At 36.3% G+C, this 72,089-nt stretch overlaps 2 long non-coding RNA genes across 3 annotated transcripts; both read right to left on the bottom strand.

Annotated features, from left to right (window-relative positions):
• Nucleotides 1-14,049: 14,049 nt before the first annotated feature.
• Nucleotides 14,050-30,653, bottom strand: LOC128087712 (uncharacterized). 2 transcript variants are annotated; one of them, XR_008209960.1, is made up of 6 exons: nucleotides 30,203-30,653; nucleotides 24,746-24,804; nucleotides 22,240-23,291; nucleotides 21,579-21,741; nucleotides 17,381-17,477; nucleotides 16,261-16,996 (listed from the first exon to the last, which is right to left on the bottom strand). It is a non-coding gene; the product is annotated as an uncharacterized LOC128087712 (long non-coding RNA). The 2 variants fall into 2 exon arrangements; XR_008209961.1 differs by lacking the exons at nucleotides 16,261-16,996; nucleotides 17,381-17,477 and adding an exon at nucleotides 14,050-14,657.
• A 15,668-nt stretch (nucleotides 30,654-46,321) lies between these two features.
• On the bottom strand, nucleotides 46,322-51,120 carry LOC128087713 (uncharacterized). Its single transcript, XR_008209962.1, has 3 exons — nucleotides 49,731-51,120; nucleotides 48,733-48,880; nucleotides 46,322-47,535 (listed from the first exon to the last, which is right to left on the bottom strand). It is a non-coding gene; the product is annotated as an uncharacterized LOC128087713 (long non-coding RNA).
• Nucleotides 51,121-72,089: the final 20,969 nt, after the last annotated feature.

A 72,089-nucleotide genomic window follows, 5' to 3' on the forward strand; every position in this document is an offset into this window, starting at 1 on the left:
AAATTAAAAAATTTAAATGTGGCTTTTTTCTTATATATGAGAGTACTGTAAATCAGCTCAAAACCAATGAAGAATAATTCTGCAAGATACTCTTCTGTCTCTTGCAAGCAACATACTCTGTACCATATGTGTTTCTGCAGCTGCTATAGTAATTATTCTCATTTTTATTGAATAGCACAATTAATAGTGCATGTTCAGATGGAACCTTCACAGATGATCAGAGCATATTTAAAAGCTACCCTCAGCAGTTTTATCTGCCCTTTCACTGGAAAGTCAAATAATATTGGTATGCCAATAATTACATATGCATATATGGGTTTTAATTTCAGAAAACTTTTAAATTATTTCTAGTTTCATTTCTGCTGTGAAATATTGCATTAGTGCTACTTCCAAGATCTAACTGATAAAAAAAAGAACCTTAAAATCACCTTCTGAAATAAAAGTAAATTGGATATTCCTTTCCTGTTGCTATGCTTTCTTGGCAGTGTGGAAGTGTGATGTTACAGTGCATGAATGTATGTATATATATACAATGTGTTCATGGACAAACAATTTCAGAGCAGAAATTAGTACTTCCAGATTTATCAGAAAATGAATTTGGTATCTCTCAAACAGTTGTTAACTCCTAGGTAGTCAGAATTACAACAAGAAATTTTGAGGGAAAAATAATTTAGTCCTAAAATTTGCTAAGTACTGTAGAAATGTGAAATTTACCTAGAAATGTTTATGACTGAATTACCAAGCACTGGGGTGAAAAAAAAAAAAAAAAAAAAAAGTTTATATTAGCTGACATGTTTAGAAAGAGTTGTTTTATGCACAGAGATAAAATGTTACTTACTCTTCGCCTTTTTTTTTTTTTTTCTAGAAAGACAGTAGACTATTATTATTTGAATTAATCACAATTATGTCTAAATGCATAAGCTGCTCTTTGGTTGCTCCACAGAGAGGTAGGATAATTTACCATTCAAGCTAGAAGAGTAATTGCTAGTACTACTTTGGACTTTGTTCCTGGAAATAAAGAGTACAGATGATTGCTGTTCCCAGATATACCCATGTGGAAAAGTTGTTTTTAAAAGATTTAATCAGTTTTATTATAATTATTGATGGTTATGACCAACAGTTCTTGAAATTTCTTGACTACTCATAAGTTGATATGAAAAGTCTGGGAGAAAATAACATCTTTTTTTCCATTAAATGCAGGTAGACATAGGCGGATGTCTTTGGAAATGCATTTCTTACATTAAAGATGATGCTGGGAATTCCCTCATTTCACACCAGAAGTTGAAGTAAGTCACTCATATTCTATGGAGCAATTCAGATATCATTGAAATATGACAAATAGATGACTGTGATATGTGTAGAAAAGAATCATTAAAAATGTCCTACATTAAACATCCTACCAAGGAAGTTACTCAGTTAAGGAAACTGCATCTTTCACCTTCCCAGGTTTTTTTTTGAGATAGAGGACAAATGGAGCAGTGGTCTGTAAAAGCATAACAAATAGCAACTGCAGTTTACATGAGATTATCATCAACATTATTTCTTGAGGATGGCACTTGAGGCAATGCAAGTACAGTGCACTGTACTCTTATAAAAATTATGTGCAATTACATCATAAATAACATATGAACCACAAGAGAGCTAACAAAGAATGCATGGTTCGTTGTCTGGTTCTTTGCAGGACCACGAACTAGAAATGAATATCTAGAAAATGCTACAGTTTAAAAAAAAAAAAAAAAAAAAAAAGTAAAAAAAAATGTTCAATACTCCAGACACAATGATAGTTTTGCAATGAAGCTTACAACAGTGACAATGAGTTTTTTGTGAAACTGATAATATAAAGCAAAAATCTTTAGTAAGATAAATTAATTTCCATACTGTTATATCTGCAGGTAATGGGGGCAACAAGGTCAGATGGATTTCATGAAAATTGTCTCTCATGCTGTCTCCCTACTATTTTTCACTTTTAAAATTTGTTTTACATTGCCTATAAAATTGTGTTTGTGTAATTGTTCTTTTCATGCAAATGCTATGCTACATAAATGCTCCTTTATTCCAAGGAATCACGTTTATATTAAAGTGAATAACAGAATATCAGTATATAAGCATTTCAGTGTTTCTCAAAGGAATTACAAGATACAGGGTTACTCCTTAACATTACCATACATTTTGAATGCATAATGCTTCCAGTCTCCCCTGCCCTGCCCTGCCCTGCCCTCCCTTCCCCTTTCTCTTTCTTTCCTTCCTATGGCCTTTCTTATCTGATTCTTAGGTTTTCTATCAACCACTCCAGCAAGAAGCAGCAGGTCAGAAATTCAGATGCTGCCTGACATCTTGGTAGTTCTGAGGTTTGTGTAATTGAAAGAAAGTGAGACTTTACGCTGCCCTACATTACACAGGAGGGCATTTACACATCTCAGGTATCACAAGGCTGAAGAAGCAAGACTGAAGAATCTGATTTAAAGATTTTATTCTCTTTCCCATTTTTTATTTTTTTCTTTTTTGTCTTAGCTGAATAGCTAAGAATATATAAAATAAATAAAACTAGAATAAACTGAATGCAACTGCTGTTTGGCTCACTGCTGTTTGGAATATACCCAGTGAGATTTGTATTCATAACGTGAAATTGTTGAAGATGTCACAAAACTGTGGACATCAGGTTCTCTAGATCTATTATCATCTCCAATAGAGTGTTTTATAGACCAGAAATCAATATTGATTTTCTTCTAAATTCTGCTGTGTCAAAGTTCATAAGTAATAATTTGCAAGCAAAATGATGAAATGAAGATTAACACTCCTGGAATTCAAATCTTTTTACTTGTTCTTTCTAGATATAATTAATTTCTTTTACTTTTTATTATTTTGGGGGGAATCCAGCCATTCCAACAGAAAAACGTCTTTCATCTTTTTCATCAGAAGGGAGAGCCTTTTCAGGTTTGTTTTTTTTTTTTTTTTTAAATATCAGAATGCCAAAGGAAAGAAACCTAAAAAGTAAGGCTGAACCTTTGAAGGACTGTCATTTTCTCATAAATCCTGCCCTGAGTGCAAGTGCAAAGTAGCATCACAGAAACAGCAGAGCTTTACGTTCTGCTTGCAGGCTAAGAATTTCAACCTGAAGCTCTTCTCTGAGATCTGATCTGTGTGTGTGCTCCTTCCTAGAAGAATAATTTAACTGTGTGCTCTTGTCCATTTTGCTCTGCCTAGTATGTCAAATGTAGCATTAAGATAGCAATCCCCATTGTGCAACTGGAAAACATAGGAGCTCGATCATGACAGCCGTTTCTCTTGAGATAATGCTCAATGTATGGAAATGAGAAAAATACTATTTATACTTATAGATTCATTGTGGATATCTATATTTATTTGCAACTATACACTCACTAATATTTTAATTGTAATTATTTATATATTTATATATATTTTAAATTAATAAGCATCCCAGTGAGTGAAAAGATGGAGATAAGCTAGCATTATGAATTTGCATCCATGAAGATCAAATGTATCCTTGGCTGCATCAGAAGAGGGGTGGCCAGCAAGGAAAGAAAGGTGACTGTCTGTCCTTCTCTACTCTGCCCTTGTGACACCCCCATCTGGGTTACTTCACTGCTGCCTTTGAGTGTCTGAAGAGAACTTACAAGCAGGAGTGAGATTGACTTCTTACATGGTCTGATAGTGTTGGAGGAGCCTATCAATGCTTATAAATATGTAAAGGGTGGGTGTCAAATAGATGTCTGCAATTCTATGACTTTCAACCTTTCCTATATTCAATACATTGGATCCTGAAGGTTTTGTTTTTAATTATTTTTTCATTAGAAGACTTGTAAGTATTTTGAATATTAACAAGTATAGACAGTCTTATGCAGGGCAAAACTTAATACTTCAGCCCTTATCATACAATTAGGAAATATTGCTGTTCTGATTTCTGTTTTCCTTATGAATAACCTTATATTCTTTATTTGCAATAACTCAGTAAGTAAGACATTTGATTCTGCTTTTAACAATAGGGCTGAAAGGGTGCATGTCTGCTTTTTTTAACTGGTTCAAGATACAGGGCTTGATCCAACATTCATTACATAGTCCTTCTGATTTCAGTAGATTTTGGAGCATGCCTTAAGTGAGCTATACATTTCTGATTCATTCTGGAAATTAACCCCCAAACCTTATGACAAGACATGACCTCATCCTTACAAAGAAGATTGGATAATTTGTTCCAGTAATGGGCAGAATGGCAAAAAGCCAAGGAGAATGGGAATGTGTGTAAAAAAATCTTGTCTGTTATTTTTGTTAACCTGAGAATAATGTAAGCTTTGTACAGCATACAAAGCATCAATAAGAACTTCTGTGTAAGTTATTAAAGATGAACTTTGGCCTTTGCAATACTCAGACAATTCTTACTGAGATCAGTAAGTCTGGTCCACGCATGTCTGAATTTGAAATTTCTTCTAGACAATATTGTTTTGTAATAATTTCTTTCCAGTGAGTGCTCTCCCAAATTATTTTCCTTTCAGCTGATTGAATGAGTTGATTTTTCCTTATAGTTCTTCATTATTGTTACTTCAGTTTCTCAACTGAAGTTTCAGATAGTGAGCTCTTTCAGACCCTTCCACTTTGGGTCAAGTACTGTCTTCTACTATTCATTCTGTGCTCAGAGTTATATTCTTAGACCCACAGTATCAAGTATTCTTAATGGTAAAAAAAAATTGCAAATAGTTATAATATGAGGGTTTTGTCAATAAAATACATCTTTGGGTAAGAACTTGGTACATTCTGATTCATCTAGAAGCCTTCACTCTAATTCATTATGTTTAGCCTAAAATCACAGACCTTTCCTACTTACAGATGCTGATCATTGACATAAAAATCCATGGGAACATTTAAGACTTCGTTTTTTTATATCTCCATATTTAAATTTAATGCCTTCCTAGACAGTATGTCTTAGTCAAACAGAAGTTATTTGGCTCAGCTTTTTCTGAGAGACAGAATTTAAATCTTCACTGTAGTACACCAGTTACTGCTTCACCTGATCTTCTTTACAGGACTGAGCTGTCACTCAAATCTGCCAAATAAATTGTATCCAATAATTTATCTAATTAATGTTGACAGATTTTTTGAATAAATTATCCATGCATATATACATATACAGATAAACACTTACAAATATATATTTAACAATAAATTACTGTTATTCATAGTCACTACCCACACATACCAGCCTCTAATGCCATGAAGAATTGCAAGCCCATTATAATGACATTTTGTCCTTGAATACTGCTTAGAAAAAGGATCCATTAGCGATTCAACACGTTCTCCTTGTTAATAATTGCATTTTTAAAATCAGTTTTATTTTGGGAAATAGCATGTTCAGGATGAATGACAACAGCTGAATTACATCATAACATAAATCTCTGTACGTGTTTAACAGTTAAATCTATAATAAATTCCATATACACAGTAACAAGTTGAACCCAACAGCTATATTGAACTGTAGATTCATTTGACTGCTCACTGTTGATTCTTCTCTCTGAAAAAATAGACCTGCATCAAATATGAACAATTGCAATTCATTTAAGGTTTTCAAAAAATCTTCATTTTTTTTGTAGTCTCAGGTTTTGTAATGGCCTTCACACTTAGGAAGGATAGCTAAAAGCCAGCATCACAAATTCAGTTTTATTTTTGCAGTCAATTCACATCAAGAATAATGCACCACAAAAATGTTTCTGCTCACTGTCTGACACAATTTGACCCAAAGTTTGCATAAACATTTTTAAGAATATTAGATAGAACCCGCTTTAAAAAAAAAAAAAAAAATTAAAAGTAAAGGTGATATTTTATAAAAGTAACTGATAACTTACTGAGAAAGAAAGTCATTTTGCCTTTAACCAAATGAAGAAGGTTCTTTGTTTTTATAATGGTTAATACCAAAATGAATTTATATGCAGTTTATCATTAGCTTGAGACAATTTTTTTTTTACAAGTTATTTTTCAGGTCATGGGTCCACAGGACTCAAAAGAATATAATAAATTCAAGGACAACAAGAGTACCTATGCTTACAGTAGAGAAATCTCAGTGTAAATGAAATTTAAGTATACAAACACAAGGTCACACTAAATCAGTCAATAAAATTTTAGAATAAGGAAACATTTCCTCACAGTATTAGCTCTTGATCATACACAGTTGTTTCATCACTGCATGGAATTGGTTACCATCAGATAAAAAGGAGGTTGGACTTTACAGTTTCCACGTCAGCCTGGACTAAGAATTACTACAGAAATCATTCTTTTTAAATGGAAATGAGTCTAATCTCCTTGGTTTCACTGGAGTTGAAACCAAGGTTTCAAATCAGAAATTTGAAACCAGAACTGTTTCCTGTGTTTCCTCTTCGCATCTAGAAGTCTACACAAATGGCTCTCAATCCTCCTACATATATGTTGTTTTTACTGGATTACTCACTAAAATGCCATAGAGAATTTCCTATTATTAATTATTTATATTAAGCCTTTTCTTTTCCTTTAAATTAAATTTATTAAGCAGGGATCTCCAGGCTTAGAATGTGTCAGAGAGAAAAGAATAAAAAAACACTGTTTCTTCAAGGAGTGGGGAAATGCTGTGTGTCCCTTCTTATCAGTACCACTGATATCAAGTTTACTTTGTCTTTTCTCATTTCCTTAGTCAATGTGAGCTCAGGTTAGGCCAGAATGCAACAGCTTCCAAACTGCTCAGCCAATTAGGGTTATTCTGACGGTGTGAACACATGGCAACTACTTGTATAAATACCGTGAGAGTCAGCATGCCAAAAAGTAATTGGTGGCTGTATTCCAGAAAGAATTAAATTCACTGAATAGCTGTTAATAAGATTTTTACTCAGGGGTACTTCTCTCTCATTCTTTGTGTTATCAACTCTAACAACAGAACTGTCCCTCATGAATTAATGAAATAAGTTAGATAAAGCAATATAAATGGAACATACAAAGATTTCTATTAAATGATACCAAGATTTTCCCTAATGCTCTCATCTATTATGCCAGTGCACTTCAGATACACAAGGAATATACTAAATAATATGAGAAACACTCATGTGTATGTATTTATGCAGGTATTTACATGCATATTTGATAGAAGACTGCTGCATTTCTCTCTGATGACACAGGTAGAGAAGCAATCATGTACAGAAAAGCCATAGAGAATTAGCAGAATTACCAGTGATCCTAGTTTTCAACAGCAGAGTGGACAAAGAAGTGAACTATGTTATAAGGAGTAAAGTGCAGTTTGCATGGAAGGTGCAAGTCTTACAAATTTTGGATATATCTGAAGATAGCACCTGCAGTTCAGAGTTCTTATTCTCACTCTGAAGATTTCTTGTTGGCATTTGTATTTGGCCCCACATCCCTATCCCAACATCACAATCACTGAAGTTCTGAAATGTCTTTGCTTCAAGCAAAACAAACAAACAAACAGATAAATATATAAATAAATAAATAAGAAGGAAACTTCTTATTTAAATAACTGCATATCTAGAAGCACTATGCCTTCCTCACTTCAGTGGAGACATGGAGCACCTAGAGGCAGATTAAACTTTTACCTGCAGTAGGATGAATATTAGTACAGCTTTGATTCAGGTTGCTCTGAAAGATCTTTTCCACAAACTATCGCTCTTCAGTAGGCACCTTTTCTGTAAAGCACAAGTCTCTTCCCAGTGAAGCTGTGTCAAAGGATACTTGGGAAGAACTGTCAGCAAGTACTTAGAAGTAATCCTCACATCTTTCCTCCAGTAATTCATTTCACAGTACCCTTTCCTGTCACACTGGAGATGAAAAAATTGCCCCCTCTTAGTTGATGAGATTGATTTCTTTTATAAGCAGTGCTGTAACTAGTCCACGTAAAATGAAATGTATGTCATAAAAAGTAAACCACATAGTAGCACTGAATGAAAAAGTGAAGTGTTTCCTTATACCAATGGTAAGATATATATGTATTTTTTTGAGTAGGGTCTGAAATATTACATGAATGTTTTCTGATCTATTTAACACATTCTTGGTTATTTGGCTGGCAATTTAAATGCTATCTAGTATTTAAATCCTAAGCTATTTTTTGAGATTGTTTAAAACAGTGGTCATTTCACTCTCAGGAAAGTTAGAGATGATTTTTGAAATTCAATGACCAGGGATTTCGTGTTCATTCTATGTGGAGAATTTAGGAAAGAAAAAAATACTCTTGGACTGCTGGGGGAATTTGAAAAAAAAATGATTAAAAGATGCTTATGAGTTTACATGCACATTCCTCTATTTATGAAGCACTATTTTACTATAACTATTGTATAGAATCTAGAGTGCAGGAAAAAGAAAAAAAATGACACTAGCTAACGTTTTGTTTCTAGCACTGGTGTCGATCTGACTTTCAGATGAAGGCTTTTTTTTGTGTTTTCTTGGAAAGAAATATGAAGAAGAGTGCTTCAGATTTACTTGAATCCCTTGAGCACCTTACCTTCAGGCCACAGAATCAATCTTCATTCTCTTTTCAACTTACCCTACTACAGCCATTCCACTTTGTAAGTTATTTTGTGATTAAGAATAAGATATGAATGAAAAAAAATTAACTGTACATATCCTTTTGTGTGGAAAAGAAAAATACTTGAGCAATAATAATCACAGCACAAACCGTTTTGTGATTCTGTGAACTTGAACATGAATCTCACAAGTAGCAACTGCAATGACAATTCAGCAGATTCTCAGGCCTGTCTTCCTTGGGCTTTGACTAAAAATTCTGCCTGAATATTTTTTAAAAAGAAAGTAAATTTGAAATTTTGATCTAAATTGCATGTTTCTGCTAAAAAACAGCAGTTCTAGTATGACATCTTTTAGTAGAACAAATGATTTCAACTTGTTCTGACAAGATCTTCCTCCAGTGTTAATGGTCTTTAAAGAAATGTAGTGAAACGCTGAAGTGTATTGCATATTCTAATAGCAAATAAAGGGGAGTTTCTCATGAATCAGTAGTTTGCAAAAATTACAAGATCTTCATACATGTAAAACATACATAGGTTTGGATTTCCTATGTTTTTGGCATTTGGAGTCCAATTCATTCTTAATTAGAAAATAAAACCACAATATTTGGTTCTTGTTTGGCATACTTAGCAGTATATATCTGTCCTTTTTACTAGAACTTTTTTTTCCAGCCTCATCATCTACTAATAAGACATATCAAACATATTTTTCTTACAGATTATATTAAAGAAAAATTTAAGCCTTGAAGAAATGCAGTGATCTTTCTATAGTCTAACTAACAGCAACTTATCTGTGACTTTATGAGTTGGCCTCTGTTACTTTGCTTCCACCAATGGTTTCCTTGGAGACTTTCTACAAATTCTTCCCTGTCATTTGTCATCAGAGAATTAATTTGACATAACGCCTCTTTCATTTCCTTGGTTTTTAGTACTGTGTATGAAAAATGTTTCAGAAATATTGAAACAAATTTTCACCATATATGCTAAATTTTGCTAATTTTGGCTAAACCTTGCTGGGTAATCCAACTTCACATAGAGTTCTGGCTTTCGTAAAGCCCTCCATTTTGGCTGACATTTTTAAATGAATAAATGATTATCCAAAAAACATCAGTCATCTCAATTCTACCATTACTGCTTTGCTTTTCTGCAAGAACCTGAAATTCAATAATAGAACAGAAGACTGTTCTTTCCCTGGGTGTTATCTAACACAAATTGAGAAATACTGCAACTCTTGGGAGAAAACTCCTTGTATGAAATTTAGAGTAAAATTTGTAGAAGCAAAAAGCCTGGTTATTTCTCTTTGTTTGTTTGTTTGTTTGTTTGTTTTCCTTTTTCTTTTTCTTTTTTAAATCAAATTCAGGAAAAAGTCCTGAAGAAAGAATGCATAATGAATGAATCTGTTGATATTGATTGACCCAGTCATATTTACAAAATATTTCACTTTATAATTCTTTAAGCATCATCTTTTACAATTTGAAATGTAGATACTCTTTGATTCATATCCTCACTTCAGCAGCAGCTGAGAAGTGATGCACTTTATCTGAAGATGACCCAACATCTCTGTCTGCCTTTTCTGAAGGATAGTGACAGAGAAAATTGGTAACACCAAGATTTTACTTCATTCTTTTTCTTTCCACTTAAAAAAAATTTCTTCTCTGTCATGCTTTATACCCAGTTAGTCTGATTCTCTCTTTGCTTACTCGGGCTTAATAAAATAATTTGAGCTTAGCCAATGGTAATGCAATCCAAAATGTGAATTAATTTATATTTTCACAATTATGTATCTTTCATTTTAAGGAAACATATTCTAAAAAGAAGTTATGCAATTGCAATACCTTTCCATGCAAATTGAAAACATCATGCTCTACACCTTAAAGTTCTTTATCTTTGGTGAGGCAAGATGCAAACAGAAGGCAGTCATACCTGTTCTAAATCTTGTTCCTCTTTCTGACCCAAACCAACCATAAGCTCTTGAATAAATAAATACAAATATTTTCAACTATGGCATGGTACTTTTCTGTAGCTGTGGATGTTCTTCTGTATATGTCTGTATCTCTGATTGATTTATTTTCCTAAAGATATCTTCAGGATTTGGGTCAAATAAGCAATCTGAAATTATTTGGTACAAAAACATGGTTGTACTGTCTTACTGGTAAAATCAAGATAAAGAAACTTTGGCATGAGACTTTCAATGAAAGGAGGAGGTAAGTAAGGGAAAAGACAAAGGGAAAAGGAAAGAGAAAGTGGGAAAGGGAAAAGGAAGGAAGAGGAGAGGGGAGGAGAGAGGAGGGGAATGAAGGGGAGTGAGTTAAGGGAAGGAGAAGGGAGGGGAGGGAACGGGAGAGGGAAAAAGAAACTATATCTAATCATAACAAAACTGCTAAAATTTCCACTCACAGACATTTCACTCAGCTTCCTATTTTGACTATGTCAGTACTGGATTTCCTTTGTTAAAGAAAAATGCATTAGTCCTATTTAACTATATATAAAAACAGTAAGCCTAAATAAACTTTAATAGCACAGGAAGATAATAGAATATTTTTCTATATTTTCAAATTTTCCAGTGCAGCTTTGATACCCAAGTCATACAATTTGATAATGCAGAGATAAGAGAGCAGTGTGGTTGGAAACATATTCCTGCTTTCAACATTCAATTGAAAGTGTGCTAGGGACTATGAAACACAGTCTATTGGTTATCAGCCTCTTCCTCAAGCCTATACCACTGCACTGGATTGCAGTGACTCAAGCATATCTTTCAGTGCATAGCCTTGTTGAATGTCATGCAACTGGATGTGGCCCATCAATCCAGCTCATCTATATCCCTCTACAGAAACTTTTTACCCTCAAAAAACTCAACAGTCTCATCTGACTTGATGCTGTCTACAGATTTACTGAGAGTGCACTCAACCCCCTCATACAGATCACAGATAAAAATATTAAACAAAATTGGCCCCAGCACTAACCCCTGAGGAATGTCACTTGTGGCTGGCCACTTACTGGATTGAAATCCATTCACTGCAATGAACCCAGCCACCCAGTGAACAACATACCTGTGTAAGACATAATCATATAGTTTCTCTAGGAGAAGTTTGAAACATTCTGAGCGCAAGCAGTCACCAACTAATTATGGAAAGATAGCTCCATATGTGGAGGACTGAGTTCTGTGGAGGAGCTAGGCACAGCAGCTTGCCTGAATGGGGTGTTTATCATATCCCCATCCTTTTTCCAGTCATGTCTGTACATGTAAATACAGGGAAAAAAAAGCCAACAAAACTGTTCTGAATTTATGCAGGCACCAGTGAGCAACCTGGAGTATTACACTTACATCACTGGCTGATACGGAAAGATGAATGGTCCTCACATCTACAAGACTTTTTCAAGAGAAAAATCTTTTCTTGGATTCATATACTAAATGTATAAAAATAACAGCAATAATTCTGAACAAAGCAATTTATGGTTTCGTTGTTTGAACAATGATGATCTGGACAACAGCAAGGAAAATTTCAGCTACTATCTGGGAAAATTCAGCAAGATCTTTCTTTGGGAAAAGCCTCAAGGGAGTCTAGATATCATGAAGACCAATACTCTTGGCATTTCAGTATACTTCCATGTCTGTAGAGGGGTGCCTTTTCAGGGAGATAACAGTTGGACACGGACAAACCAGTGTTCAAGATGGGTATTTTTTAGTCAGTTGTCAAGCTGTTAGACTAAGATATACTTTAAAAAAATCACTAAGTTTTATGTTATAAAAAAATATTTTATTATTTGTGCAGTCTGAATGTTAAGTAAAAACCGTATATGCAGTACTGCTGTTGATGGTTCTTTGAAAAGAAAACCCAAATAATATTTCAACACATATTATTATATGTGTTTTTACTGCATACCAAAACAACCACCAGTTGGAGGCCGTTCTATTCAATTATCTATAGCCTGTTGGTGCTGGCTTGTGGTGTCCTGGAGCAGTGTCTCCTCTTCTTCTATCACTGCTCTGATCTTCCTTCAGAAGGTCAGTCTTCTGTTACCTCCATTGGTGGAATCTCCCAGTTCCTCACAGATTTCTTTTTGCACTTTCTGTGTGAGTCAGTCTTTGAATGCCTGTGCAAGGTTCCTGCCAGAACACCGATCAAGAAATGTAATGTGATTATTTGAAGGGACAAAATAATAATGAAAGCTATTTACACTTCTATTTTTCCCACTTATTTCTCCTGTTGTATTTGGTTTCCCATAGAGATTCTTTTACTGATATGTAGAAAAATAAAGGTGTGTTGCTGTTTTTTTTCTTCTATTGTGGAAATGTCGTGAAACTACAGGTATGGCAATCTTAACTCTCAGCCACAGGGAGAGATGCCAATAAGAGGAGTCTAAAGCTATGGGTACTTTGGCAGCAAAAAGTTTAAGGATTTTATTACATATGATACATATGAGTTAAAGTAGCAGTTTTTTATTCCTAAGAGTGTTAGAAATGTTTTTCTGTCCCGTTCGTTATCTAACTGCGCACAGAAATTATTTTCACAGTTTTAAATGTTTATTCACTTTGGAAAGAATCTTGGGCAAAAGAATTCAATGCATTTTTTTCTAACAGTCCCAAGACTATCTTCTAAACTACCCAGGAAACTATCTGTAGATCAGCAAGCTCCCTAAACATGGGACTTCAGGATGTCTCTGATACTTAGAAAAGCAATCAAAAGAAAACAACTCCCTTTCCTTCTCCTAGTCTCTGTGACAATAATTTTACCTTTAACTTTCTCAGTGTGTTAATGAACACTTCATCTGTGTTTGAATGTAATATATTAAGGTATTTCTTTTTAGAATCTGCACAAGCTTGCTCTCTCAAAGAACAGATTTTCAATTAGGCAAATATGAATTAGCCCTCATACTTTAATTTCTAGTAGGCAGGCATAGTTTTTCTGAAAGTGATACAGCTGACTCTTTATAATACCGACTTTCAGCCATTGACTCCAAAGCTATCTAGATATGTGTACAAGAAATACAAATAAATACTGAATGTGATGATATACAAGAAATATAAATAACATAAATATGAGAGATTTGAAAACAAAAATAATTATTTCAAGATTTTGTAACTTTATTTCCTGCCTTCTACTAATGGAAGACTACTGATCTCAGACTGAAAAAAGGATCTGTCCCACATCCGTTAGAATATTTTTCTCCGTCTTCTCTTTGATCACTTTGTTGGTGTTACTTTCTCTTTCTCTCTTTCCCTTCTCCTTCATGAGTATATATACGTGCATTTATATGCATACTGTTGTTTTTCTGTGTTCAACACAATTGTATGGATTAGAAGTCAAGATGAATCAGAGTTTCTATGGCATGTAAGTCCGTTGAAAGGCTAAATCACTCAAGAAGTTGCAAATTTTCGTTTCATGCAGAAGATTTGGCATATTTCTTTACCATTGCCATTTATTTATCATTTGCTTCTCAACCTCCTCAACATAACCCCAATTTATGTCATTTTTGCAGTGACTGCTGTGTCTGGTTGCAGCATAATTAGTCCTCCCATCCAATAAAGTCTTTCTTGGGCTTGGCATAAATGGAATAGCTAGATGCTTTTTAATTCTTAGACCAATGGTACCTGAATTTATTTATGATAAAATACTGCACAAGTAAAGAAGGTATTTTTCCCATAATGATAAATGTGAAGGAAATAGGAGAACTTACAATTAAACGTATGGTCAATGTGACCTTTAGACAGTCATTGTGAAGGTAAGCCTTGAATAGTCACTGAGCAGCAATTATTTTGTGGTCTTAAGATCAGCAGAAAAATGCACAGGCATTAGTGTTGCAACAACATTTGATTTGTCCTTGTTGGATGCCATCTGAGGACAGAGAGCATAACAAAGTTAGTTTTATTTCATGACTGAATGACTTGGATTCACCTGGTTAGATCGCAACAGCAACAAAAGGCAAGTTCTTCCAAAAAAGTTGAGGCATACAGAGAGGCTTTAACATACAGGTCATTCATGACCGTGTTCAGAGAAGCATCTTAAATTGAGGTCCTTGTTTCCTTTGAAGTCATTCTCAATTCTTCCACTGGAGATGAATTGGGCATGTTACATGTTAGAAGCCTTTGTAAGAGTTGAAAAGCTTTTTTCCTCAGTGGTCCTGAAGCGTTCCTGAACAGCATAACAGCATTTACTAAACGCACCAGCAAGGGGAAAAAAAAAAAAAAAAAAAAAAAAAAAGTGAAACTGCAGCAATCCTCAGAACCTTGTTTATTGACTGTCAAACTGAGAGCTGTTATTGACCCAGGGGGATTAAGGCTTATTCAGGGTGCCAAGTAATTATAGAAGTGACATTAGATCATCATTTACACTCATAGTATAGTCAGGAATGACAATGTCAGCTAAAACAAGGACAAATGAGAAAGACCCCACAGTTTATAATATTCCTAGAAGTGCTGCACAGGGTTTAAGTAAATGAGGATCCTCCAGTCTAGTAGCTGCTCATTTCCATTGGAAATAACCACCTGCTGTTTTCAGTGGCTGTTAACTCTAATATGAGAATCCCTGAGCCAAAGCAATAAACTAACAGAAAATGTTGCTTTCTGTTTTTCATCACTTCAGTTAGGTAACAGATAAGGCAAATTGCAGAGGAGACCTCTTAAGCAGAAAGCTTTGGTACTCAGCAAATTTACTCCTTTATCAGGGAATTATGTAATAGGGTTTTGCAGAACCTATAGCATCCACTTGAATTGATGCAGGTTATTGATTTCTGGTCAGGTATCAGTTCACTTTTCTGTGGTTTCCACACAGCACTTTCCAGATTAAATTTCAGCATGTACAAATTCATGTGCTACGTAGATGAAAGTTCAGATTTACAACACTTACAGGGTTCTGTAAGCATCTGTGTGATGCCACTGCATTACAGAGATCTGCAAATAAAGCTGAATATCCATTTCAGAAAACTCAGTAGATAATCCCCTTCTAAAAATGTTCATGTTGGGTTTCATGGAGTTATCTCTAGATATGAGTCCGTGACAGGGGCACAGACACGGAAGGAGACAAAAGAGAGGGGAAAATAAAATTAGTTCCCCTTTTCTAGCGGGGCATGACCAGCCCCCGCTCCTGTGACTAATGAGGCAAGGTACTTGCAGGCCATAGATTCTGAGAGACAGGGAGAGGGTGAAGTTTAGGGAGATAGCAGACAAAAAACAAGGGCAATGATCTGAGAAGCAACATCAGTTTACTAAATCCAACAAAATCAAACGAAGTGAGAGAGAAATGAGTGTCCAAACATGAGGTCTTATGTTAGTAGACTGCAGAGGAAGCACATGCTTTTCTCCACAACAAACCAAGAGAGAGCAAGTCCGTGAAAGGGAGAACAGCTGGTGTTCTGCCAGGACATCCATCTTTCTTCCTCTGTGCATCAGTCAGTCCTCTGGGAATGCTGCTCCTCACCTCCTCTCCAAGAACCCAAAAATTCCAAAAAAGGTAGTCCACGGAACCAGAACATTATCTCTTAACCCCCATTGTTTTACATTCTGATGCGGAATGCCAACAACAAAAATCACAATACCACAACGCTGGGACAAAACAGTGGGACTTTCAATGTAACATATTAGCTTTCCAAACAGGAAGGCTGAGAGAATTCTTGGAGATCATTAGAAGACTATAATCAGTGTAGTCTTCCATAATATAAGGTTTCTCTAGACAAGGATACTTTACAGAAATATTACTAAGACATAGTAAGTCTAAAGGATCCTAATATCTGAAAGATTCATGAGCGTAAGAAAAGGAGAGTAGGAACATGCAAATTAACCCTCTCACTGCTGCTCTGACAGAGGCATCCCCAGAAGAAAGGAAAATCAAAATATTTTGCTAACTGTATTATTAAAGTGTAGCAAGAAGGAGAATTGCTTTCACATGGAGTTAATTTTTCAGCTTTTTTTTCCCTCTATATCCAAGTAAAAATGTCACAAGTAGTTCAGGTTAGGAAACGACTATCCCTAAGTGAATAAACAGCTTGAATTTCACCTCTCTGATTATTTATTTATTTATTTATTTTTAATTTATGTTAACCTTTCTGAAGTAATAGCCTTTTTTATATAGAATCATCAAGACTGGAAAAGATCAGTAAGATCATCCAGTCCAACCCATCACCATCAAGTCCACTGTCCCACTTCATGCCCTGTTTTTTTTCACCCAGTGAGAAGAAAGGACTACAGTGTACTTCACTGACACAGGTCAAATGCACCATAACAATTTATTAAATGTGATGGAGGCACAGCTGTAGCCTTATCAGGTCTGCACTGCTAGGGGCAGTTCTTGTCATCAACCAGAGGACAGCTGACAAAACTATACCCCATCCCGTTCTCCAGTCTTGCACGACATCTCCCCTTCTTCAGCAGGCAATGTTTGTGCCATACTCCACAACCACTAATCCATGTCTGACAGTGCCACCTCTGCCCTTCTCTTGAAAACCTCCAGAGGCCACTACTCCACCATTACCGTGGGCAGCCTGTGCCAATAGCTGCCCTGGAAAACAGAAAACATTTTTCCTTATAGCAAGCTCTCCTCTGTTGTGTAGGCTGTGGAAGATGAGTGCCAACAGCAAAGAAGGAAGACATAAGAGGAAGGAGTAATTGAGTACTTTTTAATATGTACATTTATTATGTACGTATCAATTAGTCATCTGTTCAGGCACAGAAGTCTCTGAACACCTACCCAAAATTTTCAATCTGTAAGTTCCTTATTTATATTCTCATTTATGTCTATTATGTAATCACAAAATTGTCTTATACATTCATACTCACATAATTGCTAAATTCTTTCACATTACATATTTTACAATATATAGTATGAAACTGTCATTCTCAACATTTGAGTAAAAATGCTGAATAATAGCTACTAGAACCTCACCTGAGATAGAAGGCATGGATAAAAATTTACCAGCCAAGAGTTATTGTATTCACCGGAAATAGAACTTCACTCTTTTTTCTCTTACTGCTATTTATACCTAAAAAATAAAGAAAAATTGAACTGAATTTATGATATAGAAGTGAATTTTTGTCTTCCTACTGTTTGCAGATGAATTTGCTTTTTCTTGTAAGCATTCACCTTAATGTTCAGGTTTTGAAAGCTTGATATTTAAAACTAACAAAGTACTAATTCTTGTTAAGTTACTTAACAAGAGCTACAATTGCCAGTAATTCTAATGTTGATCATATTTTGTTAGTCTGCACTCAGAATCCTGTGTCCAGTTTTCACTACCTTGGCTCAGAAGACACTGGGAAAAAAATGGAGAGGGCCCAGCAGAGTGCCAGCTAAGTGTTTATTGCATTGGAAACTTGACATAAGACGAAAAGTTGGAGGATCTGTGAAGGAAAAGTTCAAGGATGAGCTAATTACAGTTTTCCAATACCTAAAAGAGAAGATGGAGATTCCGTCTTCATGAAGATTAATGGCAACAAGAGAATAGAAAATAGGCATAAGTTACTTCAAAGGAAATGTAGTTTGTATATAAGAAAAGAAATCTTTCACTATGAGAAGAATTGAGGATTTGCATAGGCTACACAAAGGAATCTCCCTGTTACAAGTACTCAAGACTCAGTTTGATAAGACTGAATAAATCTCTCCTTTCAACAGAAGGTTGTGGCAGATGCTTCCCAGAGATCCCTTCCAAAATAGATTTTCCCATTATTTTTCCATTTTTTTCTCTTTATAAATGGACATTCATGTGATTGATTATAAAATGCTATTCTTAAGACAATTAAGCCCACAAACCAAACTTGAAAACAGTGTTTTAACTTCCTTGGGCATATATCACTGCTCTGTAATATGAGGCTCAGCACTATATATACACTCAGCAGCATAACAATCATAATTGTTACATGCAAAGTATTTGTCCATCAGCTGAAGGAAGGGAAAGTACAAAAGAAGCAATAATGAAAACAGTCATGTGAAATAAATAAATATCTGCGTTACGGTGATTTTAGAAAAGAAACAGTGAAAAAGCATAATTTCCTGGTGTTTTCTTAAATTCACTGCTTCCCCTCTACCAGTTTATACCTCAAAACAAAACTAAAAAATAAAAATAAATGGAAATGATATATTTTTACATTTCAGTGGACAGGGAGGTGGAAGGAAATGCCACAGCAAACAAGGAACAAGGATCATAGTGTTTGTATGGAGGCAAAATCTTAGTTCTGTATTCAAACTGGTCATCAAACATCTATATGACTTCTTAAATGAAAACACATTGTAGGGTAGCAACAGCTACTAATGTCCAAACTAATATCTGAGAATCCTAGATTCTTGCCTGGTAAGAATTTTTGCATCAAAAGAGGTGATTCTCCTGCAATATTTGGCAATGGTGCATCCTCACCTTGTGTATTGTGTGGAGTTCTGGGTTCCACAATAGAAAAAGGATGTTAACATCCTTGAAAGCATTTAGAGGAAGGCAGAAGAGCTAGTAACAGGGTTGGAATGCATGTCCTGTGATGAGAGGCTGAAAACACCTGGGCTTACAGAGTAGAGGGGGCTGACAGGTGACCACATTGCTCCTTGCAGCCTCTGAGGAGGGGGAAGCAGATGGAATACAGGACTCTGCTTCTGTTTTGTCTATTAGTTGCATTGTATTTACCTGATATTGAGTATTTCAGCCCACACAACTATATTTTTTAGTACTTATTTAAGTCATTTTCTCCACTAATAAGATGTTTTAATGTGTAAAATATTGTATGAATACAAAGCATGAATTTTACCCAAAATTTTTTTTTGTTTTGTTTAACAGAGGCACATCAGATCTCTTCTCATACTTTAACCCAGTATTGTTTCTATGGCTTCAATTATTGCTCATTGCAGTGAAGGAGAAAGTTCTTATAAAGAGGCAGTTTGAGGAGCCTGATAGTTAATAACTGTTAAAGCATTGCTTCAACCTACCTTCAACGGTTGAACTTGGGGACTAATCCTTGCTAAAAAATTTGCTATGACAGATTAACAAATATAGAGCTGTACACTTCGAAGTGACTGTTTCTGACAGTTAAAGAGTCAAACCACTTACAGTCTGAGATAGTTATTAAAACTCTCACATAATCCCTAGGTAAAGAAATTCTGTTTTTCAGTTACAACATAACTGTGGAAAACAGATTTAGAAGAAAATCATCTCCATTATGGCACACTTCTGACATCTGTTAGTTGGTCTGCCTCACACAGTGCCACACGAAGAGTGATCTTTGTGCAAAGCTAAGAGAAAAAAGAAGTTTAATGGATTTAAAACTTTACATCCCCATTTGCAAGAGTAACTAAAGCACAATAAACCAATTAATAATTGTACATCTTGTGGGAATTATATAACAACAAATATCTAAAGTCTCATTTTATTTATTTGTTTGTTTGTTCGCTTGTTTGTTTTGATTTCTTGAGCAATGAAACCTAGGAAAAATGTCCCTCAGTTCCAGCAAATATAAGGAAAAATGAAATTCTTCTCTAAAAATCCTGGGGTTTTTTTCCTTGTTTGCTTGCTTTTTTTTTAAGAAGAAAAGTAATAAAATCATAATCCAACAGTTGTTTCTGCTTGGAACAAGAGGAATAAGGAGTAAAATTGGTCTCTAAAATATTGATGCACACCTATTTTCTGAAAATTACAGCTAACCTGAACAAAGCATCATTTCACCTAGGAACAAAGATTATTTTTTCAAGTAGACTTCACATCTGGAAATTAATATTTTAGTATGAGAATTATTTCATATGTGTAGTACTATAGCATCAAGCAAGTGAATCTGCGGATTTTTCTCTAAATTCAGATTTTCTATTAATCTTAAATCCAATGGATTTTAAGAGCTTAGTATCTATATGGAACTGAATGAGATAATTATTTCCGTTTGTTAGCTAAATTCCATGATCTGATTAATAAATTTAAAAGAAATTATATGCTTTTTTTAAAAAATTGAACATAATAGAGAAGCTTTCTACCTGTAATCTTCAGGGTGCATGGATTTCTATGAAAACCAAGAAGGGCAAGTAAGGAAGAAATTTCAGACATGTAAGTTTTGAGGCATTTGTGCTAGATGTCCTACACTTCTAAATGAATCTATATATCAGTTGGAAAGTAAGCACCACTCTGCTAAAAAGCTGAATATTCTTGGCTTACATTCTGCTACAGTGTCTGATCATAGCTTATTTTGCCATTAGCCTGTAGGATAGCCTTGTTATAAACTTCAGGAGCATGAACAATAAAACATCCATTCCATGCCATAGATCCATTTACGAGGAGCAAGTTTCAGAAAAATAGTTGCACAAGAAATAACAGTTCCATCCATTACTCAAGTACTTGCAGTTATAGATTGGTCTCTGTAAACATTCCTTAGGTCACATGTACTTTACCTGACAGGTTTTACCAAAATTAAAACGTGCATAAAATTAGATGCATGTCTCTCACTAGCTTAGCATTGAGGTCAAACCTACCACTGCACTTTGACAGGTAGATCAATTATTCAGTGTCAAAAGTAAGCTGCTTTGTAGAAATCCTGCTTTCTGATGTTTGCACATCTGCTTTGTAGTAGACAAATTTTTCTGCCCCCTTGGAGTACAGTCAAAGTCTTCAGATGATCCTGCATGTTTTGTTTAAGGCTGAAGAACTCCTTATTTTCTTTGCTTTCTGAAGGTTGAAGATGATCTTACTTGCAGGTTAAAAATGCGGCTTATAGTTTGTGTTATGTATCACACCATGGCAGAGAGTGTAATCACTAATTTAATTAAAACTTACTCATATATGCTGTCATAACCACACAGAGTTATCCAAAGCTCTCAAAGCTCCAAGGACTTAACAGTTTTTACAGTCAAATATAATGCATTGCCAAGTTTAATTGCACATTATGTTTATTTATTTATTTTTACTCTTCACAGCCTACATTTAACTGCAAAAGAATGGAAAAGAAACAAATGGTTTTGTTACATTTTGTTTGTTTCTATAGGCTGTTTTACCTTGTCTTCTGCAGTGTAAAAAAACAGAGAAGCAATAAATGGAGGAAATCACTTTAATATGCAGTGTGAGTTATTGCTCTGCAAATAACATTTATTTCATATAGCTTAAGAATAAATTGGATTTTATACTCACCTGTAAGTTCAAAAAGATGAATAGTGATATATCACAGACACTAAATGGGTCAGTGCTATTTTGAAATATTTGCATTTTCCCCAGTAAGCCAATGGAGTGTCTGAATAGGCTTCTGACATTTTGTTTGAAGTGTTTTTTGTTTGTTTGTTTCAGCAGCTTTGACCTTAAAAATATTGGTAGTGGTAAGCCTGTTAGATTGCTGAAAATGCCTCCAAAGGTACACATACAAATGTGAAATGCTAGAAATGAAGCAATTCCTTTGTGAATAATCAAATATTTATGTATGTATATCACTCGTTTGCAATTGTATATATTTTGCTATGTCCGCTATTCAGACACTGGCTGGAAACAGCAATATGACCTCAGAGATCTGAAAGCTGTATTTATTTTTCTCTTGTCTATCTGTATAACCAAGAAAATCACAAGAAAAATTTTCTTGTGTATTACAGAAGATTAGAACTTAAAGTCTGGATTTTTTTTGTCTATTTCTTGTTTGCTTTCTTTTGCTTTTTTTTTTTTTTTTTTTAAACATTATTGCTTTCAAGAATATTTGTAATGACTTTTCTTAAGAAGGGGCTAAAAAGAAGCTGAAGATTTTTCATAATAAATACAGATAAATTATGACAATTTCATTCTTATATGTAGGAAAAGATGAACTCACCATGCTTTGATTTTGCTAGTGTGAATCTTCTCATCTCTTATCCAAAAATAATTTGCTTCTTTCTAGCCATATTCCAATTTTTTTTATGATCTCTCATAGCCACCAAAAAAAAAAAAAAAAAAAAAAAAGTACTTTGACATATTCACAACCCCTCTTAATTATCTCTTTTCAATGTCTGCAGATAACAAATTCTGTTTTTCTTGGGATTTTATAAACAACCTTTTAGAAATGGCACTTTGGTGCTAATGAGTCAACAAAGGGAAAAATGTCTGAGGCTCTTCAAACACCTTGTTGAAATAAACTAACAGCACTGAAGAAAACACCTTATCAGGTAATTATTATATGCACATTAGGAAACAGCTAAAATGACAATTTTTCAAAATTTTTTAAAATATTCTAGATACATAATGGAAAAATCAGATCCCTTGGCTCCAATTCTATATGCAAGGCAGGAGAAGAAGCCACTTCTTTATTCTTAATGGTCTGTTTTTAAGGATCATTAAGGAAAGGAAAGTCACTTTTCATTTGTAGTTCTGTCCTATACGTACAAAACCACAACATGCAATGGGGAGTTTCTTCAAAACAGTGTAGCCTTCGGGAGCAGGGTGAAAGAGTGCCAAACTCAGATTTTTTCTTCTTTTTCTTTTCCCCCTTTCTTGTCCTCATTTATCCACCAAAATCTATGACATTCAAAAGTACTGCTGTTTTGTTTGTTAGTTAATTTATCAAAAATAATTGCCTTACTGACTAAACCCTCAGGGCTTACATTGTCCAATTTTCCTTTACACCAGGAGTTCTGGAACCTTCCTGGTATTTTTTTCCTTTAAAATATGTGACTACTTAACTATACAAATTGCAAGTTGAGGTAGTCCTGGACACTGTCCCCATCTCAGCAGCAGTGTCAAAGGAGAGCTAGTATTCTCTCCATGGAGGAAGAAAAGGGGCATCTCTCTCCTCACCTCACTGCTCAGCAGGCAGCCAGCTCTGCTTTCCACTCATTGGTAGGGAATGAGGCTTCCAGACAGCAGACTGTTCTTTGGGGACTCCAGGTTCTGTGGAATACAAGAATTACTCTCGAGTAAAGATGTTAGGTAGGAACAGAAAGAACCTCAACATCTTCCCTCCCCTGCTGTGCAAGCAATATCCAAACTCACTGCTTCCCTCTGCACAGTAGGGAGCTGATCAATAAATGTAATCTTCTGTATGGGTCAATTTTATCAAACTTTCTTTTTTGTGCCCTTCTTAGGGCATGATCACATCACTATGGTATATGATATGATATGATATGATATGATATGATATGATGATATGATGCATCAAATAATTGGAATTCCTAAGACAAAAAAATTATTCTTGATATGATCTCTTTCCTTACCAAAAAAAAAAACAAAAACAAACAAAAAAACTAAAAACTCAAAGGAATTGTAATAATATTAAGAACAACAATAACAACATCTTGTTTGCAAAGAACTTCCAGAATAAAAAATACCATATGCAGGAAGCTCTATAGAAAGATATTTGCTTTTGGACTTCAAAGCAGCAAATCAGCAGTAAATAAAAGTCTTTTAGAAGGACAAATTTGATAAGAATAAAATAAAGTAAGGGGGGGGGGGAGTTATAAATTGCAGCATCTACAGAGGCCATTGTGACATTTGCTCATCCTGGTAGAAAGGTTTCACTTTTAAAACATTTAGAAAATCCAGTACAGCTCAGAAAGATCAAAAGAGCAGGTGAAATTTACAGGGATTTGGGTATGGGATCTTAGGAAGTCTGGTCATCCCAACAAGGTGTGCATTCAGGTCACCAAGAAATGCTCTGAGGACTAAAATTGCTCTTGTATCACCCTTAAAAAGCTGCTTTCAATTTCAAATTGCACTGAAGTCTGTAGGTTTTCAGAGACTTCTGCAGTTCATATTAAGCACTCAGTTAACTCTGCAAAGAACTGGGCCTTAAACAAGCAAAAAGTAGACCAAATAAGAGAGCAGCATACCTGATTCAGAAATCTGACTTGATGCCAGATCTTGTGACAAATTTCCTTGTTGTTTTGCTGAGCCCCTGTCCAGAAGCTCAAATGATACAGATAATACTGAGGAGCTGCTGAGATAAAGTGAATGAAATAAACCCCATGGGAAGTAGTGTCCCATTTGAATCCACCCCTTGAAGAAGTCGCTTCTTAATAAAATACAGTCGGGAAGCTTGCCTGGGTTATTAAGGGGAATTCTCTGCAATCACAGACAATCTTTTCATGTAATTCCTTTCATAGCCCATGTAAAGTCTACCTTGAAGTATATTTATATTTTATTTCTTGACTTTTTTTGTTTGCTTTTTTTTTTGAGGGGAGGGAACATTTTGTTTCAAGGTGGTGGGGCTTTGTGTGTGTGTGTATGTGAATGTGTTTTGATTTATATTGGTTTTGGTTTGTTTTGTTATTGCTCTGTGTTTCCAGAAACCTGCTATTTTCAAAAGAAATCCTCTAATTTCAATCATAAGTCTCTTTAGTTCATACCTTTTCTGATTATACAGTCATTCTCTCTAAATAGCCTTCTCTCATCTTGTGAACACCAACTAAGAAAAAGAAACACAAAAGAAAAAGCTGATCTTGTAAAATTTTAGAACATTCCCTGGCTTTATACCATTTGAGATTACTTCCATTTTCTAATTAATAAGGAAAAAATGGCATCCATTGACATTTCATCAATGTTTGCTGAACATTTATGGAGACCAAACAGTGGATATGATCACAGTGAGGCAGTGGGTGTGCATTTCAGCAGTGGCAAGAGTGATGTGAAAGCGACGCAGAAGACAAGCTAGATGGCCATGCAGATTTTAACAAACGTGGCATGTAGGCTCTTGTTCATCGCTGGTGACAACACATAGCTAATGGCAGTAACTATGTTGAAAAACAGCATTCTGTAGCTCAGAATTTATCAAATAGTGTTGTTGTGTTCTTTACATCTGTTGTATTTTCCATGGGAATGAATAGAAGGCATTACTTTAGCATGACCTATGTATATGAAGTATATGCACATACACTATCTGTACAAAGATTTATGAAAGTTTGTATCCTCCTTGTTTCTTTATTTGGCACATTTTCTGCAGTGCTGTAATTGCTTTTTTTTTGGTGAAAGTTTTATTTTTCTGTTTTTTTTTCTTCCTGATTTTTTTTTTTTCCTAAAAATCTTTATCTATCTGAAACAAAAAGTTAAAAGAATAGCTAATGATCTCTGCTAATATTATGTCAGCTAGTATTTCTGGCAAGAGGAGATGCACACTTGAGAGAGTAGAGTCCAGCTCTCAGGAGGTTTTGCTTTTATACGGCCAAACATACAGAGTGCAAAGAGAAAGCTCTGTCCTCCCATACACCTTTGCACTTCCCTGTAGGGAAAAATGAGAAGTTTAAATTCACCAAATTAGCAGCGTGCTTGATTTTTTCTTAACTTGGCTTTTAAAGGGATATGAAACCAAGGAAATCAAACTCATTCAATTAAAAAAGCTGATTAATACCCTCACTAATTTAGAAGTGAAGAATAATCCACACGAAAGAAATGCATTGAATATAGAGATTCTAACAAGCAAAGGAAAACAAACAAACAAAAATAACTCAACCAGAGGAGATCTGAGTTTTTGACAGTAACCCCAGAGTGTTAACATTGGGTGAAACTGAATTTACTTGAATGCAAATAAGCTTAATGTGTTGCCATAAATAGATACAAACTTGAATAAGCAACTGTGATATAATTACTACTCTCATTTTCCTTGCATAGTAGGGGAAATAAAGTCCCTTGTGTCAGTGGAGATGATCTCAGTGGGACAGACGTTGCCAAGCACCATTATTCTGCTGAAAACTGAAGAAAGAATTTTTTTTTTTTTTTTTTTTTTCCTTTTTTGAAAGCAATTCCCAGGCACCTTTAATCTCTACTATGTCCCCATTGTATACTGACTCCCTTTTTGCTGTCCTTGCTCTTTTCATATAGCTGTAGAAGTTTTTACTTGTTAAGACATTCTCAGCAAGATGTAATACCTCCCTGGTGGAGTTTTCTTTGCTGATACCTCTTTTCACAGTTCTTGTAAACTCCCTATTTATTCCTATTGTCTTTCTTTATCTAGTTAAGTCTAATAATCTTTTCTCTGAATTAATCTACTATACTTGGAGTAAAATTACCAGGTTTTCAGAAAACTTTATCAATTTTTTCCTTTTTTTTTTTGTCAAGGTTTGTCTAAATAAAAGAAGCTTTGTTTTCTACTTCTTAGTTTGTTTCTCTTTGATATTAATTAATCAACACACAATCCAGGTTCACTTTTCCAAAACATCCCCATTACTTTTTGGAAATCACGTTTATATCACTATCCCATGTTGTGGGATACTTTTAAGGAAAGATGGTCAGAACCATGCAGTTGCTGATGTCTTAGGGTACTTTTATAAGAAATGGACAGAAACCTCTGATCAATACATGTAAGTACAAGGTGGTATGTGCTATATATCAAAGTGTCATAAAAATTAATAACACTAATAACAATCTAATGTGTTTCTCTATTTATCTATTAAGAGCTATGATCGAGTATTTGATCTTTATAATGTTATCAAATGGTTTCATTTCTTTGCAAAATATCTGAGTAATTTCACCATCGTCAGTCAACTCAGGCAATTGGAAAGTAAATGAAAATTTCATGTGTAAAAGATAAAAACAAAATATTTTATTTATCTGAGAAATCTGCATTTGGAGAAGACCAGTAAGCATGCTGTTCTTGACTTTCAGTATTACAACACAACAAATTCTTTTTCTGAATGAATTACAAGTTCAAATAACAAAAACTGAATATTTGTGCACTCTTCATTTTTAAATTCTCTTTAAAGTATATATTCATTTACCTCTCTCAGAAATCACATTTCTCAATTTTCTTGAAGAGCATTGGTTCAAAAACTGAACAAGACTAAACACCCAGGCAAATATTAGCAACATGACCTGTTACATGATGCTCATCTTCAAAAAGGGCCAGAAAGATGATCCTGATAGCTACAGACCTATCAGTCTCACCTTGGTGCCAGGGGAGGTTATAGAATGGATAATATCAAAAGCCATCATGGGCTAATTAAAGGTCAACCAGAGGATAAGGCCCAGTCAGCATAGGTTTATGAATGGTAGATTCTGTTTGACAAACCTGATTTCATTCTATGATAAGGTGACCTGCTTAGTGGATGAAGCTAAGGCTGTCGGTGGACTACCTCGACTTCAGAAAAGCCTTTGACACTGTCCCCCACAACGCTCTTGTGGAGAAGCTGGCTTCCCACAGTTTGAATTGGCATATACTGTGCTGGGTGAAACACTGGCTTGATGACCGGGCCCAAAGAGTTGTGGTCAGTGGAGTTAAATCCAGTTGGCAGCCACTCACTAGCACTGTCCCCCGGGGCCAGGTACTGGAGCTGCTTCTATTTAACATCTTTATTAATGATCTGGACGAGGGGATTGAGTGCACTGTCTGTAAGTTTGCAGATGAAATCAAATTGGGAGGGAGTGTGGATCTGCCTGAGGTGAGAAGGGCACTACAGAGCAACCTGGATAAACTACATCAATGGGCCAAGGTTAACTGTATGAGTTTCAATAGGGCCAAGTGTCAGGTACTGCATTTTGGTCACAACAACCCCAGGCAACCCTACAGGAGGAGTGGCTTGGGGAGGAGTGGCTGGAAAGCTGTCTGATGGAAAGGGACCTTTGTGTACTGATGGACAGTCAGCTGAATATGAGCCAGCAGTATGCCCAGTTGGCCAAGAAGGCCAAAGGCATCCTGGCTTGTATCAGGAAGGGTGTGGTAAGCACAACTAGGGATGTAATCCTGCCCCTGTACTCAGCACTGGTGAGTACACTTTGAGTACTGTGCTCAGTTTTGGGCACCTCGATACAGAAAAAAAAATGAGGTGCTGGAGCAGGTCTAAAGAAGGGCAACAAGCCTGGGGAAGGGCTTGGAGAATATACTATATGAGGAGGGAATAAAAGAACTGGGGCTGTTTAGTCTGGGGAAAAGAAGGCTCAAGGGAAACCTCATTGCTCTCTTCCAATACCTGAAAGATACTTACAGCGAGAGCAGGGCTGGTCTCTTCTCACTGGTGACAGGTGGCAGGACAAGGAGAAATGGCCTCAAGTCGTACCAGGGTAAGTTTAGGTTGGATATCAGGAAAAATTTCTTTACAGAAAGGATTGTTAAGCACTGGAGTAGGCTCCCCAGGGAGGTGGTTGAGTCACCGCCCCTGGATGTGTTTAAAAACCATTTGGATGTGGTGCTCAGGGACAAGACTTAGTGGAGGGTTGTTAGAATTAGGGTAGTTTGGTTAGGTTGTGGTTGGACTTGACAGTCTTTTCCAATCTGAGCGACCTGATTCTATGATTTTCTCATTTCTAGTTCTTCCTTTGTATAAATCATTTGATCAGGATTATTTCTTTAATCATTAACATTAATTTAGTATGCTGCTTTTTAATTGGAAGAGTTTTTAAAATTTTGTAAGCCTGGGTTATCACAGAATCACAGAATCACAGAATTGTAGGGGTTGGAAGGGACCTCCAGAGATCATCGAGTCCAACCCCCCTGCCAAAGCAGGTTCCCTACACCAGGTCGCACAGGTAGGCATCCAGGCAGGTCTTGAACATCTCCAGGGAAGGAGACTCCACCACCTCCCTGAGCAGCCTGTTCCAGTGCTCCGTCACCTCACTGTAAAGAAGTTCTTGCGCACATTTGTGCGGAACTTCCTATGCTGCAGTTTCCGGCCGTTTCCCCTTGTCCTGTCTCCACTCACCACTGAAAAGAGCCCAGCCTCACCATTCTGCCCCCCACACCTTAGATATTTATAGACCTGGATCAGGTCCCCTCTCAGTCTCCTTTTCTCAAGGCTGAACAGACCCAGTTCACTCAGCCTTTCCTCATAGCAGAGATGCTCCAGGCCCTTCACCATCTTCGTGGCCCTCCGCTGGACTCTTTCCAAGAGAGCTATGAGAGGTTATGTAGTGATAGATTTAGTTGTAGGTATCTTTCCACTCAGTCACAATGGTACCGGGCAAAACTTAGTGTGTCTGAATCCAGCCTGCAAAAATATGTAGATTTCTCTATTCCACAGTACCCAAAACAGTGAGAGAAAATATTCCACTGAAGCCAAGTGGACAGGAAATATTACTGCAGAAGATTATGAACTGGAGCCAACACAGGGTTGTTTATCCTTAGGGAAAACTCTGATTTGTAATAGATGTGCAGTTCTCTCTGACACTCACACAAACTAAACAGCCACTTACTCTGAGCTTACATTGTTAAAACCTACTGCCGTATATTCAATAGTTGAGCTACATAATACATTCAGTAAAATAAATAAATGAACAAATGAACAAATAGAATTATTTGTACAGTTACATTGGCTGCCTATAGAGCTGCTATCCTTGGTTAATGAATACAGACCTGAAACTGAAATGAAAGTGAAATGAAGCCAAAGCCCAAGTCATCTTGGGAGCAGTATTCTCATTAATTCTTTTTTTTTTTTTTTTGGTCAGAAGTTACATCATGTGTTACCCTTAAATACTTTGAACTGTCACAATGTCACACAGATAAGCTTGTGTTATGAGATTTTTCTCCTTTTCAGTTATGTGTCACAATTACAAGAAGAGTTGAGGGCTAAAATGTCCCTATCAAATGTTTTCTGTTAAACAGAGTAGGTGGCAAATACTTCTAATTTGCCTGATAAATACCCTCATATTTCTTTTCCCCAGCACTATACAGTGCTTATTCCAGTATAATATAATATAATATAATATAATATAATATAATATAATATAATAATATAATTCCATTATAATGATTTTGAACTATTCTAATTATCATTTCTCAATTACATGCTTGGCTTAGAATATCTAAACGACAATGCTGGATGCAAAGAAACTGAAAACATGTGAAAGAAAAAGGTGGAGACATAAGAGTCATTTGTTACCTCAGAATGTAACAGTGATCTCAATGTTACAGGGATGATACAAAATGCTTTGTGACTTCCTCACAGCCCTGCTCATTTTTTTCAGTCTGTGCAGGATGATCAGAGCCATTTCTAAATATCACCTGCCATTAACTCCTACGAGGGAAGAGTTGAAGTGAGATACATATCATACATATATTGCACTCTATGTTTATGATGTCTAGAGAGAATATACATTATTCAGTTTATCTCAAAACGTTTGCTCTAAAGTTATAGAAGTCTAGGAAAGGCTTCAGTTGTCTGAAGTATTTCTATTCAACAGAGGAAGCTTCAAAACATATGCTTGCATCCTGTTGTAATTTCACAAACCTGAACTACCGGAGGAAACTGGAAGAACTTCTCTTGTCTCAGTTCATTTGTTGAGCCTGATCTCAGACACTCTTTGTGAATGTTGATTGTTTTGGAGAGAAAAGGAAAAGGTAGTGCGTGCTTCTTAAAGGAAATTAGGTATGGATTTCTTAAAAGCCTAAGTACCCAACCCTATTAAAGACAAGGTGCTCATGATCAAGCTGGGAAAGTGACCTTCAGGTACTGCCAATGCTGGACTTCAGCTGCAGAGCAGCTTTCAGAACTGGCTGCACTTTAAAAAATTTTAGATATCAAGATCTTATTTAACTGTCCTTCAATATCTCTGTTTTCATAACCAACAGAAAGGAAAGTCCAGGCACCAACCAGTCCAAATGATTCTCTCCTTCCAGTTCAGCATTTTCTCTAGTTGACACATTCAATGTCATTGAAAAAGAGACTAAAGCCTCCATTTGATTCTTTCTCTTAAGCTTCTCTTTCTGAAGAGCCTCCTCCTCACCAGTGGGCTATGGAGCAGTAAACCCTTTGCATAAGGAGAGTGTATCTAGCTTGGCAACTGTTGTCACCAGAGAACCATTATGCAAAAATGTGGAGTTGAAAAAATGTTTCTTTGAGCCAAATGTGGACACCTGAGCACATACTAAGTGGAGTAAGCGAAGGAACTTAAGTGGATCTTGTTTATTTACTTTCTCATCAATTGGACACTTATCAGCTCATTTCTGGAATTAATCTGTTCTCAAATTACTGAAGCGCTCTGCAGTCAAAAGCAGATACCATGTGACTGCAAGTACAGCTACAGCTACAACTGCAACTACAAAGTAGAGTTGAGAACTGCATAGCAGTCTGTGTAAGCAATCCACTTACAATCCACAATGCACAAAAATAAATGAATGAATGAATGAATAAATAAATAAAAATCAGTGTAGTCTAAATGGGTATCATACAATTAGTAAAGGGAGAGACACAAGGCACTGCAGTCAGAACTAAAATACCTAACATACACGTAAATTACACTCCTCCCAAAAAGGATGTAATATCCATTTCTCTTTTTAAGGATACATTTGCTTCCTTCTAATAGAAAGCTGTGAATCATTTTCTATTAGAAGGAAAACAATACAAAAAGATGGTAAAAGAGAAGGAAAATATCCGTGCTTTCATTACGTTAAACTGGTTTACACAGTAGATATTATTATCAGCTATTTAATAGCCTTTTGATTCCCCATGTTGATGTGTACCTGAATTTGAACTATCTTTGTTCATTCTGATGAGGACCTGGTACTTTTGTTTTATTTTGTGTTGCTTGACTGAAATAATTAGATTTCAGATCCCACTGATACTACCACAGTTTACTTCCTCACTTTGAAGGTGTAATATCACGAAATCACCAGATCACAAGAAACGCTGAGACTTACAAAAAGCTCTATTTGCAGTTACATTAACTTTAGTGTTGCACTGGAAATTAATAAACTTTGCTTGATGCAGAGCTGCCTGTCTAGGATTCCTTCAGACACTATAATATGTTCACTGTGAGAAACTCTACTATTCAAACACTGCAACGGTTGTTATTAATTCTTTCTAGATTTTATTGTTGCTGTTGTTGTTGGGGGGCTAATTGTTTGGGGTTTTTTGTTGCTTTTTTGTTTGTTTGCTTGTGGTTTGGTTTGTTTTTGTTGTTGGTTGATTTTTTTTTTTCCTTAGTAATCTTTTAAAATGCATATGGTACAAGCATATGCTACAGAGCACAGTCAATTGAAACTGATCTCTAGCAATCATTAATGATTGAATTGCTCTAGAATGGAGAAGGCATGGGATATATTTGACCTCAAGTAAAACTGAACTCACCTGCCTATACTTCACAGTTAGCAATGCCACACACTCTAGCAAATAACCATGTTTGTCTCTACCCACATAGATATGTGAATATATGCACACACTAATTTATAATTATCTCTCTTTTTCAGGCTTCACCCATAATGATCCCTGATCCCCAGCAGCTTTTGAAGTTCATTTCATTTCAAGTAGGTGTTCAAGTTGTCAGCTGAATATCCAAACAGAGCCTGAAATTTCCTCAGCTCTGGATTCTACAAAAGAAGACTGCAACTTTCACAAGATTGCACAGCATTCAGTGCTTCCTGCTACAGGGTCTGGATCCCCTCTGAGAACTGTACACGTAAGAGAACTGAACCTCTGCACACTGCTCCTTTTTCTGCAAAGAAGGAAACAATAGGATCAGCCTTAGGGATTCAGAATTCTTGAATAGAAAGAAATTCACGAAGAAAAACAATCCAACTGTTGTAGGGATCATAGAAGTTCCAGTAACTTTCCCCACACGCTGCAACCTCAAATCTCATTGTGGCTATATAGAACTCTCAATATTTTTAAAGCTTTCTCTTTCCTGCTGGAGACCACCTTTTACACATTTCTAAGAGTAGGGAGACAAGAGAGTGGTTTTGAGGGTGTATTGTTATGAGAGAACCTTTGTACTATTCTGTTGAATTTCCAATTGATCTACAGACTGCAGTTATCCTGGGTGACGAGTGAAGTGTTGAGGAGTTAGCCTGGATTCAACTCTCTTGACTTCGGTGGCTAACCTGGCCTAGACCTTAACATTCATCATTGCAAGCTTCAGAGACTTAACTGATGTGCTTGAATGAGGGACTTGCCCACCTACACTCCCTCCCCAAAATGAGTGTAAGTCAAATATTCTGGAGCTGCACAGAGAGTCTTTCACTCTTATTGAGTCAAAAAAGATGAACAGTAACTATGCCCTAATTTATGTACCTTATGTGAATGCTTCAATTACGGACAAGATGTTACAAGATTTTTTTTCCCCGAGTTTAAATGGTGGAAAAGGCAAGTAACTAAATGTGCTGTGAAACATAACTGTAGTCAGTTGAGGACATAGAAGAAAAAGTTTGTCATACAGCTATGTCTTCATTTGGACATGCTCCATCCCTCCTTTATTACGAAAGTCAGTTTTCAGTAGTCTGCAAAATCATAACATCACATACAATGATTATGTTGTGTAAGTTTTTTTTTTTTTATTTTAATTTTGTTCTTGAAATGCTTCACATAATTTTCTAGATGTGAATTGAATTTGAGTCAAAAGAATTATGTTTACCTGGGAACTACAGAAATCATAATAAATAGGGTCCCAGGAGATCATCTAATCCATATAGCAGCCCACAGGCAAGATCAGCCATGCCTAAACTATTCTTGACTATTCTATAGTTTCACCAGGTCTTGAAAACTTTGAGCGACAGAAGTTCTCACATTATCTCTTGGCAGTATACATTAGAGCTTTGCTATGCCTGTAGTTGGAAAGATTTCTTCCACTTGCCAACCCAAGTTTTCTTGCTGTCATTTAAACCCATTTCTTCCTGTCCTATTCTCAATGAGAAGCAGAACATTTTTTTTAATTGTTTTTACTTTGAGTACTATCATTTTATAAACAATGTTTATCTTTATTGATCCCGTGCTGATGCTTTCTACTTCTTCCGCACCTTTTGCTAAGATCTGTTTAGGTTGCTTTGATATAATTTCTTCTTGAAATATTTTTGCTGAGTGCTAGTTACAATCTTGAGTCTTCAAAAATCAATGTAGTTTTGATGGTGATGGTGACATCTGTTTCATATACGTATATACGAATATAGTTATATTTTAGTATCTATATTCACGTGCATATACATTCTTTTAGGAACTCAAATTGTGACCCATAATTCCCTCCTTTGTTTCTTCTCCTCCCCATCCCTTTAGAAACTAATATTTTTTGTCTTTTCAGATTCTCCTGGAATGCACATGTTTTCCATAATTTCACAGAATCACAGCATTGGTCAAATCAGGAAGGGACCTCCGAGGGTTATCTGTTCTAACACCTATGCTTAGGCAGAAACAAGCTAGGTTACCCAGGACCATGTCCAGATAGCTTTGCAATAGCTCCAAGGAGGAAGATTCCTTAATATCTCAATTTTACGCAACCCTCACAGAGAAAAAGTGTTTCCTGATATCCTCTGTGGTTCAGCTTGAGCCCATTGCCTCTTGCCCTGTTACCAGGCACCAGTGATAAGAGTATGGCTCTATCTTCTTTAAAGCCTTCATTCAGTTATTTTTAGGAATTGCTGAGATACTCTTCAAGCTCATCTTCTTGAGACTGAACATTCTCAGCTCTCTCAGCCTTTCCTCATAGGAGGGAGTCTCCAATCACTTCCTAATCTTTGTGGCCCTTCAGTGAACTCTCTTTGGTATATCCATGGTTCTCTTGTACTGTGGAGACCAGAGCAAGTTCTCATAGATTATCTCAATAGTGTTTTGAGAAAGTTTCAAATAGTCCTTAAATATTCTAGACAAATTTTCACTTCAATTTAATTTCAAAGATTTTACAAGTAATCTCCAAGAAGTTTCACTATCCTTTACTGAGTTCTTAATAGAGCGTGAATGAGGTTTTGCCAGCCACCTCATCAGTTGATTCTTATTTAAGTGGAATTTAGAGTTTAAACCCCTCAAGTATCAGACCTTCTATCATTTGAAATGATCTCTGGAGGTTCCTTCCAATGGCTACAATTCTGTGATTTCTTAGTTTCATCTGTAAATAATTTTTTTTTTTTCCCCTCCACTGGCAACTAATCTCTTCCTCCTAATGAGTTGAGAACTATCTTACCTGAGAATGCACATTGTTGCAATAGCACTTTGCAATGCACACAGTGACTGTTTAGACATATGACAACAATAAACTTGTATAAAAAAAAAAATCTGAGCTGCCTCTTTTGCCTTACCGATTGCCAGATGTTCCAAATATATACTAGCCAAGAGCCATAACTCACATAAACTTTCTCCTGAGAGTTTCTATAATACATTAAATATCATGGAAAATATCACATGACATCAAAAGTTAATTTGCAATACAAAAAAGTAAACTATATTGAAATACATACTCAAAAAGGTATTTTTGGAGCAGCAGGATACTGTACAATGTAATCAAATGGTATTTTAATCAGCTTACATAGTCAAGGAAGGATAACAACTGCTGGACCATGGGACTGGAATTGTCTTTTTCTGAGAGGAATAATGGACTCAAGGATTTACTGACAGAAAAACTGGGAAATGAAGCAGTGAGAATGTGGGAAGCATATCTTTTATTTGGATCAGAAATATTAACTTCAGCTCTTTTAACTGCACCTTCTTCCACTTTCATCAAATGCTGTCTGCACTCAAAGTGGTGAAAACAGACATGCTGTAGCTGAAAAGCATTTATTTGAATATTAGTTTTTACCCTTTTCCTCATGCTTTCTCCTGACACACCTAAAAAATTACTTGAAATAAACTAGTTATTTCTTCTATGTGGTTCACACAAGTGGTTTTGGTCATGTATACTTTGACTGAAAAGAAAAATACTGAGTAATTTTCATTTTATCCAAGCTGCTTTGTTTGTTTTTAAGCCTCTCATAAAGGAAAATATGTTAATTCTTTCTTTAAAAAAATTAATCAGGTTCATAGTGCCTGATTTACAATGGAAATTTCAAACAAAAATTCTGAGGTATGAGGTTCTATTTCACAGGGATCTCTCAATAGAAAAATGTTCTCAGATATGAATTTTATCACTTACTGAGAAAAAAACTTCTTTGAAATCTGACTCTGTTTATGAAAAGAAAAATTTCTTTCCCCAATGTGTGGGTCATATCTTAAATATTTGACTTCTGTCTACTTTGTATTAATTCAGAATAAATACAGTGTGCATTATAAATCTTGATTTTTTAAATTTTTTTTCTGCATTCAAAGAGTTCAAAGAAACCACTAAAGATTTATGCTCTGGGAGAACAATTTGTTTTTCATCATCTGGTTGCTCAGGTCCCATAAATAAGTTCAGTGCTTGACAGAACTTCAGCTCTTAATCTCTGTTGGCAAAGTAGCACCCAAATAACAAGAAACTATAGGTCTTTGGTATTCTGCAATGAAAAGTTAAGTGGTTTATATTAATTATAAATAAACTGACATGCCAATGCTTCAGTGATACTGAAAATTTGCTGCAGCAGGGAAGATTTGAAGAGATAGAGGGACATTCAAAATCCACAGCCAGGTTTCAGATTTCCAGAGTAGCTTGGACTGAGGCTGTGGACACACTTAAAAGCAGTCAAGATTTGTGGCTTTTTTTTTTTTTTTTTTTTTCCAAATTCAATTAAACAAAGTGAGTTTGAAATCTGCTAACAAGTGCTAAAGGTTGATGGTCTTTTTTTTAAAAAAATTTTTTTTCATTGCAGTTTAAAAAAGTTTAAATATCAGCTTATTCAGTCACATCTGTCCACAGCCAGTCAATCAAATTGCAGCTGCTGATGGCCAAGAAATAAAGCACAAAACAAATACTGTGAGGAATCAAATATCGTGATGCATCAGCTAAACAAAAATGGAATTGATAGGACATGAAGAAATATGGAGCTTAGATCTGTGGAATAAAATCACATAAGAGAGGAAGTAGATATAGATTTGCATGCTAGGGAAGTGGAAAGGCATCAGGAAGGCAAAGGACCAGTTGTGAAATGAAAGAGAGCCCTGAAATAGTGAGAAACAGAAAATATGGGAAGATTTTTTCTGAGCAAAACAAAGTGTATAATGAATGGATATCAAGATGTTACAATCACAAAACAAATAAGAGAGTTAGGCAAAGTGGACTATGATAACAAGAGAGAATAAATGGAAGGCTTACCCTTATGCTAGGCTCACCACAAAACACCAGAAGGAGGGATCTCCAGACAAGATCCTTCCCCACTGGTAGCCAGCTCTTAAATATGTCTAGGAGGGCTGGAGCCTGGCTTCACCCCTCCCAGCAGCACAGCTGAATTGCCTTCAGCTGTGCTCCTCTGGCTGACTCATGGCTCGCCTCAGGTGATCAATCAGAGGTTCAGGCCGTGACTCAGTAGTGTCCATACACAAAGCATAGAAGAAGCAATGGAAAATGTTCTGGTACAAGTAGTGAGAAAAGGACTTAGCTGACCTATGCAAGCTATATTCATCCTTGTAAATAAAATGAGATTACTGCCTCCCAACACACACTCTGTCAGGTTAAGTGACTACTAAATTCTTACAAGGTATCTATTAATACTGTTTTGTCCTGAAGACATTTACAGCCATAAAAAGTAATCAAATACTGTATAAAAGAAATACTTGTTCATTCATTGAGTGCACTATCCATCACAAGAGTATAATATTTTCAAAGTTCAGTGGAAATATAATTACAAATGTATGCAGTCCTAGTTCTAAACTAAAAGCAGGATTCTAATTGAGTTTCTTAAATACCAGGACCAAAAGACTGCCACAAAAAGGTCTCAGAGACTAAATGCAAAGATTTTTAAACAGCTGAGAGTAGGAAACTAGAGAAGAATCTAAGGTTATTATGATGGTCTATTCCTGCACATGTTCATGTAATAGTTGGTATAAAATAAGATGAATATACAAAGAGCTACATTTGTTTTCTGCTGTGAACCCAGAGAGATGTTGTTGACACTGATTCATAAAACTAGTCTTAGCAAATTTGTATTGCTTTCTATTTTAATTGAATAACCAGATGAGACTTAAAATCAATAGCTCTAATTGTACATTTACATATCTATTATACTCACCCAGGAGAGGTGTGATTCAGTTGTTCTCTTACTGTTTTGAATCTTGATATTGTTTGGAGCTAGACAAAGGCCAATACCTGCAGAAAAGCATTTACAAGTTCACTGGAAGTTGGAGGAAAAAAGAAAGATTAAGTGGTCGTATTAAATATTTAGGAAGAAGTAGGAAAAACAAACAATACCTGATTTCACAATCGTGAACTAATTATTTTCATGACATCTCTCACAGGCCTGACTATCAAGAATATTCTTTATTTCATGCAAATGTTTCTTGCAAATTAGTTTATAATCCTGTCCTCCTGCACTGACAATCCTTCAATGTTTGTTTTTTTTTTTTTATTTGAGAAATGCTTCCTGGATTTTTACACACATCATTGATACTCAATCATCTTAGCCCCTGACCTCACCCCAGCCAATTAAGAAATCCTTGAAGCCTCAAGATACATCTGACTTATGGAGCGCTGGGTGCTTCCTGCTTCATTTCCTCTCTTACAAGAAGATCATGCTCCACTGACTAAGAATAGTGTAGAGATTGCATGCAATTGTCAGTATGTGTATGTATGTGCACATATAGGCACATACACACATGTGCATGCACCAATGAGAGTGAATATATACATGTACACTGTAGATGAATTCCATATTTAGCTCTTGAACTGTGGTTTGGTAACAGGCCCAAAGTTTTTCAGATATTTTATGCAATTTATTTCTAGGATAAAGCACAATAAATTCTGCATTTATATGACTATTTGTAAATATATATTTATGTATGTAAATATGTGAAGATGCAAATATATATTTAATGTCAAATCACAGATCTGAATGTGTAAATACATATTTTCATAAGTATGTACACCTAAATGTATGAATATGCAGACTGTTTACACAGCTGATAGCATGTACTGTCCAGCAGATCCTTAAAGCTTTTAAATAATATGACTAAACATAGAAACAATTTATATGTAAATGTTATTTGGGGAAAGAGTATTGTTTGGCTTTTTTTTTTCTTTGTGGCAGTGTATGAGGCCTGTTAAATAAATGCAGTTATACCGGATCTTGTATGTGTAGCTGAATATAATTCCAAATCACATGACAAGAAGCATGCACCACACAAGGGAAAATTTTAACATAGAAAGGACTACAGTCTTTTTATTTTACTTTGCAGTTTTCTGTTTATGGTCTTCATGACACTGGCTTCACTTTCCACCTCTTAATCTAAGTCTCATACATTAGATATAAATTCAGGGCAAATAATTTTCCTCTTCCGACCACATAGTTTTCCTCAGCAGTTTTATATACTTTAAAGGATTAGTAAAGAGTTCATCATGGAGAGTATCAGAAGACTGAAAAGAGAAAAGCTATTTTCTTCTCACTGAGTGGCAGCAACTTGTCATAGAGATATAACAGGAAGCAAGGAGGGGATGTATGACTCCTTGCAATACAAGGACCTTCTGTGGCATAGGTGAGCTGACAAACGTTCATAGAGAATAAAAGTGCAAATCAGTGCAGAATTATAACCTTGTAATGAGAACCTAAAGACTGCCTTGCCTGGATCTGGCCCCCAAAATGCTGCTAAGACAGTATACTCTATATTATGTATTTATGTTCCAGGATGTGGGCCTTCTGCAGAATACACTGGATTGTGTCTTGCTCCAATTTATAGGAAGGAGATGAGGTTCTTTTAATATCTTCATACCCGGTGTGAGATTAAGAAACAACGGTTCAAATGTTGGTCCAACCAGTTTATTATAAATCTTAATCAGGGAGATGGGGAAGGGAAGGAGGGCGATAGAAAAGATAGGGAAGAAGCAAGAATTGTGTAAAGCAGGGATAGTCACCACCAGGATCCAGCAGTGGTCCTGTTGCATGACGTTTCTAAGGTCTGAGGCAAAAGCAGCAGGGGGGCAGGGGGAGCAGGGAGAGCAGCAGCATGGCCAGCCTTGGGCAGCAGGCAGGTAGCAGGAAGAAGTCGCAGAGCCAATCAGGGAGGAAGCAGCAGAACTCAGGTAGCAGGCCCAGGTGAGTCCATCAGCATGCAGGAATTCCGTAGTGAAGAATCTGATGACAGACACCTTTGTTCTTCTTCAGCATGCTGGTAGAGTGCAGAGCAAGTCCAGGAGAGAGAGAGGCAGGTCATGAGGCAAAAGGGAAAGGAAGAGGAAGAGGAAGAGGAAGAGGAAGAGGAAGAGGAAGAGGAAGAGGAAAAGGAAAAGGAAAAGGAAAAGGAATAAGAAAAGGAAAAGGAAAAGGAAAAGGAAAAGGAAAAGGAAAAGGAAAAGGAAAAGGAAAAGGAAAAGGAAAAGGAAAAGGAAAAGGAAAAGGAAAAGGAAAATTCTAGAGGGAAGAGAGAGCTTACCTTTTTTGACTTTCTCCTCTGTAGATATAAAGACATAGGAGTCTCAGCATTGGAGAAAAGCATCCTAAATTGATGTGAATTAGTCCAGTTCTAGTGAGTGCAATGTCACTTCACTAATGGAATCAGACATATGTAAGGTTATACTAAGCCCTAGAGTAAGGAAAACACTTCCTCATCTATTCTGTCTTTTTCCTCATTATTGTCATGAGTCTCCTCTTTTATTCTTCTTTTTGTCTTACTACACTTTGGTGACCAATACTAATTTTTTTTTCCCCTGTGTTTCAGTGCTTATTTGACTTTTTTATATTTGGTGGGGTTTTTTGTTTGTTAGTTTGTTTGTTTTCAAGCACATTCTGTTTTTCTATCTCTAGAGGTGAAATAGGAAAAATAAGGTTTTTACTCTTTGTCTTCTTGGAGAATTTGAAATATACTTACAGAAAGCATTCTTTAACATCAACATAGCTTTTTTTTTTTCTCCTTTAACCTTCTATTGCTTTTAGAACTGTGAATTAATTGGATCTCTCATACTAATTCTGAGAATGAAAAATTATACTAATATCCTCTTCTAGGTGTTGAACCAAGCAAAGAATGAAAAGATGAGATTTCTGAATTCACAGAACATATTCAGGTTAGAACAAGAAAAAAAAAAAAAAAAGCCAGAAATACAAAAGCTTTTTTCTTTGTCCTGGTCACTATGTCCAAGTCTTTAGACTGCTAAGAGAATGGTGAGTAAAAAATTCACAGCAGCAACCACATGGAATACCTATAGGAAAAACTTCATATGTATCAACAAGTTGTATTATTCAAGAAAATACCATACAATTCCAGTTCTGATATCTGAATATTAGGAACATTGGATCCAAAAAACAGACCTCCTTTCAAGTATCCAGCTAACTTACAAAAGAGCTTAGTTCTGAATAAAAAAGCCTGATTTTCAGATTGATTTTCAGACAGCTTTCTGAATAATGTCTGATGACTTTGGTGATTTTTCCTTCACAAGTAAACCTGGAGTGTGATGTCAAAATGTGCCAGTGACCAAACCATATTTTAAGATGTGTACTTTTCCATCTGTGTATGACTGTAATCATAGAACAAGTGCATGAGACAATGAATGTAAATGAAGTTCAAAAGGCTATGCAGAAAGTGAACATGAAGCCAGAGATTTCTTGGTCTCTTCTTCAGACGGGCTTTATGAGATGACTTGCTTACAGAGTTAGGCTATGAACGTTTCAGATTTTCTGACATTAGAAGTATATTTTGAAGAGTTCCTTTGGCCAGATATTTAGTCAAAGGTTAATGTTGCAGGATGAAGCAATTTGACTGTGATTGCATGCTGAAGTTTTATCTGGGAGGGAATGTGGTTAAGCTGAGGCTGTATGTGACTCAGGAAGAATGAATGAGAATGATTTGCAGTCTACCTACTATACACTATTTTGTTCTGGTTAATACTGGATTAATATTTTTCAGTTCTGTCTCCCCAGTTCCAGAAAGACAGGAGAGAGTCCAGTAGAGTGCTACAAAGACGACTGTGGACCTGGGATCTTTCAATCTAGAGAAGGTTGAAAGGGAATCTTATCAATGTTTATAAATATCTAATGGCCAGGAATCAAATGGATGGGGTCAGGCTCTTTATAATGATTCCCAGTGACAGAACAAAGGGCAATGGTCAAAAAATGGAACACAAAAAATTACATATGAACATGAGGAAAAAACTTCACTACTTTGAGGGTGCCAGAGCACTGGAACAGTGCTATACAGAGAAGCTGAGTAATCTCCCTCTCCAGAGATATTCAGCATCTGCTTGGATGTTTTCCTGTGCAGTTTACTGTAGGGAACTTTCTTTAGCAGGGGGTTGAACTAGATGAGCTTCAGAGATCCCTTCCAAATCCTACAATTCTGTGATTCTGAGAATGACCAGGTGTACCCGCATAGCCAGGTAGCTAATACCCCAGAATCAGACTGGCTTTTTATAGTGTAGAAGCACATAAACAGTGCTTGGATTGGAACCAGAGCACTCAAGAAATAGGAGACCTAGTACAACATCAGTGTGTTTTAGATAACATGATCTAGTTGTGGAGTCGCAACCTGATTATTTCCCTTGCTCCATCCTCTCTTGTCCAGTTACCATAAATGAAGTGTCTGTTCTGGGCAGTGCTTCATTACTTCATACTAAGTAGTTTCTTAGCTAATAAGGTTTCCCTCTCATTTGATCTAATTTACCTATACACTAGATTGACTTGTCAATTCTAGACCCAACTTTTCAAGCCACTTTCACAGAATCACAGAATTGTAGGGGTTGGAAGGGACCTCCAGAGATCATCGAGTCCAACCCCCCTGCCAAAGCAGGTTCCCTACAGCAGGTCACACAGGTAGGCATCCAGGCAGGTCTTGAACATCTCCAGAGAAGGAGACTCCACCACCTCCCTGGGCAGCCTGTTCCAGTGCTCCGTCACCTCACTGTAAAGAAGTTCTTGCGCATGTTTGTGTGGAACTTCCTATGCTGCAGTTTCCGGCCATTTCCCCTTGTCCTGTCTCCACTCACCACTGAAAAGAGCCCAGCCTCGCCATTCTGCCCCCCACACCTTAGATATTTATGGACCTGTATCAGGTCCCCTCTCAGTCTTCTTTTCTCAAGGCTGAACAGACCCAGTTCACTCAGCCTTTCCTCATAGGAGAGATGCTCCAGGCCCTTCACACTCTTTCCAAGAGATCCCTGTCTTTTTTGTACTGGGGAGCCCAGAACAGGACGCAGTACTCCAGATGAGGTCTTACCAGGGCAGAGTAGAGGGGGAGGATCACCTCCCTCGGCCTGCTGGCCACGCTCTTTTTAATGCACCCCAGGATGCCATTGGCCCTCTTGGCCACAAGGGCACACTGCTGGCTCATGGCCAACCTGTCATCCACCAGGACACCCAGGTCCCTCTCCGCAGAAGGAACTTTGGTGAATTATGTCCCCATGATACTTCACATAGCTTAAGCAGTTCTTGTAGTACCAGCATACATGTCCATACACAACCTCCTTTCTCTTTTATTTTGAACATCAGTGTACGGTCCTTTTCCTTTCTTTTCTTTCTTTCTTTCTTTCTTTCTATTTTTTTTTTTTTTTAAAATTGTAGTTTGCAAAAATCAATGTAACTGCCTGTTTTTCTGTTCCTGTGGATAGTGTCTTACACAGTGAGTGCTATTGGAATATAAATAATAAATTAAGCTCTATCCTTATAGACTCAGTTGTATGATTTACTAATGTATAAATAGTTTTAAGGATGGCTTCATCATCTATGTTGTTAAAAAATTAAGATAGGTAGATAACATATTTAAAAATTGTCCTGACAAGTAAAGTTGGAATTCAAATTTAATCTTGCAGAATATTTTCATATTATTTCATTTTAGGCTTGAATTTGTCATCAAATTAATATACCTTTACTCAAATAAGGTAAGATTGTCTAAGCAACTCTTGAAGATCTTCAAGGGGAGAAACTCCATAGCATCTCTGGGCAACCTGTGCCAATGTTCCATCAGCCTCACAGTGAAAATGTGCTTCCTAACATTCAGCTGGAACTTCATGTGCTCCAGTTTGTGTCCATTGCCTCTTGCCTTTGCATTGGGCATCATTGAAGAGAGCCTGGCTCTGGCTTCTTGACACACTCCCTTCAAGTATTTAGACATTGGTAAGAGCCCTCCCAAAGGTCATCTTCTCCATGCTAAGCAGCCCCAGCTCTTTCAACCTCTCCTCACAGGAGAGATGCTCCACCCTCTTTACTGAACTCTCTCCAATATGTCCACATCCTTTTTGTACTTGGGAGCTCAAAACAGAACACACAAACTGAGAACCAGACACATTCTTGTGACTTAGATTGGATTTCAGTATTTTTCTCGCTTTTCCTAGTACCAGTTCAACATGATTTATCAAAAAGAAAAGCAAACATCTCTTCACTTCAGAAGAACTGTAATTCAGCTCCTAAATTCTTCCCTGGTTTCCAATCCTTAGCAGTGGGAACTGCATTCAGCTCATAATACATAATCTATAAAGGATAGGTTAATTTGAAAAGTATTTATAGGGTGCTTTTGAATTCTTCTGTGTTGTTAGTGTTCTTTACAGTGCCAGATAATGTTATGGAAACTAATATCATTGTTTCATTGAAACTTTAAACAATGTTTTATTCTTTGTTTTCTAATGAGAGCATGCTGCTTGCTGCTAATAGAACTGAGTAAACAATCTAATGTATTTTATTCAATTACTTTAGCTCTTTTTCTTCTTATGGTAATTATCTACTAACGGACAAAGATTGCTACCGTTTGCTTTTTCCCCCCAAATATATGCTGAATATTCTGTGCAGCAGCTTGTATTTTGTGTTATTGCAAACTGACTGCTTGCAGTATTCATCTGGAGATCAACATTTGGTTGCCTAAAGCCAAGTATTTGTTTCTTTTCCATGACTGGATGATCTACTTTGCCACAAGACACATGTTGTTTTATAAATTCATAGGTTCATCCTTCAATGCACTCTCCAGATCAGAACTCTTGAGCTACCCCATGCTGATGGGAACCTACATAATAGATGCAATATCTGCTATAAAAGATAAATCCCGATAAATAGAATAATTCAAAAGCCAGTATACAGTTTTATATGAAGTATTTATTTAATTTTGCTGTTGCTATTTTAGTGTCTTCAATTACTAATATTTTTTTCATCCACCATCCTTTCAAAACAATTTCAATTTTCAACATGCACTGCAAATTAACTAATAATAAATCCTTTCTAATTCGATATTGTATCACTACTGAATTCTAATGTTTTTGTTCAGTTTTTATGGGTTTAATTTATATTTTTTTTCACATGGAATGCTCAATGAATAAATGAGCATTGTTTGCATCAAAGCAAACTTTTGAAAGAATTTTCAGTACTGCCATCATAGCAAACTTCCTCATCTCCCTACCTTTGTAACATTTCAAATGTAACATTATAATTCAAATACTTCTGAATATTTGAATGCAAAGCTATTGAAAAATCATTAATTTAAAATATCTTTTTAATTATCTAGAACATTACAAAGAAATTTGAAATAAACAAATAAATGCGGAAAACAGACTTATGTCATATGACTTGATCTGTGTATCAGTTGCCACAGCTAGCATTTCTTCTCTATCACCATCACCATCACCATCACCGTCACCATTTGAAACAGGTTGCTATTCATCTTTTCTGATAAAACAGCATATAGCATTTGATAGACATTTTATCTACTCTAACACCAGTGATTAAGTCATAGGTTACAATCTTTGACTCAGAGCTCATTTTGCTGGTCAATTCCCATTATTAGCTGAAGAGACTTATTTCAGTTCACCTCAGTTGCATGGCTTTTTTATTATCCTTTATTAGTTTGGTACCTTGTATTGAGGTTACTATAGTGTTTCACAGCGTATTTTAACAGATCTGTCCTCTGTGAAGAACTGTGCTGGCTGTCCATCAACAGTGCATGAGAGGAGTTTTTGAGGAGTAATTTGTGAGGCTGTGATTTATCCCTCTGCTACATACTTTGTAGTGAGTATAACAGAAGCAATTCTGAAAATCTACAGTAGGTTACAAAATACAGAAGCAAACTATAATGAGACAACCGGGTGGTATCTCAAAATTATTTTACAAAAGTCTGTACACTAAATAAGTTCATTTTTAAATGTTGCATTATTTAATTATTTAATTGTATTTAAGTATTTATGTAAACTCTTAAGCAAAAGTAAGATATGTAAACACCTTACCCCCCCCACCACCACCACCCCCTTTTCTTTTTTTTTTTTTTCTTTATTCAGCACTTGCCAGGGTATTCTTCAGATCTGAAAAATTAAAGTCCAGCTCCAGTTTTTGTTCTCCTTCCCTGTGGTGTAACAGTAAGTACCTTTAGACTTTATATTCTTCAGCTGTGAAGTGTTGGCAACAGCGTTTGCCTTTTTTTTTTTTTTTTTTTTTTTGACTGTCTGTAGACTCATGAATGAAAGGAACTATTCCTAAGCCACAGACTTTTGTTTGCTTCTATCTGACATCCACCACTACATTTTGTTTGTAGGATTCCTCTGAAGATTGGACAGCTTGTCTGAATTCATCTAACTGAGTTAAGGGTATTAGGCCAGGTCTTGATATCAATTTCAGCTGTGATTTCTTGAGGAAGAAGAAAGGCACAGATATGAAGTTGTATGACACAGGAATTTGGATGTTCAAATTATCAATAACAGTAAGAATGGATTCACAGCACCTGGGATTGTCTAAATAAAACTACGAAAGTAGCACAAACACTTAAAGAAATTATTTATTCTTGTGTTGTTTTTGGTTTTGGTTTTGTTTTTTAATATTAAATTAAAAAAAAAACTCAAAATGCTGCCCAAAAATCTGGCATCTTGGTCATACATGGAACACCAGCACCAATCGAATCAGAATGTCCTTAAGCTGCTGGATACTAATGAAGAAGAATCAGACATTAATATTGAGTGCTACAGCACTGTTGTTGACAATACATCTGACCAGTGGCAACCTTAGGAGGCGACTTTTAAGTTTTGGCCTCATCAGATTTTAGATGGAATCTTATCATGGCTCAGATTTCATTGTCACTGTTACTAGGGATTTCAACATCCAGATGGTCAGGGAAAATATAAAGTTGCATGCATACTTTTTAAGGGTTAGTGATATGTGGAAAAAGATACTGATACTTATACATTATCTTTCAAGTGAAGATAATGCTCAGTGACACAAGACAAAACATGTCTTATTATGCATTATGCTTTACCATTGCTCTCATTATTGCTGTGTTAATTCTTCCCAAGAAGGTTTTGACTTTCTTTCCAGATGCTGCAAATGAAACTGAATTGCTTCAGTAAGGAACAGATTTTTCAAGTTTACTATTTTGTTTTTAACTCCATCAAACTCCAGCTTGCCAGAAATCGTGAGAGTCTTCTGAAACATGATTTAGCTGATGACTGAAGTGAATCTGGATTGTCAGGTTACAAATTACAAATGGAAGAAGCCATCATCTCTCTAGAAATACAAAAATAATAAAGCACAATAAGCAATTTTGCATATCTCCATACCTGTAAATAATTACTTGTGTAAAAAAGTAATTATAATTAATATTATAAAATTATAATATTGTAGATGTCCCTTCCCTGGAAGTGTTCAAAGTCAGGTTGGATGGGGCCCTGGGCAGCCTAGTATTAAATGTGTATTAAATGTGGAGGTTGGTGGCCCTGCAGGGGGGCCAAATGTGGAGGTTGGCAGGGGGGGTTGGAGCTTCATGATCCTTGAGGTCCCGGGCCATTCTGTGATTCTGCGTGATTCTGTGATAAAGGAGAGTTCTATATAGTTTTCTGCCTCTTTTGCCTTTTAAGACCATGTAAATCAAATTAACTATAATCACTGATTTTGCCCAGATATTCCCTGTTCTAAGCAGTGATAGCGAAGATCCTCAAGAGATGACTGTCTATAATGCCAGTACTTTGAGAAGTTAGATGAACTTTTCCTAATGACTCAGAGAGCTCTTTGCTGTTTGATTACCTTCACCAGATTTAACTGAGTCTAATTTTTCAAAACTGTCGCTCCATGGAAATTTGGAAACTTTTTTTTTTTTAGTGTGTGTGTACATAAATACAGCATGTATATAGAAAAAATAATAATTTCATAATAAAACATAATAAAGTTTTGTTTTATATTTTAACAGAACTCTTAAATGTCTTGTTATGAAATGCTGGAATTCCTAATATGAGTTATATTTCAGTTTTATTGCCAATCTCAAGAGGTAGAATATTCAACCAGATTAGACTATTTGTAATGGCTTTGTGATAAGTGCAAAATACGTCCTTCCTCTGCAAGGAAGACGAGAAATACAACTTAAAAATGTGAAGTGATGTGCACCTAAGGAAAGTTCTACAAAGAAGGCACTCCACTGATTTCTTTATACTTTGCTCAGACATGCAAAACAGCTCCTGTAAAGTTCTACAACTCTTCACAATTTAAAACACAATAGTTTTGACATATCAGGCTAACTGACACACAGAAAGTTCAAGGTTATGAAAGAGCTGCCTTTGAAAAGCTATGACTTCCTTTCACAATAAATGTTTAGAAGATGATGTAGTAACCAGATCTTGTCCCTGAGTGTAGTACTGAGATGAGAGAAACAGAATTCTGTGTTTTGTCATCTAAGGGAGTAATATTACTTCTTTTTATCTCAGGACTTACAGTTGAACGTAACCTGAATCCAGAGACCATCCTCTACCGTTTATTCAAGTGAAAGATACATACAGATCCCAACCATGCACTCACTGAAGTCCATGTTAATGCTCCCAGAAGGAACACTGCCAAATCATATAGCTGCTAAACAGACGTGCTATGGAAAAAAAAAAAAAAAAAAAAAAAAAAAAAAGGTTTAAAAAGTGAAAGTTGTTTTCAAAACTGGATGGGGCAGCATTGCTCTGTCAATTAAAAAAACACAAAACAGAAAGGTTCTAATTCCTATGTACCAGGTGAGTGTAAGCATAGTGAGGTAGCAAGCAGAGTCAACCATAAATGATTTCCCTATGAACAAAACAAGTAAAGTTTTTTGTTTAATAAGAAATTTTATTGACCCAAATATTGATCCTTTGTACTACAAAACAACCTACTCCTTTCTTGCCAACCCCCAAACAATCTGTAGTTGAAATTATAAAGCATAAAAATACCTGTTCTTAAACTACCAAGTCTTAATTTATGCCAGTAATAGCACAGCTGTGATACTCTGTAAGTGTGGCTGAAAACCTCACAGGGCAAAGCTGCAGTACATTGTAGATGTTTATTGAGTACTCACTGCTTGTACATACAATTCTCTCAGGAGGAGAGTTCTTCACATTATTATTTTTCTACATATTCTGTTGCTTCCCTTTATAGCATGGTTTATGGTACAGCCAAACTGGAGAATCTGCCTAGGATGAAAACTCACACTTCACTTGCAAATCAAATGGAGCCTCACTCAGTACTGCATTATAATGCTTCTTGAAATTCTCTCAATTTTTTTTCTGGGCAGTTCACTAAGAAAAATTTCAAACAGCATTCCCAGCCTTCTATTTAGAATGATTTTCCATGTTCTACCTAGTGTTTAATGGGAAAAGAGCCTACCTATTTCTGCCTCTCTCTGTGACTTCTAACTTAAAATATTAATAATGATTATATAATAAAAGAGACAATTGATAATTATTTGATACCTTCCAGTATAATCTTCAGCCACACTTGAGCACAGTGAAAACTAAGACTCTTTTTGGCACTCCACAGGAGAGCTGATTTTCGCAAGATCTGGAGTACAGAGAACCTAAATACAATTAAAAAGAAATAGATCTGAGATTATCTAATTCCCAAATATTTAATTCAAATATTAGACAAATATTGATTCCCTGTCACCTTAATGAGAAATTGGATAGGCATTCATTTTCTTTGTCCTTCATCCATCTAAAGCCATTAGTGCAAACCTCCCTTACCTATGGCATGAGTCAGTTTTTGTAATTTGTACAGAGGAAGTTCTGCAGAAAATGGAGGAAAAAAAAAAACACCAAGAGCAGTGGAAATGTCTGCTCCATTCACTCACTGAATAAACACTGCAAAGCACTACTGAAAGTTTACACTGTGAATGGACATTTGCCACAATTCCTTCCTATGTCTAATATATGTGATATTATTCAGCTGGATACATAAATTTACATTAAATTCAAACAGTCTTTTCCTCTCCAAAATTAGCTTTTTGTTCAGTCTTCTCCTTTCTATTCACTCATCTTTCATTTTTTATGATTTTTTTTTTTTTTTGTCTGCTCAGTGTTTATCTATGTTTTATTTTTCTTTCCTTCTAACTCTATGGTAGACTTTGATACATTTTATTTCTGCCTTTTCTTTATACAAACCCGTTGAGCATTACCTAAACTGGCAATGTTGTCTTTAAAGGAGAATAAACTAAAGTCTTAATAATTCAAATGCCCCAGAGTATAGACATGTTAAATAAACTTAGACTTTACAAATCCTTTTCTGCATTCTATACTCATCATGCAATGGAAAGAGCTTATGTTGCTGCATATAGCAGACACAGTCTTTACATCTCCAAATGTCATAATTCCATGAATTTACCCATTTTAATCAAAAGCTAAAGTGTGTTTCTTTCCTTCTTTTCATCCATCCTTCTACCTTCGAGTTGAAGGTTTAAAGAAAAACGTAAATCATTACTCTTATTTATCCAGATACAAGTCAGAAGTATTCTCCCTGAAGTTCTGTGTGAATAAGAGTGCTGTGAGAAAAGAACCATTTCCCATTTGTGTTTTCACACCTTTCCAGTAAACCCTCCTGTTCTACCTCCTTGCATACACTGTGAAGTCAGGCATTTGTCTTTTTCACAAGACATTTGCCTTGCTGGTGGCTAAGGACATTACAAAGAACTAGGCATTTCAAGCTGTGCTATATTCACTTCCCTCTGGGAGCCATTTTTCTACAGATATCTTCTTTTTATACCTCATATGATATTCTAGCAAAGTTCACATGTACCACAATACTCAGAATATTATCCTTAAATAGATATTTCTGAACAGAAGACCATGAAAGTATCCCTACTGTAAACAAAATACAATGAGATTCTTTTCTTCCTATGGAAGAAAGAAACTCTACAAACATATAAAAAAAATACCAGTAATAGTAATGATGAGTAGTCATATTTGCAGGTTATTAACCTTAAGAGTACTTTATTAAACAGGCAAACATTTTTTGTGATTTTAATAACTGGATTTATTATTGAGTAGGTCAAAATGAAGATCCCTGTTAATAGGCTTTGGAAAAGATACTTTGAGAAATTTATTACAAAGTTAGCAAATAAATATTATAATCATTCAGGCCTCTCTGCACCTTGCACTTGAGAATTAGCACCAAAGAGAAAAGTACTGATGATACAGTTCCCCTCTAAAATAGGAAAATAGTGTTTAATTCTTGCTGGACTGAAATTCAACAGCTCAATCTTTGTCATAAAAAAAGTAATCAATTTTATGTGTTAATGAATTATTTATATAAATATTAATAACGAAGTTTGTAAATTGGTCAACCTATCTGAACAGAGAAATTAAAAAATACGTAATTCATCTGCTCCATCTAACCAACACTTAAATTATGAATACTGCATACAGAGCATTGACATCCTCATTTTCACCAAAATCCAAATGTAGACAAACAAAACAAGAGAAAATTATTTTAGGCAAATTCTTATAACAAACACAAGGACACTGAATTGCAATGTGCATGCAGTGAGTAAAATAAGCAGACAGAGTAGTTTGCTAAAGTATTTACCTCACTCTATTCACAATATATTTTGCATCCATTTTCAACAGAAATCCAAAAGGACCTGCTCAGCCACAAGGATTTTGGGAAGTGTTTCTATAAACATTAATCGGAGACATGGCTGCATGTAAAATTTAACATTTTCCTAAAGAAACTATGCAAATTTCCAAGATTGCCACATATTGACCTATCCTAACAAATAAGTTTCAGTGTAATATGAAATCACAGAATCACAGAATCATAGAGTTGTAGGGGTTGGAAGGGACCTCCAGAGATCATCGAGTCCAACACCCCATGAATGAAAGAGGAAAGGGACAATATGAGCTGTGGTAAGAGCTAGAAAATGCAAACATTTGCCAGAAAACATTATGTGTGTGTATATACATATATATATATATTAGACTGGTTAAGTAAACATACTGTTATGACACATCAGAAAATTTCTCAGCATATGTTTATAGTTTATTTTCTTAGCATTACTGTAGCACTTGCATCAACTTGATGCCTTCATTCTGATAGCTGTGAGCCAAAGGGCATAATGCTTTATGGAACATCCCCTAATTATTTATAATCATAGCCCGTAATCCTTTCCACATTGCTAAATATCAGAAATTATATCTACATGTCTGTATTTAACTGCCCTGTCTTGTCCTCATGACATTTCTGAAACAGTTGTTAAACTGATGCTTTATTTACTGCTGAACCATATCCTATCCTTGTAATACCTATGATCAGGTATGCAATCTACCAGCACAATCTGTGGATGTGAGTATCATGGAACATATACCACAATGTCAACAGAAACTGTTCTCTTCACAGTCTTGATATCCTGCATAGTAAAGACAGAACATTCACAGTTTTTATTAAAAACAAGCAAACAAACAAATAAATAAAGCAACAAAGGATGAATCTATAAAGAGATTATTTAGCACGTACCTCTCTTTCTTATTAATCATTAGTAGGTATTTATAATAACCGTGAAAACAATGCATTGATGAACTTGTCCACCTGAAAGCAAGAAAACTCATCAAGACAGGCCCTCCTAATTAATTGCTCAAATGGTTGCTTCCTGTTCATGGATTAATCTCTTTCTGTGCCAGTAGGAACAAGAAATATTTTAATTTATTTGAAGCCATTGAACCAAAGAGATATTAGCTGTGGGGCTGTTCTTGCAAATTGCTGAGCACCTCTGGGAGACATTCTGCATTTCAAACTCTCATCATACCACTGGGAACTGAGAATGCTGAACAGAGTAGGAAAATAATGCAAAATAGTTTCTGTAAATGTTTGCCCACATTTAAAATAAAATCAGTTTTGCTTTGTTTGCACTTTATTTTATATTCAAGCTTGATGAACATTGGCAAAAGTGAGTTATAACATTTATGCTTGCTCTGCTAGCATGATCATTCAGTCAGTAAGAAAAAAGCATCCTATTAGGCGTATTTACATAAATCTGTTGGTACAGATGATTTGCCACCAGTACCACTGCTAAGAGTTCAAGCTCCATGCTGGATCCTTGCAAGAAACAGATCTGAAGGATTTTCTCTTTGTTCTGTGTGAAGTATTACTTAATGGAATTCACAGAACAGATGATTGCACAAGTGTGGTAATGCAAATACGGTTATTAGTCTTCATTTACTTACTTACATTTACTTCCAGCAAGATTCAGTAGGCAAGGTATTATAACTTAGAAAGTCAGAAGTTTGGATTACTGTGTCAACACTGTTTTATATCTTGCTTCAATCTTCCAGACTAAAAAGCTAGCTTTTTTTTTTTCCCATAAATTTCTTTGCAATCTACGAGCACCTGCCTATATATATGAAAGAATATGATATTCTCATTCTAGATTTCACTCTCCTTCAGCTTCCTCTTGCTTGGTCAAGTCCACAGCAGTCTTTTGTAATATGTCCAATGATTAGATGACATGGAGAATGAAAAGGAATGGGAGACAATATTTAAAAAAATACAAATAACTGAGGAAAAAAGAAAATATATGATGACAAAAGACATGAGTTTTGCATTCTAATTTAATAAGACAAAAAAAAAAAAAAAAAAAAAAAAAAAAAAAAAACTGTCCTATTTTAATTCATCTTGATGCATTTACAAATACGTGTTCTTTAATCCATTAGAGAAAACGCAGTATAATCACAAATTTGCATTCATTTTAAAACCACAGATCATAAATCCAGGCTGTTAACAGAATTGTGAATTTTTATCCCTTTGTATTCTTGCTTTTACTCCATTAGAGCTGCAGTGCTGTTGATCTATTTTTACCTTGAAATAAGTTAACTGCAAATAAGAAATTGTTTTCTGTCTCTTTCTCTCTTTTTTTTTTTTTTTTTTTGTTTTTTTGTTTTATGATTTTCAAGTAAGTAAGAGTAGACCTGTAAAGGTGATGGTAAGAATACTGCCTGACTAGATAAATGGCTCACATTCTGATGACTGTATGAGTACCATGCTTTTTCCTCCTATTTCTTTCTCTTTTACTCAATGGATTGTATGCAGATTTAAGGTATCTTCTCATGAGGGCAGGAAGGAAAGGAGGACTGTAAATTGTAAACACCATGTTGTCTGAACATAACATATAGTAATGATGCCACTGCATCGCTTAAACCACTGTTGCAAAATTATGTTCCAAAAAAATCAGTCCAACTGCAAGATCTCTATAGACACTCTTCCTTTCATACTGGTGTTTTCTTCCCTGTGAAGCCAGTTTTTAGAACGTATTCCTGCCTCAGACTCCTATATGCTCTTGCTACTTGCTAGCATTTCTAAATCTGCATCTTAGTTTTCACAGCCCCAAATCTTCTCCCAGTCAGCAGTTAAACCCTCCTAATACATCCTGGTCAATGATATAAATCTGGCCTTTTCTATGGAAAACAAAATAAGCACTTTGTTAGTGATCAACACTCTTCTCAAAAGTAAGAGGATTAAGAATTTATGTAATAGATCATGGGTAGTATTTCCTGATGGCATTTCCCCAAGACTCAGGGTGCAGGCCTCCATGTCAACGTCTGTAGATGCAGTATCTCTCAAGACGCATTAAGAGATAATTAATATATATATGACAGTTTCTGGTTTTGGGCTACCAAATGAAAAAGGCCTGGATATATAGAAGACAAATAAGACACGAGTTTATTTTACTCCTGCTTAAGGACCTACGTGAAGCCTTAGGTCACTTTTCAAAGGGTAAGTATTTCAGTTAGAGTTGATGCCTCTGCTACAGTCTTGAATGAGAAAGCAAAGACTGAAATGATAGACTGTCATTTATTATAAGCCTTTAGGAGAACTTTAAAGTAGAAATTTAAAGTAAGTTTATATAAGAAAATAGTTTTCATATCAGCAGACTAATTTGCTTTTTAGGCTGAGTCTGCATGTGCAACAATTAATTTGTTATGTCTTGTACTAGATCAGTATTTAGTGATCCGTGAGTGCAAAGAGAATCACCCAGTTCTTGCTAGGACAGGCCTTGTACATAATTGCTGACTGAGCATGTGCTTTTGTTTCCTTTAATATAAACTAAGCTTTCAAGACTGAAATTAATAATGCTGCTCACTTTTACTAGGAAAAAAAGAAATATGGACTTGTTGGTGATGAAAGATGAAGTGAGCACATCTTTTTCCCTTAGCATATCACTCCCATCACATATATTAGCCGTGATGAACTGTGTGTGATCTGCAATCTCCATTGTCTCACAAACATTTATCTGGCAGGCTTAACAGTGGTTATCCAGGTTAGCACTTGGGAAACATAGCCCGAAGGTAAAAATTAGGAAGAACTGCCTGAAGTTCCCCATGAAACTCTGTAGAGAGTACAGTGCACAGGAGGGAAAACCTACAAAGCAATTTTAAGTGTTATTTTTCAAGTTCATTAATAAATGTAGAGAATTTTAAAAAGGGAATTTTGCTTCCTGAAGTCCTGAGGGATTTTACTGCCAACTGTCTGAAAATTACCATTTTTATAGATAAACCAATTAAAGGGAAATAAGGTTTTTGCATCATACTGAGAGTACTAAACAGAGGTTTTAAAAGGATCTGGTTTTGCTTAATAATTTAATGCAATTTTGCTTTTTGTGTGGACAGTGGACAGTTGAAGAGCAAATCTTTTCCTATAATTTCAATTAGAAGTTAGTTAGTTATTGATTTGGGACATATCAAGAAGGGATACTATACCTTCAGTAGTTTTCCAATAGCAAATACTTCTGTTTGGAGAAGAGGAGGATCTGAAATCGTGATTCAAAGTACTGCATATAGGTGCTATAATTAGGTGGCAATGAGGGAGCCCAGATTCAGACCTTCAGATATGGGCTCCATCCCACTGGCTCTGAGCAGTGCATGAACTTTTGTTTATCTCATTGAACTTTGTATCCAGCTGTTAACTTGCCCTTTCTCACTTAGGATACAAGTGTCAATATATCAGAAGTGTCACTTGACATTTTTTTCAATGGAAAAGGAGAATCCTCAGTAACTTTGTTACTTCAAAATAATTTATATTTGGATCTTCAGGAAGTTTTATACTAGGAGTGCCCAGTCAAGCTCCATTCCTCCTGGGCTCAGGTTGTGAACCTGCAGAGCTTTGCTTCACAAAAGCACATCATTTGGCGCTGGGGAATCACCAAGGTAAAACATGATGCTACAAAGTGGGAGAGAAGAAAGGAAAGAGGCACAACAGAAGAGCTGCTGTGGATCCTTTAGCATGCCTGGACACATACATACCTGGGTGCATTATTTGAACCCACTTCAGATAGCTTTTGAAGATGCACAAAATGGAAGAGCTTTCCATGAATGTCAGTTTACTATCATAACTGGTCAAAGCATTTTCGATTGAACTTATTATTTTAAATCTTTTTCATAGAAATGAGTTACTGAATAAGAAGTGAGATTCAATGAGAATTATTTTAGCATCCCAAAAGAAAAAAAAAAAAAACAAACAAGGTTGTTTACCAATGACTAGATTTTGGGCTTCGTAACTTCTTTCAGTTTCATCTCTTTGCTAAATAACCTTATAATCAATTAAAAAAAAAAAAAAAAAAAAAAAGAAAGAAAGAAATTCTCAGAAAATCAGTCTCAGTAAATTGGATGGGGAATTTGTGAGCAGTAAACAACAGACACTCTCTTCAAAAGGGGTGAAGGTTACACACATGATGCTTTACTGCCACAGCATGGTATCAGCTCAAGGCTTCACAGGAATGTAAAACAATTGATTCTGTCCTAATCCTTGAAATGAAAGCAAAGCAGGATGTGGTGAAGGGGGCTGGAGGAAAAATGAGCATGTCTCTCTGTTCCTCTTCTTCATCATGTTTCCTGCCCTTTCAACTGATCTGATTATGCTGCTCTGCCACAAGCAAGCCAGCAATACTTCCTCCACAGAAAAGAGAAAAATGCAGGCCTGGATGAAAAACATGGGAAAAACCTCAGGGGAAGGAGAAGAAAGAAAAGAAGAGAGAGGTTAATGAGACTGTGCAGCCTTCTAGGAGTCCTTCTTAACCCCCTGAAATAATTGCGATACTTGCCTTTTGTGCATGTGGAAGCAGAAAGTTCTCAGTTTTCCACTCTTTAGACAAGAGATACTGACAAACTGCTTGGACAGCAAATTCTCATCAGACAGGATTTTCTAGGCACTAGCAGAATACACAGCTGCAATCACCTCTCTGTTCTGGGATGTCTTTGACCACATGTCAACACTTAATTTGCCTAGGCAATAAGGCTGGCCTCAAGTAGAGGCCAATGGGGCAAGCAACTTAATAAGGACTACAGAAGGCTTGTGGCTTCATACAGTTTTCTCCCACTCTTGTGGATGGGAGAATATGTTGTATTTAGGAATCTGATGCAGATTGGACTTGAGTAACATGATCTTATATATTCCTCATCAGCTAATAGAAAGATCAGCGTAACACCCTTTTATTTTTATTTCTTTCACACATACTGAAAAAAAAAAAAAAAAGAAAAAAAGAAAAAAAAAGAAAAAAAGAAAAGACTTTAAAACACACTTCCAGGAAAGGAACATAATAAAGTATATCTGTACTATATACTACACAGTGGTATAAAGAATAACAGTTAAAAATCCTATCATAGACATACATTATCTCTGTAATGCCTTCTGATATTTCTGCACACACTTTTTCTCACAATGTACTGTGGTATTTCTCACAGATCTATAAGAGCTGATACATTCTATCACTGCTATGATCATGTGTGTGTCAGCAGGTGTTCATGTATCTACTTGCACACACATTCCTCAGGCCCTGTATTTGGGTTCAGTTTGATGTTCCTTGCCTCTTCACATGGCAGGTCTGCAGTGTCCATGTGCAGGGAAGCAACCGTAATAATGAGTGACACGTCATATGCAGAGTTAAAAGAGAATGTGAAGCTGTCAACCTGTAAAAGCAGAAAGTATATTTAGAATTATGTTACCTCAGTTGAGATGGCAATAAAATTATGAGAAGATAGAAAACAAAACAAAAAAAAAAAACAAAAACAAAAAATAAACAAACAAAAACAAGCTGGTAGGTATGTATTATACCTGAAGTCAATAGTACATCATATTGCTATTGCTTTAATAAACCCAAAAGGGAGAATGTTTTTTTCATAGCTAAGGACTCAACCTCAGAAATTCATGTACTCTTGGCAATGGCACTTTCCTATTCCTTTTAAGAAAGACGAGGTGCAACTAAGTGCATTGTGGCCCTCTCATGTTATTCCCTCAAATGAGAACGACAGACAGTGACACTTGAGCTTGGCTTTGACATAACTTTTTTCCCCCTTTGAGTTTCTGATTTCACATGTTTCCCATGAAACTGAAGGCAAATTTCTCTCTCTCACATTCTTGCTACCACAAAGCAGTGGTGGTAGGGTCCCATCTTTGCAACAGTGAACATTCCAATTTCTTTATGCCTTATCCAGTATTATCACTCACAGACTGAATGTAAATACCAATGGTACTTAAATAATAAAACTACGGATGGCAGCATTACACTGAAGCACATGTGTATATTTTTTAAAATCATTTCTGCTTAGTTTTATGTGCTACTTCTTTCCTATTTTATTTATTTTTTCTCCAGGAATATTTCATTCAGAATAATGGAGCACTGGGTATTAAATGAGTTGCCTGTAGTCCAATGAACTCAGTATGCTGCTCATCTTGTTACTATACTTAATCTAAATAACCTTTTTTATGCTCTGCTGGAATGGCATTTTCAAAAGGCTATACAGTAGTAAATGAGTGTATATGTCAGTAAGGATTTGCTAGACAAATCAAATCTTCCTGAGAAGTACATTTATTCATTACTATTTACTACACACTCCAGTTTGAAGGACAATTTTTGCGATCGGATCATTAACATTTACTGTCATTTTGGCAACATTTTCCAACTTTTCTCTTTGCCTCCTTTCCTGCCTGTTGTCTGCCTCGCAGTGTCTGCTGAACAGAAGTTAGGTTTACAAGGATTATATCACCAATATGTTAAATGGATCTTTTTTTCCCCTTGTCAAGCTGTCTTATTGCACATAAGACTCTTAAATATTAAAGCAAATGTTAAATACCAGGTGCCTATGTGTAACATTAAGAATCTACTATAGCTACAGACTTGATAAACAGCAGGGAATATTTTCTTATGAGATCACCACTTCTAGATGGACACAATTACCTATTAATTTTTCCAGGCCACATCTTCAGCAGATATAAACCAATATGCTGATCCCAAACTGAAGGCCTGTCTTTGACACTGAAAATATACCATGCAGTTGTGTTAAGTTTTAATGTATTTTGACCTTGCTTTAAAATTCATTTTCATGCAATTCCACTGAAGTAAAATTAACTTTATTAAAGATTTATTTAATAAAAAGAGGAAAATAGGGAGAGTTTTCCTGTCTGGAAGGAACTATCCTGCACTCATCAATGTAGTTAAAAGGCTTATAAAATTCTTGGTGTGGAAAAAATGCTAGAAACTGTGCAAAGTAGAGTCCAGAAGGAAAAATACTGTGCTGGGGTAGCTATGAGGAAGGGAGATTTATTCACTAAAAAGAACTGATCTGCCAGAGCTGAAGAAGCATCTGGACAGTTCTCTGTAGTGTATGATTTTTGGGTGATGCTGTGCAGAGCCAGGAGCTGGACTTGGTCATCCTTATGGATCCCTTCCAATTCAGGATGTGCTGTGAACAAGGCACAGAAAAATAAAACTATTTTTTTAGAATTCTGTGTGTATTTATTAATCAAAAAAATTTCCCTGTCTCAATTTGCACTTTTTTTTTCAGTTTTATTTCGCTTTGTTATTTGTGTTGTTTTCTTTTTTTTTTTTTTTTTGTCCCACGAAATCACAAACATGCAAGTTCTCAGAAAAGCCCTCCACAGTCAATAATGTATGAGAACTTTCTTTCACCTTGGATCATAGCACTCAGCATACTACTAAAAGTTCAAGGTATCCAGACAGTGCTACTAGCTCAGATTGACAAAGTCAGGGAAAGAGTAAAGTGTATCTCAGATAACTGCAGAAACAGTTGTGGGTCACAAGGATCTAGCTGAAGATTATATTGCCCAAAGACAGACTGTGACATCTTCAAAACAGATCTAGTTGCAAAAAAAAAAAAAAAAAAAAAAAAAATTAAAAAATCTAGAAACACTGCTTATGCAGCAGATCTACAAACAGCAGACTGCACACATTGCTGCTTCATATCTCATGAGAACTAATTGGAAAACGCAGAAGCACTGAACACAGTGACAAAAAATTAGGGGAAAGAGCTCTAAGGACTTGAAAATTTCCATCTGAGTTGCAATGTTTGGATTACCTAATTGTCAGGACTGATGAAGTCTCAAATTAATTGAAATTAAAAAAAAAACCAACTCTACAAGTATTTTCAAATAATTACAATAGTTTAACAAATGATATTTGTCTGACAAAATATTGTAAAATCTCCTACTTTTTTGATTTGTTGTTCACATTTCTGTTCGGTTAAGAGGAAAGTCCAAAAAAATGACATTTCCTGTCACTTTTCCCCAGGCAATCCAACCTGGTTCCCCAAGCAGCACTGAAATTTGGCCATTCAATTGGCTTGCTATAAGTAAATGAAGTACCTGGATGCACCAACAGCCTAACCCACCTCTGCTCCTCAGGGCAGCCATGGGGAGCCCTCGGGAAATGGACAGACCTGACTGCAGTGGCTTGAGTCACTTTCTGGTCAACAGAAATGACTTTCAAGACAAAACCAAGATCTGCTTGGAAAATCACTTAACACTGAGGTGCTCCTGAGAAAGGTTTTGATACTGACAAATGGCCATCTCCCACTGGAACAGGAGAAGCTTCAACTCCAGTATTTCTGACTGGCATTCAGTTTCCAGGTGAGCTTATAAGTAAGGCTGAGTGGAAGACCATGTTGAAACAGTAGCTCTAGTGCACAGTGAGGCAGAGCACCCAAGGGACTCTGGATTGTTTCCTCTCAGTCTATTTCTATACAATTACATTTTGGATGTGAAATCTTATGAATCAAAGATAAATCAAAGGTAAATAAAACTAACTGTATAGACTATAGACTATGAAATGTGTGGAAATTTAAGCATGTGTAAACACTCTCCTTTATCCCAATGAGCCATTGGTCTTCATTATGAAATATTCATCCTGCACTTTGACTTCCCAGTCTTCTGAGAACACATCCTGAAGATGCACGCAAATAACTGCTGCTGGATAAGGCTTCCAGAAGAGACAATTTTTCATCCCCCACTAAAAAGCACAGGAGCATCAGATGTACATTGACAGCACTCACCCAACCAACCTGTTGACCTATTAGAGATACAATAATCCTTATGTAGGTGGGTTTTTTTGTTTTGTTTTGTTTTGTTTTGTTTTGTTTTCTGGGATAAGTTATTTTTCTTTGAACCACAAAGGAATTTATCATGGAGCTGCTCAAAAATAAACAAGCATAATATATAGGTATAGATATATAGAAAAGATTTATATACACTGCATCTATATTGCATCCATAGCAGTGTCAATATACACAATATGAAGCCCTTAACAATCTTTAGCCATCCAGATTTATGCAGACACAGTCAGAAAAGCAGGTTTATGTTGGTCTGATCTTTGCATCTAGGTCTACCCATAATGTCATTAGACTTGGGAACCATGCCATACAGCAGATTTCTGTTGTTGTTTCTTGCTTTTCACTCCAGAGCACCACCAAAATGTTAACATCAAGCCAAATGTAAGCTAAAAATATAGCCATGATTTTAAGACTTACCTTGCTAATCTTATCTTAGAAACATGCAGGATGTGGGCTATATCACTGCTATTTAAAATGCAAAAATGATATGGGGGCAATATACCTTCAGAAGGTTACAGTTTGTTTCATTGAAGGAGAATTGAAGAGAAAAAAAAGAGGATATAACATCTATGGGGGAAAACTAAGCAGACTATCCTTACTTCTCAAGGATATTAAAAACTCATGGCTCCATTTTATGCTTCATGTGTGAGGTAACACATAGTTCCAAAAATCTTGGAAATCAAAGAGGCTCAGGAGCTGCTATACTCACTTGATTTCAGGCAGTTTCTGTTTACCATTACAGCAGGCTGCTCCACCTGCTGTATTCAAACTGGGCCTAGAACCACAAAATCACAGAAGGTCCGGATTGGAAGGGACTTCAAGGATCGTGAATCTCCAGCCCCCTGCCACATGCAGGGCCACCAACCTCAACATTTAATACTAGACCAGGCTGCCCAGGGCCACATCCAATCTGGCCTTGCACACCTCCAGGGACAGAGCATTCACAACCTCTCTGGGCAGCCAGTTCCAGCACCTCACCACTCATAGTAAAGAAACTGCTCACACTGATTTTGAAGCTGTTTCTGCTTCCCAGTCTCCACCATCATCTGACAGCAAGTTCCTTGTTCTGTTGAACCCTGACAGAATTAAAAAGGGCATGCAAAAAGCAGGTGTAGGCTCCAGTTAAAGATTTGGTATCTTAACACGTGTCTGAGCTGCTGCTCATGGTGGAACGGAGAACTTGTCATAAAAGCAAGCCCATTCCCTGAAAGTGTTCTCTGATCAAAAATGGCAAGAAGAAATATTGGAGACTTTGCCAGTTGGAAAATTAAGTTGCACAGCTTGGCAGTTAGTATTTCATAAGATAATTAGGTTTTAAATAATAGGGTAGAAGAGGTTGAGAAGAAGAGACAAATAAAAGTCATCTTCCAAACAAACTGCCAGAGGCAGCAAATCAATCCAAAGTGTAATTATCCTGCAAAGACACATCTACCAAGAGATAATGGGAACTCCAGACCTTTCTTTCCCCATTCTTGCTCTCACAGTTTTGGTCTCTATGAATCCATTATGTTTTTTGTTTTACTTTCTGCTTTAGAAAATACATGACAGCGGAACATCCAGCTGCTTATGGAAAATTCAATAGCTTTTGTGATTTAAATCAATATGATTTAACAGGTGGTTGTTTTGCTATTCACATTTGAAAAATCATTGCAAATATAATTCTGTCATAATAAACAGTTCTTTACATTCACAGCTACTGACAATCCTCGCTCAACTGCCAATTTTGCTCACATTTCTGGTAGTACCAGGTCTCTTTCACTAGTACTACAGTTTCTTGGCCTGCCTCAAGACAGCCATTGCAACAACTTTCTGGGAACTATCATCATTGATACTTCAGGTCTCTCTTTGTTGATGTTACAGCTGTTTACAAAACCACTGTTTCATGGTCTATCTGGCACACATGGAGCAGTAGTAAATCAAAACTTTTGGCTGGATTTAAAGCTATGGTTAGTCAGAATTGAGAAGCGAAAGGAATGACAAGTATTTTTTATAGGAATTCAACAGTTTTCTCAGGTGAAAAAAAAAAGCCTGGTTATTATTTTGGCTTACATTTTATTTCCTGTTTTCTTGCCTAGATAGAATAATAGTATTTACATTCTAGCCTCTTTATGAATAAATAATTAATTTGTAACTTAAAAACTTAGTCAGGATGACTGTAAACAGTCGTCCTATAAAATAAGAACCTTATGTTGAGATAAATACCATGTGAACTTACCTCATAAAAAGAAACGTGCGTGGATTCACCCTTCTGCTGTGCTATACACTCCCATTATATCATTTCATCCTAATATGGAAATGGGAATTGGTCTGACTGAAATGCAAGAAACATATCACAAGTGATCTTTCTTTTTCCACCATCACACACGTACTTCTAAATCATTTTGGCTCATAATGCATGTCAGAAATGAAAGTCTGAATATTTTTAGGACATTTGGGATAACTTTCTAAAAGCAAATTAATGTAATTTACATGTGACGTTTTGGCAACCTCAAGCCCCAGTGTAGTCAATTTCCACTGTGTCTTTTAGAATAAATAAAGGGATGAAAATAGTGAAGATTAAAAACAAGTGACTGTTGGCGCTCAAGTGAAGAGTTTTGCAAAAGACAATCAGGGGCTGATTGTGTACACAAAGTATGGTACTTTTGCTACATGGCGTTTCATTATTCCAAGTAGAGATTCTCTCTGTTCCGAATTGAAAGATTCAGCCTCGATCTGTGGAAGGTGCAGTGTCAAATGTTTGTACTGTCATACTACCAATGTTCACCTATAACACTGTGGGACAGTATGATAAAATAGGAGACATTACTTCCAGAGAAGCCCTCACATAACATCAAATCGCTGAAATAGACTGAAAAAAATTCAGATATCCTCTCGTATCAGTAGGACTGCTACAAGCTACAAGTCTGAGGTAGTGTGATTAGCATCTAATGAATTTTCTTGGTTTCTTTTTTTTTTTTTTTTCACTCCTTCATTCGTGTTTTGTTTTGCATACCTTATATGCTGATTAGTTGAATAATTTTGTACTCTTACATTTCTTGGTTTCAGAGTTTTGTGAAGACAAAACTCCTTCTTGAATTCACGTAGTACACGATGCTCTTAATCAATACTAGAGGTCAGTGTAGCTGAAGACAATTTGTTCTAAAATGCAAAGTTACAGTTTGGGACCAAGGTCTCTCTTAAACACAGCTACTAATTAAAATTCAATACTACTAAGCAAAGACAAGAAGGCTTAAAATTACCTTTGACTTTCTACTTTTCAAAGTATCATCCAGTTTCTAAACCTATAGAGGAGTTAAATCCTAACCCTAGTAATTAGAATAATATTATAAACATAGAAGACATTCTTTGCTTTATAAACAAAAAAAAAAAAGTGTATCTTCATTTTATCTTTCCAATTTTTTCTACTTTTTTTCAGTGAAGTGATTATTCATTTTGACCACCATTAAATACTATTTTTATCCTTGTAATGCTTATTTTCAGTTTAACCTGGTTTGGTTTTTGGTTAGAAATCCATCTGTCTGGGGAAGTCCAATTGTGTCTGAGTCCTAAATGATTGGTTTAAGACTCCTGTCTTCCCAGTGTATAAAACAAGGATAATAAGTACTTCACAAGCAGGGCTGCTGTGAGGATTCATCAGGTACTGTTTAAAGATAGACATCCCAATGATTTAGCATTATCCTGTAAGAATGTGTAACTTGAGAGCATAGGTTTCACCATGAATTTCCTCTTGACAGAATAACTAATAACATAGGGATATATCAGTCAAGAAACTCTCTAGCAAACATATGCTTTCTGTAGTACATGATACCACTTAATCACCCACAGTTTCTTTACCTCTATAACATGACCTCTACCATAGATGCTGCAAGTAATCACATAGTATATGCTTTAACCAACACTCAAACATTGGTCCATATATCATTAATTTCAAACAATGTTTGAAAGAATACCTCAGTATATGGATGCATGCAGGACTTTAGGGCACTGTACGTCAGAACAGACAGGCTTGTAAGTAGTGATCATGTACTGTTTGTACAAAAAAAAAGTCAATTTGTCAAGAAAATGAAGTCAAAAGTGTAATGGATGTCAACCTGCACATCAGTGAGACCATTACAACTAGCAACTGAGGTTCACTTATCCAAACAGTTGTGGTTAATAAATTTACAAATGAATTCCATGAATTATTTCAAGTTGGTGTAACTGACCTTCCTAAGAATTGTCAGTTAATGTATGAAATAGATTAGCAGGCAAGAAGCAGAGGGAAGACTTCCCAGTCAGGTGAAGTAGCACATAGTTAATTCTAACATTTTTAAGAATCACCAAAAGAAGTGACATTTCTGTGAGCACAGCAGAAATCCTTTCCTTCCTTTTCTACTTTTCCCTTTCCTTTTTCCTTTCCCCTTCCCTTTTCCTTTTCCCTTCCCTTCACTTTCTCTTATTCCTTTTCCCATTTTTTCCTTCCCCTTTAATCCCTTCCCTTCCTTTACTTCTTTTCTCATTTATCTTCCTTCTTTATTTTTTTGGTTCTGTTATTTTAACAGTCAAAATCCCACAGCAAAATTATTCAAACATATTCAAACAATGGCAGAAGAAATTGGTAAGACGTGACATACGAAAGCTAACAGACAGACATTCATTTATATTCTTGCCTCCTTGACCCTATGCAGGTGCGTTCTCCTTACACAGTTCTTTTATGAAGGATTTTGCATTTATATTTGATATTAGAAAATGTGTAAAAATGTAATAATTAATCATTTTTCCCTTAATATTTCTATTTCTCGTTCTCTTCTTCCATCAGCTTTTTCTTAGGCAGATTATTTTTTCTGATACTCAATTAAGATTTGCTTTAGTTGCTTCAAACTTTTGTACAATGTCCCAGAAGTGTTTAAATTAAATACTATAAATTGGCTGTCCATCGTAAGTCTGCAATATTGCATCCCAAGCTTCTAGAAAAAAAAAAATCATAAATCAAATCTACCAAGCTACACAAATGAGAAACATAAAATATGAAATTTATTGATCATGCCTGTATGTATGAGTATTCATGCAGCAGTTATCAAATTCCTGGAATCCTCTCCCAGAATAGATTGTAATAAGAATTATCTAGAGCTTGATTTGTTGGAAACATTTTTTGTCTTTGCTTGATTCAAGATCCAGGTTTGGAACTTGGCAGAAACATTCCCTGGCAGACCATTATTAGTAATACTGTCTTGAATGACAGCTGGAAAGAAACAACTCAGATGTGATTACTTCTACAGCATATTATTCTCAGAAGTGGGAGGGAACAGTGTACATTCTTGGACATCGTAGGAATCTTAGCTTCAGCTGAATCTCAAGAACAATCAAGAAAATTATGCAGAATCAACTAAGCCACTAAGTTAAATGAAATATATTTGATCTAAAGATATGCTTCTTGAACTTAGATATACTTTTTTTGATAGACTGATTAAAAACAGGGATGAGTCAGCTGTCAAATATTTTCTGTGACAAAGATCTGATTGAGCAATTATCTGCAACAAATTTGGGGTCCAATTCCTGACACCCAGACCCTTTCAGAACTCACCAGAGGATGATTTTGGCTGGTTGTTAGCAAGAAAACAAGAGAATGAGTTGGGAGACGCTAATAAAAGTTGAAAACAACAGCCCTTGAAGAATTTGAATCATTATTCACATGTATGTGAAGAGCCTGCCAGATAAGACAGTGAGAGAATAGGCTGACAAGGAATAACAGAAGACCAGAAAAGAGACATGGGAATGTTATATTCAAGAATCTGATGTGAAATTTAAACGGTTGTCTTTTTTTCTAAGATCCTACCAGGTGGCATCTCTTGTAAACCCAGAAGAGGAGTTCTCAGGCCCTGCATCCGCATGCACACACCTGCTGTGCTTAAACACACACAGCAGAGCAGATGCCTGTTTTTGTCTGCCTTAACTGAGAAAATCATTAAGTCCCAACAGAGAGAGGAGGGAGACTGTAACAGTCACTCAGAGAAGAGAAAGTCAAAACAATAAGGAATGCAGCTACAGACAGCTAACTTCTGCTTGACAAGAGAGGGAGGAAATACTGGTACCTCTGTGGCTGTTTTGTCACAAACACTGTGCCTCCATTCCATCTGCTGTATTACTGCATGCAGAGGAAACATGCTCATAAGCATGTGCAAATGCAGTCAGATGCTGAAAAGAGACATGCTTGGTAAAGGCTGCTTTCTTTCTGCAAATTTTAAACAATTCACACTTCTTTCATGGAAAATATTAAAAAGAAATACAAAATCTTGATTTTCTAACAGTTCATTCCTTTTTTTTTTTTTTCTTCTACTTACCATTGGCAAGGAAAAATAAAATAAAATAAAATAAAATAAAATAAAATAAAATAAAATAAAATAGACAATAAAATCAGTAGAATAAGATTTTTTTTAAAAAAGCCAAATGTAGATGAGTGATTTAAAAAATTAAACTTTTTTTCTTTTTTTCTTCTTAACAGTTTTTATCTCTGTAGATTCTGGTCACTTTTATACACAAGAAAATGACAATACATCAGAAAAAATGGAATAGAAATGATTATAAACTTTCATTTTCCTGTCAGGGGCAAAATTCTGAAAAAAAATCAGAAATCATCTCCAAATCTATATCTACACTATTTTTGTTGTTTTTTTTTTACAAATACAAGAGTAAACATTTCAATATATTATTCAATGAAATTGAAAAAAAAAAGATTGAAAAATACATACATCATTTATTCACATCTGAAAAAAAAAAAAAACAACAAACACCCACACACAAGCTACTAATGCAGAGGTTTTTCATTCTAAAAGTTGTTTTGTGTCACAGAGCAGCAAAACGCATTTAGAATGTTATCACAGAGTTAGGAAATAAGGACTTTGTGTAAAAGAAAATGTCCTCAGTCTAAATAAAACAGGTCTCATATGCCTGAGGTAAATGATTCAGTCAGGTAGTGTTTCTCCCAGCAGAACACCTCTCCTTGTTGGCTCCTTCACCACCTGGGTGGGGAAGTCATAGAATCACAGAATCATTTGAGTTGGAAGGGACCCTTTAAGGCCATCCAGCTCAATTCCCCTGCAATGAACAAAAACACCTGCAGCTAGATCAAGCTGCTCAGATCTCCCTCCAGCCTGACCCTGAGTGACTCCAAGAAGACGGAGTATCCACCACCTCTCTGGGCAGCCCATTTCAGTGTTTCACCAACTTTATTGTAAAAACCTTCTTCGTTTTGTACAATCTAAATCTCTTTTAGTTTGAAACCATTTTCCCTTGTCCTGTCACAACAGAGTCTGTTAAAGAGTCTGTCCTCTTATTTCTTACAGTCCCCATATAGATACCAGAAAGCTGCTCTCAGATCTCCCCTTAGCCTTCTCTTCTCCAGGCTAAACGCAGCCAGCTCCTTCAGCCTGTCTTCACTGGAGAAGTGTTCCATTCCTTGGATCGTTTTTGTGGCCCTCCTCTGAATGTGCTCCAACAGGTCCATCACTTACCTGTACTGAGAAAAATTAAATTCTTTTTGTGCAGAATTTCAGGCTGAGTTCAGGGACAACAGAAATAATCTTTGAAAGGTTGCCTTCTTTGTGTTAGAAGTGCCATTCTTCTTTCTGCTACTGAAATTGCAGCCTCACTGCCTGTTATTAAAAAATGCAGGTGTGAGGTGGTATATCTTCTGCACTTTTACAGACTCTGTAGCACACTCTGAATCCATGCAAACAGAGGTTTTGATTATAATTTCTATAAGGGAAAAAAGAAAACAAAGTGTACTGTTTTTCAAAACCAGCCAAGATACTTAGAATTACCTTTTCTATTTTTCCCTAAACAAGCATGCTGCAAAGACATCACAGTCTGCTAGCTGAAAATTAATGTCACTTTCCTCATGTTTCAGAGCAGTTTTGGTAACTGATGGAAAATAGAAATAAAGTTATCTTCATATATCTGTTCTTTTTATTCTTTATTTTTTACTGACTTTCAAAATTAAGGAGAAAACATGAGGCAGGAAGAATTTTTTTTTTTTAATTTATTTAAGATTTCCATTACCAATGGAAACAGAAATGCTGAAGTAGCAGAAGAAATATGATGTTCAAAATAGTTCCAGCTTTCTTGAAATCAGAAAGTGTTTTGCCAAATTCCTTATAAGCAAAAGGATGGCTCCAAGTAAGTGTTCTGAGGGACTTGATTCACTGTACTTAGCTCCAGGCTTATTCTAACTCCATGCCAGAAATTCTGTTGTAATTAAAGGGTAATTGTCAAGGCATAAGGCAGTCACTAGTACAGCAGTGTATCAATATCTTGGTTTCTTCTTTGAACTGTGGTATTTTCATCCATAATTTATTCAAAAATCACAGAATCACAGAATGGCCAGGGTTGGAAGGGACCTCAAGGATCATGAATCTCCAACCCCCCCTGCCACATGCAGGGCCACCAACCTTCCCATTCAAAGCTAAACCAGGCTGCCCAGGGCCCCATCCAATCTAGCCTTGAACACCTCTAGAGATGAGGCATCCACAACCTTTCTGGGCAGCCTGTTCCAGCACCTCACCATTCTCTTGGTAAAGAATTTCCCCCTGACGTCCAAACTAAATCTCCCCTCCCTCAACTTAAAAACATTTCCCCTCGTCCTGCAGTTATCAACCCTTTCAAAGAGTTGATTCCCCTCCTGTCTGTAGGCTCCTTTTAGGTATTGAAAGGCTGCAATGAGGTCACCCCCCAGCCTTCTTTTCTCCAGGCGGAACAAATCTAGCTTGTTTCCTCAGCCTGTCCTCATAGGGGAGGTGCTCCAGTCCCCTGATCATCTTTGTGACTCTCCTCTGGACCCTCTCCAACAGCTTTCTATCTTTCTTGTACTGGGGGCTCCACACTTAGACACAGTATTCAAAGTGGGGAGTATTCCATGGGGTATCTCTTCCTTCAACTGTGTCCACTGCACCACTCAGCTTGGTGTCGTCAGCAAACTTGCTGAGGGTGCACTCAATTCCTTCATCGATGTCATTAATAAAGATGTTAAAGAGCACCAACCTCAAGACAAACCCCTGGGGGACACCACTCATTACCGGCCTCTACCTGGACATAGAGCCATTGATGACTACCCTCTGTCTGCGGCCTTTCAACCAGTTTGTTATCCATGGAATGGTCCACCCATCAAATCCACATCCCTCCAATTTGGAGATAAGGATGTGTTGGAGGACTATGTCAAAGGCCTTGCTCAAGTCCAGGTAAATAACATTGGTCGCCTTTCCCTTGTCCACCAATGCCGTCACACCGTCATAGAAGGTCACCAGATTGGTCAAGCGTGACCTTCCTCTGGTGAAGTCATGCTGGCTGTCTCGGATCACATGCTCATTCCTCATGTGATTGAGCATGCTGTCCTGGAGGATCTGTTCCATGATCTTCCTAGGCACAGAGGTAAAACTCACCATCCTGTAGTTCCCAGGGTCCTCCTTGCTCCCTTTCTTGTAAATGAGAGTGACGTGACCCTTCTTCCAGTCATTTGGGATCTCACCTGACAGTCACGACTTTTCAAATATGATGGAGAGAGGTTTGGCAACCACCTCAGCCAGCTCCTACAGAATCCTGGGATGCACGCCATCTGGCACCATATACCACCCCAGATTTACCACCCCAGTCCCCAGCTAGAGGCTTAGGGATGCAGGGCTCTGGGAAGTGAGAAGTACTGGAATCTTGGCCCCCAGTGAAGACCGAGGCAAAGAACTCATTCAGTACCCGAGCCTTCTCTTCTTCCATTGAAGCCAGTTCTCCTTTTACATTTACCAAAGGAGGTACACTCACTTTGGCCTGTGTGTTCTTGCCAATGTACCCGTAGAAGATCTTCCTATTTTTTTTCACGTTCCTCACTAAGTTCAGTTCTGCCTGTGCCTTGGCTTTCTCAATCCCACATCTGCAAGTCCAGACATCATCCCTGTATTCTTCCCAGGTGACATGCCCTTGTTTCCAGAGCTTGTATGCACCTTTCTTCACCCTCAGCATGCCCAGCAGGTCCTTACCGAGCCACACTGCCTTCCTACCTCCTCTACCTGCCTACATCCCTCGAGATCACTAACTTGATCAGGGCATGGTCATTGCAACCTAGGCTGCCTTCAGCCTTAATACCATTAATGATTTCCTCCACATTGGTGAGTAGCAGGTCCAGCAGTGCTTCACCTCTGGTTGGCCTGTCCAACTCCTGGACCAGAAAGTTATCATCAACACATTCCAGGAGTGTCCTAGACCTCTTGCAACTCACCATGTGGTCTTTCCAAGAGATATCCAGATGGTTGAAGTCCCCCATCAGGACAAGAGCCTGTGAGCATGAAGCCTCCCCGCATCTGAAGCAAGAAAGCCTCATCAACAGTCTCCCCTTGATCAGGTGGCCTGTAGTATACACCTGTCAAATATAAGCACATTTCAGAGACCACATTTCATTCTCTCTCTCTGTCCTGTAATCAATCAGTT

This window comes from Tympanuchus pallidicinctus, unplaced genomic scaffold (genome assembly GCF_026119805.1).
Source record: "Tympanuchus pallidicinctus isolate F22 unplaced genomic scaffold, pur_lepc_1.0 scaffold31, whole genome shotgun sequence".
NCBI lineage: Eukaryota > Metazoa > Chordata > Aves > Galliformes > Phasianidae > Tympanuchus > Tympanuchus pallidicinctus.